This window comes from Mesoplodon densirostris, chromosome 1 (assembly GCF_025265405.1).
Source record: "Mesoplodon densirostris isolate mMesDen1 chromosome 1, mMesDen1 primary haplotype, whole genome shotgun sequence".
Taxonomy (NCBI): domain Eukaryota; kingdom Metazoa; phylum Chordata; class Mammalia; order Artiodactyla; family Ziphiidae; genus Mesoplodon; species Mesoplodon densirostris.
Genome location: NC_082661.1, coordinates 189,956,647 through 190,009,097, shown reverse-complemented (window position 1 = coordinate 190,009,097; position 52,451 = coordinate 189,956,647). Strand labels below are relative to the sequence as shown.

The 52,451-nt window shown below is 39.0% G+C and overlaps 1 protein-coding gene across 1 annotated transcript; it reads left to right on the top strand.

The window, feature by feature from the left end:
* Positions 1 to 16,056: 16,056 nt before the first annotated feature.
* CDKL2 (cyclin dependent kinase like 2) lies at positions 16,057 to 47,111 on the top strand. The gene is made up of 12 exons (XM_060092854.1): positions 16,057 to 16,224; positions 24,437 to 24,631; positions 27,022 to 27,200; positions 28,315 to 28,427; positions 29,821 to 29,960; positions 31,861 to 31,949; positions 33,776 to 33,911; positions 34,952 to 35,214; positions 35,809 to 35,902; positions 41,248 to 41,371; positions 41,601 to 41,707; positions 47,046 to 47,111. The coding sequence occupies exons 1-12, from the start codon at positions 16,057 to 16,059 to the stop codon at positions 47,109 to 47,111; spliced, it is 1,674 nt and encodes a 557-aa protein (XP_059948837.1).
* Positions 47,112 to 52,451: the final 5,340 nt, after the last annotated feature.

Sequence of the window (52,451 nt, the reverse complement as noted above, 5' to 3'; positions counted from 1 at the left end):
ATTTATATTTAACTACAGATGAAGACTTGATTTTTTTTCATTCTGTGTTCATAAGACTTTCTAGTTATTAAGTCTTGATCAATTTAATGCCAGAATTCTAAGTTATTTTAAATTACTGGATAAGTGAGTTATTTATTATGTCCTGAAAGAGATTTCCCTTCGTGATGGACTTCAGTGGGTTCATATAGAGAGTAATTGTTTTTTAAAAAATTTGCATAATTAAGTCAGAATTCCTAAGTAATGAAGTTTCTGGGTATTTTTGACAAAGACTGAAATCTTCCTATCTATTTATGTAGTATATAAACACCTTATACTTCAGAATTAATAGGAAATGAAGTCTGTTTTTAGCATTACCAAATACTGGGCAAAATACTATAAATGTGGGTTTAGGATTAAACATTCACAGAAAGATAACTACTCTTGTCCTTGATCTCCTAAGTTTTGATAAAGCTGATTGCCTACTTGGAATGCTTTGTTTTGTGACATTAATAATATTCTTTTAACTGTTCCTGTTTTCTGTACTCTTTATCACCCCATAACCACCATTATCCCCCCAACACACACACACACACACACAATCTGTCCTCAGTCTCTTTCCCCACAAATTTTCTCTGAATGGTTTCATTTAAGCCAGGAACTACCTTAGCTTCGGTATATTGTCCATTCAGTAGATTCCATATAGTGTGATGGTCAAGAGAAGGGCTTTGGAGACAGCCTGGCCTTGAATGGCAACTCCACCATTCAGTGGTTACATTTTCTGAGCTCCTGTTTAACTCATTTGTAAAATGAGGTGGATGGTTGTGAGGATTCAGTGAGTTAATACATAAAGCACCTAAAACAATGTATTGGGCACTCAGCAAGTGTTACCTGATACTGTTTTTTACTCAGTTGAATTTCTACTGCCTCCCTATTCTGTGTTTTAAACACTTCTTTTTTAAATCCTTTTTTGCCTTGTCCCCTTCTGAAGTCCTTCAGTAATTCAGAATTCGAAAGTCCAAAATAATGTGTTTTCTCTTGCTAAGTGATATGCATGCCTGGCTCTCTGATAATGAACATCTCTATTTTTCTGACCTATTTAACCTAGAAATGTTTGGAGTCTCATCTGTTCTACTTAATATTTTCTGTTTGTCTCCCTTCTATCCATTTTCAGGCTGCAGGAAGATCTGTTCATGCTCTTCTGATTAACTTTCACTGGCTCATTTAATTCATTAACTCTTGAGCTTCTATGTGCCAGGTGCTGTTCTAGGTACTGTTGATAAATGAACAAGGTTCCCCGCTCTCAGGTTAAAAAGGTCTAAAAGTTATTGTTTGCATATTTAAGAAGGTAGCTAGGGGGCAGACCATAAGAAGGTAGGTCCTTATCCCAAGAGCAATAGGAAGTTGAAGGTTTTGTTGAGTGACGGGAAGGTAATTCTACTTTGAAATCTCGAGTTCAATAAGTTGGGTCTCTGGGTTAATGGAAGGAGTTAAGTAATGAGTAAATGAGGTGAAAGGATGCTGTAGTAGTTCAGTCAAGAGCTGTGAAAGTAGAATGGTTGTAGTAGCTTGGACTAGAGTGGTGATGTTAGAAACCTAAAGAATTTGAAAGACTTAGGGGGTAAAACAGCCAGGTCTTGGTGAGGAAGGTGGTATGTAAGAAATCTGAAGTTGTTCACTTGCATAATTGGAAAAGTAAGGTGATATGTGGAACAAATTACTGATTTAAAAAAAACAGGTTTCATGATGGGGAGGCAGGAGTGCTATTGGAACCCTATTGGCTTTCGGTGTGAAATGGACCTGAAAAGAGGAAGCTGTATAGAAGGGTATGTAATTGTGAGTTGTGCCTTTTAATTTCAAAAACAGTATATAGAGTGGCAAGTTTTATGTGTATTTTATTTTACGACAACACAAAAGCATGGTATGCACATCATAGAAAGTAAAGAGAATCCAAAAGAATGAACATCCACAATTCAGCCTGTAGATCCCTATAAATACCGTGTGTGTGTGTGTGTGTGTGTGTGTTTATACTATTAAACATTGCTTTAATGAAGACAGACCACTTAATGGTGTTTATCAAGTGCTTATTGAGCACCTCTGTGTGCCAGGCACTGTTCTTGATGTTGAGGGTACATGAGCAGGACAAGTCCGTTGGTCTCCCTCTGAGCTTATGTACTTTGCAATGGAGAAAAGTAGTTGTAATTGCGATGTAAAGTAAGATAAAGCAACTGAGTGGCAGCTTTAGATGCCTAGAGTTGACATGAAACATAGGAGCTCTCCACTCAGGGACTAGATAACATGTAAACCTTATAAAATTGGAAAAACTTAGAGGGTAATGAGAAGAAGCTGGGATAGGTGGATTTGGGTCAAGGGGGGCAAAATGCTAACAGGTAAACTAGACTAGATCATGTAATTAGCCTGCGTAAGCAGTTTATTTGGATATCTTTCTAATTGCAGTATGAAGCCATTAAAGAGAATCAAGCATAGGAGTGATATGCCATGTAGAGGCTAGATGGTAGGAGGATAAGAATGGAAATGAAGCTGTTGTGGTAGTTCAAGACTACTATATCTGAGGAAGGGAAATAGATTTATTTAGGTTATTTTTTGGCAGCTGAATTTAGGTGTCTGAAAGGAACTGAGAATGATTCAAGTTCTGAATAGTTAGCATAAATGAACAAGTCAATGAAAATCAGATATTTCCACTTTAAAATAGTGTAACCAGTAAAATAGTTATCTTTACACCCATTTTTATCTCAAATGATTTTCCTCCAATATTTGAGGATATACTGTGAATCATACTGCTGGTAGCTTTACATCTGATTTCATATTTAGGCAAACTAAGGTGTAGTTATCTATTTTACAGTCAGGGAGACAGGCTCAGAAAGTTTATTATGGTTACGCTAGTATGAAATGATTTGAAATACTGGATTAGCTATGAGTTGATCTACTTTAAAAGAGTGATTTTAGGAAAAATGGGTTTTAAGCACTAAAAGTTTAAACTTTGCAACATATTTTTATCCTGGCTTTATTTCAGAAAGTTGGAAAATCACAGCCTCCAGCATTAGCAGGCCTAAAATTAATTCAGGAACTACTACATTTCAGGAACTACAGCGTTAAGCAATGAGGCAGAGTGCAGACTTGGAACAGAAATCAAATAGCTGTTAAATACTGTGAGTCTCTGAGCTGAGAAAAAGGAAGAATTTTTGAGGACTTGTCGTTCTATCTTAATCTGATAACCCTATTAAATTCATCTATTGTTTTTTAAAGAGGTGAACTAAAGCTTGGAGAGGTAAAAACAAAGCTCTGCCTGGCGTATGGTGACGAGGATAGTGACTTGGAATAGAAAACAGATGTGAGACATTTCAGTTGGATGGTGACTTATCAGGAGTAGTGATGTTTCAAAGATAGCACTAAAGTAACCAGTATGTGTGCAGGAAGTGAGAAAGACTTGTATAGCAGTCAGTGAATATTGGCATCTAATATGTGCCAGAAACCTCCCTAGGTGCTGGCTGGCAATACAGCAAATACAGCCTACCCTCAGGAAACTTGTAGTTTTTGAGGGAGGGAAGCAACAAACAAGTAATTTCAGTCCTGATTAGTCCTGGGCATAATACAACTCATTTAGTTCCAACAGCAATCCTGTGAGGAGTACTATTTATTTTACAGAAGGATACATTCAGGCACAATGGGGTTAGTTACTTTTCCAGTAGCACCTGGCTAATGGGGGATAGAACTAGTAGGGAATGTAATAGTAACTGGAGATGGGGCTGTTCCTTAATCACTACCGGGGGTGGTAATGAAAGGCCTCAAGAGGTACATTTGAGATCTGAAATGAAGAGAAAGCAGCTTTGAGAAGGAAGAGCATTCCAAATAGAACAAATGCAGAGGCCCTGTATTTGGAAGGAGTTTGGAGTGTTCAAGGGCATTAACGCCAGTGTGGCCATAATAAGCAGCTGATATCAAGAGATAGGTAACTGCTAAATCGAGAATGGCCTTGTAGTTGGATTTTACTCTTGAACTGGGATTGTAGGGATCTGGGCAAGGAAATGATGTGATCTGAACTAGCAGGGAACCAGTCAGGAAGGGCTGTTGGGTGATGTCGATGGTTGCTTGGATTAGGGTTGGAGCAGTGAATATGGTGATAAATGGTCAGTTAATAAGATAATTTGGGATACAACCTACAACACTTTATTATGAATTGGAGTTTGAATGTGAGGGAAAGATCATTTTCAAGGATGACTCCTAGGATTTTTATGCACCTTGGTGTGGAAGGCAGTACTCTTACTGAGATAGAGAAGCAGGAATGAAATGTGGAGGGAAGATCAACAGTTCTCTTATATCCATGTTAAGTTTCATATGCCAGTTGAATGTCCAAGAAGAAATGTCAGGCGGTATGCTATGATTTTGGAATTCTGAGGAGAGCTCTGTGCTGTGATTGGTCAGCAGAGGTCTTTGCAGCTATTGGGTTAGAGGAGATCATCTAGGAAGAGAGTGTACAGAAGAGAAGAGGCTGAGGACCCAGCCCTCTGACACTCCCAACATGTAGGGTTCTAGAACAGGAGAACCATGCAAAGAAAATAGACAAAATATGGCAAATATTGGTGTCGTGGAAAACTAAGTTTCAAGAATTTGTCTTGGAAAGTATAGAAAGTTGTGTCATGCTGCTGAGAGGTCAAAGAAGGTGGCGAATTAATTAGGGTGGACTAACTGCTAAAATAAATAGACGCCAAAATGTCTAATGGCTCAAACACAGTAGTTTCCCCCCACCATATAACAAAAGGGGGAGTGGTCATGAAGAGGTCAGTAGTCTGTCTCCCCCTCACTTAATCATTTAGGGACCCAGATGAATGAAGCCTCTACTAACTTCACAGTGTGGCTTCAAGATCACATTATAGTCATCTCCATTACAGCTAGCTGGAAGGGAAGAGGAACATGATCTTTTTTTTTTTTTTAATTTTATTTATTTATTTTTGGCTGCGTTGGGTCTTCGTTGCTGCACGCGGACCCTCTCTAGCTGCGGCGAGTGGGGGCTGCTCCTCACCACAGTGCGTGGGCCTCTCACCTCGGCGGCCTCTCACGTGGCGGAGCACGGGCTCCAGGCACGCGGGCTTCAGCAGTTGTGGCACCCGGGCCTAGCTGCTCTGCAGCGCGAGGGATCCTCCCGGACCAGAGCTCCGTGTACCCTGCATTGGCAGGCAGACTCAACCACTGGGCCACCAGGGAAGCCCCAACATGGAGGATCTTGAACGGAGATTTTCATGGGCCAGGTCTGGGAATGGTACACATCTCATATTCCATTGGCTTGAATTCAGTCGCATGATCACCCCTAACTGCAGTGGAGATTACAGAAAATAAGCAAGCTATGCATAGAGAAAAAAGGAACCAGTTTACTTTGAGTAGCTAGTAATCTCTGCCACAGATGGCTTTGTGTCGGTCTTAGTGACTTCTGGGAAGAGCTATTCCAATGAAGTGATAAGGATGAAAGCCCAAGGGAGAACAGGATGTAGGAAATGAACAGACGTTTTTCTGTAGTTTTGCTATGAATATGAACAGGAATGCAGCAGAGGCTAGAGGAGGAGGGAACATCAAGGGAGAGTTTATAAGAGGCTTGTTATCAGTGCAGACAGAATGTATACTATTTTTAACATTTGAAGAATGGATTCCCAGGTTTATACTGTTATGATATAGCTGTGTTGGTGACTAACATCAAATATGGTGTATGCTGAACTTGACCAAATAAGTGGTGTATTGTACTTTAGGTTTCCAAATCTAATTGTCTTTTTTTAAATTATTATTAAAATTTTACTTTTTTTTAATGGGAAAAACTTTCACATGGAATACACTTCAAAAGGTACAGTTTTGTAAGTGAAAAGCCTTCTTCCTCCATCCCCCACCACAAAATTCTACCTAGAGGCAACCATTTTTTATCTAATTTTTTTGTACACCCTTCCAGAGATCTTTCTATATCCAAGAGAATACAAATATACATTTTTTTCTTTTTAGGCATAAGTGGTGGCCCCCTGTACAAAAGCACATTACTTTTATTATTTTGCCATATATCATGGAGGTCATTCCTTATCAGTAAATAAAGTGCCTACTCATTCTTTTTTACAGCTGCATAGTATTCCATGTTTTTTAAAAATTTTTATTGCAGTATAGTTGATTTATAGTGTTGTGTTAGCTTCTGCTGTACAGCAAAGTGTATCAGTTATACATATACATATATCCACTCTTTTTAGATTCTTTTCCCATATAGGCCATTACAGAGTATTGAGAAGAGTTCCCTGTGCTATACAGTAGGTCCTTATTAGTTATCTATTTTATATATAGTAGTGTGTATTTGTCAATCCTAGTCTCCCAGTTTATCCCTCCCCCCTGCCTGCTTTCCCCGCTGGTAACCATGAGTTTCTTTTCTACATCTGTGACTCTATTTCTGTTTGTAAATAAGTTCATTTGTACCATTTTTTAAGGTTCCACATATAAGCAATAGCATATGATATTTGTCTTTGTCTGACCTACTTCACTCAGTGTGACAATCTCTAGGTGCATCCATGTTGCTGCAAATGGCATTATTTCATTCTTTTTTTTTAAATTTATTATTTTTAGCTGTGTTGGATCTTCGTTGCTGTGCACAGGCTTTCTGTAGTGGCGAGCAGGGGCTACTCTTTGTTGTAGTGTGCTGGCTTCTCACTGCGGTGACTTCTCTTGTTGCAGAGCACGGGCTCTAAGGTGCATGGGCTTAGTAACTGCAGCACGCAGGCTCAGTAGTTGTGGCTCGTGGGCTCTAGAGCACAGGCTCAGTTGTGGCGCACAGGCTTAGTTACTCCGCGGCATGTGGGATCATCCCGGACCAGGGCTTGAACCCATGTCCCCTGCATTGGCAGGCAGATTCTTAACCACTGTGCCACCAGGGAAGCCCTATTTCATTCTTTTTTATGGCTGAGTAACATTCCATTGTGTATATGTACCACAACTTTTTTATCCATTCCTCTGTCAATGGACATTTAGGTTGCTTCCTTGTCCAGGCTATTGTAAATTGTGCTGCAATGAACACTGGGGTGCATGTATTGTTTCAAATTATGGTTTTCTCTGGATATATGCCCAGGAGTGGGATTGCAGGGTCATATGGTAGGTCTATTTTTAGCTTTTTTCTTTTTTTGGCTGTGTTGGGTCTTTGTTGCTGCATGCGGGCTTTCTCTAGTTGCGGCGAGCAGGGGCCTCTCTTGTTGTGGAGCACAGGCTCTAGGCACACGGGCTTCAGTAGTTTTGGCACACAGGCTCAGTAGTTGTGGCACGTGGGCTCTAGAGTGCAGGCTCAGTAGTTGTGGCATGTGGGCTTACTTGCTCCGCGGCATGTGGGATCTTCCTGGATCAGGGATCGAACCTGTGTCCCCTGCATTTGCAGGCAGATTCTTACCCACTGCGCCACCAGGGAAGTCCCTATTTTTAGTTTTTTAAGGAACCTCCATACTGTTCTCCATAGTGACTTTACCAATTTACACTCCCACCAACAGTGTAGGAGGGTTCTTTTTTCTTCATACCCCAACTCTCATTGTCTTAATCACTTTTAAATGTAGTAATGAGGTCATTGAATCAATTACTAGTTTGAGAACAGAATTCTATCTTCTAAGGCAAATGTCCTTCCATCAAAGGACAAGAACTTCAAAATGAGTCAGTCCATTTTTTTTGATAATTTAATTTAATTAATTTATTTGGCTGCATTGGGACTTCGTCGCTGCGCGTGGGCTTTCTCTAGTTGTGGCGGGTGGGGGCCACTCTTCGTTGTGGTGCACTGGCCTCTCATTGCAGTGGCTTCTCTTTTTTTTTTTTTTTTTTTTTTTTTTTTTTTTTGCGGTACACGGGTCTCTCACTGCTGTGGCCTCTCCCGCCGCGGAGCACAGGCTCTGGACGCACAGGCTCAGCGGCCATGGCTCACAGGCCCAGCCGCTCCGCGGCACATGGGATCCTGCTGGACCGGGGCACGATCCCACGTCCCCCGCATCGGCAGGCAGCCTCTCAACCACTGCGCCACCAGGGAAGCCTGCAGTGGCTTCTCTTGTTGAAGAGCATGAACTCTAGGTGCTTGGGCTTCAGAAGTTGTGACGTGTGGGCTCAGTAGTTGTGGCTCACTGGCTTCAGAGCGCAGGCTCAGCAGTTGTGGCACACGGGCCTAGTTGCTCCACGGCACGTGGGATCTTCCCGGACCAGGGATCAAACCCGTGTCCCCTGCATTGGTGGCAGATTCGCAACCACTGCACCACCAGGGAAGTCCCCAGTCCATTTTTTTAACAGAATGTCAGAATGTATTCATAGCTGTATGCTCAATAATATACTGAAAATAAAGAACCTTACTTTCTGTAGTCTGAAGATTTTATGGCCCTTCCTTTCACTTGGTAACTCAAATGAAGTGTGCCAAAACCCATGATCAATCAGTATTTCATGAGACCTAAGTGGTGGGGTTTTTTTTTGGTTTTTTTGGCAAGAACCTGACTGAAGCACATTTTGGGGGGATGTCCAGATATGTATAGAATGATTGTTGCCAAGAGTTACTTAACAGAGATGATTGCTAAGGTGAGAAAGAGAATTGGGCTACTCTAAGCTAAAATGTATAAATTTACTGAAAAAAGATTTCTAGGCAGGCTATGTACTTATCTTCTTGTAAGTCTATTGTTTTATATTGCAATGTCATTCACATACATAAAATTCACCCTTTTAAAGTGTACAGTTCAGTGGTTTTTAGTATATTCACAAGGTTGTATAACTCATCACTGTCTAATTCCAGAACATTTTCATTAGCCTAAAAAGAAACCCCAGGGAATTCCCTGGCGGTCCAGTGGTTACGACTCGGCGCTTTCACTGCTGAGGTCAGGTTCAATCCCTGGTCAGGGAACTAAGATCCTGCAAGCCATGCAGTGTGACCAAAAAAAGAAACCCCATACCCATTAGTAGTCACTCCTCATTCCCATATCCCCCTCAGTCCCTGGTAACTACTAATCTACATTCTGTTTGTATGGATTTGTCTATGCTGGACACTTCATATAGGTGGAATCACATAATATGTGATCTTTTGTGTCTGGCATCTTTCATTTAGCGTACTTTAAAAAATATTTATTTATTTATTTATTTGGCTGTGCCAGGTCTTAGTTGTGGCATGTGGGATCTTTAGTTGCAGCATGTGGGCTCCTTTAGTTGTGACATGCAGGCTCTTAGTTGCAGCATGCAGGATCTAGTTCCCTGACCAGGGATCAAACCTGGGCTCCCTGCACTGGGAGCACGGAGTCTTAACCACTGGACCACCAGGGAAGTCCCAGCATACTGTTTTTAAGATTCATCCAGGGCCTCCCTGGTGGCGCAGTGGTTGAGAGTCCGCCTGCCGATGCAGGGGATACGGGTTCGTGCCCCGGTCCGGGAGGATCCCATATGCCGCGGAGCGGCTGGGCCCGTGAGCCATGGCCGCTGGGCCTGCGCATCCGGAGCCTGTGCTCCGCAACGGGAGAGGCCACAACAGTGAGAGGCCCGCATACCGCAAAAAAAAAAAAAAAAAAAAAAAAGATTAATCCATGTTGTAGCATATATGAGTACTTTATTCCTTTTTAAGGGGGAATAATATTCCATTGTATGGATATAGCACAGTTTATCCATTCATCAATTGATGGACATTTGAGTTTCACTTTTTGGCTACTATGAAATCAATTCATATGAATATCAGTACTGCTGTGAACATTCATGTACAAGTTTCTGTATGAACATATGGTTTCATTTTTCTTGGGTCTATACCTAGGAATGGAATTGCTGGGTCATATGGTCCTTAGTCTCTTTTTTGTGGTACGCGGGCCTCTCACTGTTGTGGCCTCTCCCGTTGCGGAGCACAGGCTCCGGACACGCAGGCTCAGCGGCCATGGCTCACGGGCCTAGCCGCTCCGCAGCATGTGGGATCTTCCCGGACTGGGGCACGAACCCGTGTCCCCTGCGTCGGCAGGCGGACTCTCAACCACTGCGCCACCAGGGAAGCCCTCCTTAGTCTCTTTTTAACCTTTGTTTCTTTGCCATCTCTCAGGCTTTCTTCTTGTGGCCAGTCTCATACACTCCCACAGTGTTTTCTTTAGATTTTTAGAACATTTCACTTTCTTTAGTGATTAAAGTGTGCATTTCAACCTCTTTCTGTATTGTCCCACTTGTTCATGTTACGATTTTTTAGGAAAAGTTTATGACTTTTCATACTGTGACCTCAAGTTTCTTTGAATTCAGTTCCAATGACATTTTTCAATAAACTTCAGCTACTCAAAGGAATGGCCAAACATTCCACTCTTTAGAGCTCATCATCATCATCTTGTGCCATTTCCAAAATCTTAAATTCACAACTTGCTTTCTTTGACAGTAACTTTTTCTCCTTTTTCGCTCCCATTAAACCTACTCTTCATGCCTATGATGAGCTCCATTTTCTCAGTGCCCCTGTATTTTCAGCTTATTAGTTAACTTGTCATAATTTGTCTTCTGATCTAGCTGGAACCACGGCAAACCATTTCAATTGTGCTTTCTCCATCACCCTTGATTTCTTAGCTTTTTTGTTTAATCTCCTTGCACTACCACTTCTCTAAGTAGCTTACATACTGTCTATTTTCTCCATTCTTGAACCTGAGGATGCCAAGTCCTATGAAACAGAGTCAGTTGGTTTCACTGTAAATTCATGGTGTCCATGCTCAAGTGGGCACATTTTACTATTTCATATTCCTTTCATATCAAAATGTCTTCTTTCATAACTACCTATTTCAAGGAATTTCTGCTCACATATCCTTGAGCCTCAATCTCACCATTACCTTTTTTCCTGCAGAAATTTTTTTTAGAGAAGATCTAAGCCAGCTAATGTGTCTGTCCTACACTTTTCTGTTTTTCCTCTTTTCTAGAAACTTCTTCAAGGCTAAGTCCTTTTCATACTTTATTACCTTCTCTTCACTACCTGTCCTTGGTTTTTCATTAATTATTCCTTTTCTCGTCTCTAAAGCCCCTCTCTCTCTGTTCCTTTTCCCTACAAAGACTTTCTTGTTTAAAATTTCTTTTTAAAATAAACAATAACCCAATCCCGCTTCTACATAATACTACCTCCTCTTCACCAAATATGTATCAATAGATGACTTTACCTAGGATGTGTAATTCTCTGCCTCCCCACCCCCGCCCCCCTAGAAGATTTGAGTTTTATAGCAAACCATATTGTACAGACCTGGGGCCCAGGGGCTCAACCCGGCTGGGTCCCCCACTTGTCCCCTGCCAGGTTGCCTCCTTGCCATCCCCCCAAGTAGCCCCATCCTCAAGCCTTTCAAGATCCCCATGAACCCTCCCCACCAGCCTTTGATCTGCACAGTCCCTTCCCCCATCCACACACCTCCATTACCTGAGGCATGTGAATAGATCCCCCCTTCCCTACATGGTACAACCTGGTTCCCGGGGGAGGCCTGGGCTGAGGGGCAGGACTGGGCCACCAGGGATGTGTAATTCTTGAATACCCTATGCCTCCTTTACAGTTGGCTTTCAAACTCAATTCTTTTTGAAATTGTTTTCTCAAGCATTATCTAGTCACCAAATCCAGTTTTTTAGTCTTTATCCTTTTGGTTGCCTGTGGGATCTAAACAGGTTATTTTAAACTTCAGGGCCTTTTGCTTAGATGTACCTTTAAAATGTTTATGTTGTTGAATATTTCTGTAAAGTTACAAAAGTAACATTTTTACATTCTTCTTCTCAAGCTTCAGGCCTAACAAACCCAGATTTGCCACTTTATAAAAGGGAATTTGCTTCTCATATAAAAGAAGTTCATCACATTCTATTATAGCCTATAGAGATAACTAAATGGGGCATGGCTCCCTCCAACGTGGTCACACCTAAGGATAGAGCTAATTACATCTTGCATTAACTAAAGAATTATATTCTATCCATATCTAGGTCCCAGGTCTGGTCCTCATTATTACAGTTTCAGGAACTGGATTTTAAGCAATTCGATCAAGGTGATCCGGCACTGCAAGATTAATTCATTCTAAGCAAACTCACAAAAGCTTATTTATAAACCAGTATGTTTATTTCTTTGTATACAAGAAGGAATTAATACCTTAATTTTTTTTTTTTTTTTTTTTTTTTTTTGCGGTATGAGGGCCTCTCACTGTTGTGGCCTCCCCCGTTGCGGAGCACAGGCTCCGGACGCGCAGGCTCCGGACGCGCAGGCTCCGGACGCGCAGGCTCAGCGGCCATGGCTCACGGGCCCAGCCGCTCCGCGGCATATGGGATCCTCCCAGACCGGGGCACGAACCCGTATCCCCTGCATCGGCAGGCGGACTCTCAACCACTTGCGCCACCCGGGAGGCCCAATACCTTAATATTGACTATGGGTATAAATACATGCTATCCAGGACACTCTCCTAACTGGATCATGGTATTATGGATACCAAATAGAAGTACAAAATGGTTAGTTTTTATGATTTAACATGAAAATAACTGAGTGCTTAAGGCTTCCTTACTGCAGAGTATGGCTTAAACCCCAAATTCCTTGAATATGAGGAAAGCCCTGTTTCTTGTGTGACTTCAGCATGTGCATGATTCTGACCCACCAGTCTTGCCTAATCATGGATTGAGTTGGTCTGTGCCTTAAACATAGCATTCCCAGCTGCACCCTATTTGGCTGTCTGTCATATGCCAGTATTGCTCATGTCTTTTAGTTCTCCAACCGTCTTAGCCCTTTTCCTCTTATTCCATTCATGTCCTCTCTTCCCCGTCCGTTATCTCCAAGTATTTCCCTCACTTTCATTGCCCAGGCTGTCCTCCCCAGGGTCCCTTCAAACGCCAGTTCTGTCATCATTTACCTACTTTCACCTTGCCTCGCCTACTTATCACCTCCTAGACTGTCACCCTCATCTCCTACCTGGCAGACTGACCCCACTGCCCAGACCGGAAAGGAAGCGTCGAATCGCCGTCAAGCCCGAACCTTCCCGGTTGAGGGGCTTCAGAGCCCACTCCCCGGCCCAGCCGAGGAGCCTGAAGAACCCTTCATCGCGCTCTTTGCACGGTCACCCCCTTCCATTTTCACCCAATCCTACAAAACCACCACCACTTTTAGCCTCCCCGTGAGCACCAGAATCGCCTGTTGTCCTCAGTCGCGAAAAGCGGTCTCCCGGTGAAGGCAGAAAGGTGCTTCCTTACTTGAGAAGGTAGGTGTGTGCTGATGCTGGCGTCTGCACGTCAGTGATCAGAGCCTGAGCCAAGCCCCAGGTGAACTGGATGGGTGGTTGGAGCTAAGCCAATCAGAGATCTCGACGACAGAACCCAGCCAATCAGAACACGGGAGGCTCGGCGCACTCGGGGGCGGGCCCGGACTGGTGAGGATCTGCCCCTTGGAGCTTGGTGGCCAACGCCTTGGCCCAGGGCTAGCTAGAGCCGAGCAGGTTCACAGACTCCAGGGACCGGGCGCCTTACGAGCTGGGAGGCGGTGCCCTAGCACCCCAGCTAACTTCCCTACAGGCCTTGGCCTTAACAGGTATTGGCGCCTGCCGTGGACGCATTTAGACCCCGGCCTTTCCTCTCTGGAGACTTTGTGCCTATGGTTGGGGACTGAGTGAGGTCGTTGCCTTGACGACGACAGTTTGCGTCCCGCGGTCCTCCTGAGTGTGAACTTGCGGTGGGTTGAGGCCAGTCTGCCTCCCTACCTGCTTCACCTGGGATCCCTGACTGTGTCTGCGGAAGAAATCGCGACAGCAGTAGAATTGCTAGTTTGCTAGTCAGCATCTTTTAGACCTGAGAACGAGATGCATTTCACCTCAATTTTGTTTCCAAGTTGAAAACCTTTGGGTATTTCCACGCCAAAGGATTTAAAAGAAGCAGTAAGTATAATACTTTTGAAAGCTTCTATTATCTCGTTCTTTTATCTATAAGAGATTTCAACCTGTCTTTAACAAAATAAAAAATAGAATTTTTTTATTATCTAAATTATTAGTATGAGAACCATATGCTTCCATGGCACATGTCCAGAACTACCACATTGCCAATTGGCCAGGTTTCCTTTTAGTTTGTATAACCCTTAACATTCCCAAGTAGAAGGCATGAGAAGTTATGGTTTATGAGTAACTGTTTCAGGAAACAAGAGGCTTTTTAAGCCTTGATACTTTTAAAGTATTTGTGGGAAGTGCCACTTGAAAAAACAGGTGTGTTCAGTGTGCTGTGACCAAATGTGCAGTTGGTGGGAGAATACACTTGGAGTAGTCAACTTGCAGAATGTTAGCTTGTGACATGCTTCAGAACCTCTTAGACATGCTTAAGGTAATTTTAACTGTGTTCACTTTGCATTTCCAAATATTGAGAACACTAACTGCAAATGTTTTAAAATGATCCAGGTTATAGATTCCAGCTATTTTTGTCCTTGGTATGATAAGCCTAAAGTCTAGTCCTTAATAAAATATGCTGTTTTAGTGGAAGGAAAAAAAAATTAAAGGAGAGAGAGAATTACATTGAGAATATTTTTTCAAACACTGTCATTTTATTTAAAAATAGTTAATAGAGGTTAAATGGAAGTTAAAATGTCAAATGTATAGACAGTTAGTGTCAGAGACACTGTTCTGTAAACAGTTTATAGTAGAACCTACTATCAAAGCTGGTAGTAAAATAATGAAATAATTGGGTTGGTGTTGACTGGGATTTATTTATTTTCTCCCTTCCGAAGATCAGTCTTCTGACTTTCCATGTATATATACTATATAATATATAATATATATATATCCCCTAAATTGTCAAATGTAAACTGTTGAAAATGTATTGTATACATCGGATTATCACAGTTTGCTAGAACAAAGAGGATATTTGTTCTGTCTTTGTCATCAGTGTACCAATAGGGAAGAAGGAAAACATCATAATTCACAATCTGGGTAAATTAATTTTAGATTGCTGTAGGTACACTACTAATGTTATAGGTAAGAATTTTTTTTCTTTCCAAGTTTTATGAATGAGTGTTTTTATATTGTCAGGTTAAAAAAAATTCAACTATGAATCATCATTTGAATATATAGTTACCAGTAGACTATTCTTTTCCCCCCCAAACTTTTAAACCATGTTGGGATTAACAGAAATATTTTTTATTCTTTGCTTCTGGAATTTAATTTCAAAATCAGATTGTAAAAATAAATTTAACTTTGAAGTTGTAGTTTATTAGCTTTTGTATTTCATGGCGATCAAAACTTATGAAGTAAAATCTAACTGTATCTGGCCTGAAAAGTTTCTTGCTATACCAAAATATGTAGTGGAATGATTGCTGGTCCTTCACCAATTATTAGTAAAGTAAGAAAGATTTTGTTAGGACTGCCTTCATCCAGAAAATGTCATGTAATGGAATGTTAAAGAATTCTAAACACAAAATTCAAATAATCATACTTATAGTGATTAATCATTAAAAAGATTTTTGAAATACTGTATTTGGTAAACTAACATTTAATTATTAAAAATCTGCTTACATACTGTGATATCATTGCTGTTATTTTATATGTTCAATATAGGAATTTAATTACTATGGTAATAAAAGTAAAGAAAAATAGTTGATCAGAAGTTGTTAGTGTTAACTTGGTAATATTTTTCCCAATAGACTAGAAAGCGCATAAAGATCCTCAACTTTGATCTTTTAAACCTGATGTAAAAAAATAAATTTTATCTTCACTGTAACCAAATTCACCTGTGCCTTTTTCACCTTAAAGTGAAAAGGAATTGTGTTTTTCTAAAGTAAACTGTTATTGTTTTGTATAATAGTTCAAGTATTGCTTTATCTTAATTATAAATATATTGAAATTTCATTAACATGACATTTAGTAATTTAAATTTGAAGTCAATGGCTTCAATTCCATTTGCCTTGTCTATTATGAAATGTATGTGAATATTTTGACATAACTTAGATGCAGAAACATTACACAGGACAACCATCGATGCAGTGTCTGCTCTAATATGGAAAACAGGTGTGGAAGAATTAATTTGGGAGGGTGAAGGAAATTAATATACTCAACATAATTAACTCTATGTTTTGGTTTCCACAGCAAGAAAAATTCCTACTGGTTTTTAATTAAAATGGAAAAATATGAGTACCTAGGATTGGTTGGAGAAGGGAGCTATGGAATGGTGATGAAGTGTAGGAATAAAGATAGTGGAAGAATTGTGGCCATCAAGAAGTTCTTAGAAAGTGATGATGACCAAATGGTTAAAAAAATTGCTATGCGAGAAATCAAGTTACTAAAGGTAAGTTATCACATATATTGAATTGAAAAAAAATGAGTTGTTTCTTGAGTGACAGTAATTTTTTTTAAATGCTGTTTTTATATTTGTTTTATTTCCATAACTTGGTTTAAAGTATAAATTTCTTCTTTTTTGGCAGTAAACAACAAGATTACATATACATATTCATTTATCTCATGAATATAAACATGATTTTAAAATTATTTGTTGCTTCTCTCTTATCTGCCTATCTATCTATCTATTTGCCAACAACTGTGTTGGAGGTCTCTAAGACCAACCCAAGGTTTGATGATTCACTAGAACTCACAGCACGCAGCAAACAGTTGTACTCTTGGCTGTGATTTATTACAGAGAAAAGATATAAAGGAAAATCAGCACAGGGAAAGGGCACATGGGGTGAATTCCAGAGGAAACCTGTCACTTTTCTTCCAGTGGATTAACACAGGATGCACTTATTTCCTCCAGCAATCAGTTATGACAACATGTGTGAAATATTGTCTACCAAGGAATTCATTAGAGACTCAGTGCCCAGAATTTTCCTGGGCCCTTGTCACAGAGGTACCCCCTGCCTGGCTCATAACAAAATCCCAGACTCTCAGAAGAAATGCAGGTATTCAGCATAAACCATATTGTTTACACAGTGAGCCACTTTATCAGTTCTGGAAATGAAGGAACACTTCTGAAATCCCAGTACCCAGGTAGCGAACAAGGGCTCACTTTGCAAGCCAACTTTCTAGGGATAAAAGTCTCAGACCTGCTATGTTAACTACCTCCCGCCACCAACCCCCCGTCAGTCTAACCTGAAGTTTATCAATTTTATTTATCTTTAGAAAGAACCAATGTTTGGCTTTGTTGATCTTCCCTGTTGTGTATTTCTTTTCTATTTCATTAATTTTTGTTCTTTAGTATTTCATACCTTCTACTTATTTTGGGTTTATTTTACAGTTTTTTTCCTAAACTTCTGAGTTATATGCTTACTTCTTTAATTTCTAGGTTTTATTTTTCTCATATATGCATTTAAGGTTATAACTTTCCTTCTAAGAACAACTTGGTATGTATCCTAGAAATTTTGATTAGCAGTTCAGAATATTTTCTCATTTTCCTTAATTGCCAAACATGTGGAAAATTTCTAGGTTTTTCTCCTTGGTTATTTACTTTTGACCCAATTGCCCTGTGATCTGAATATATGCTATGTAAGATTTTATCCCTTCGAATAAATACCTAATATTTATCTTTTCCACTATTTATCAATTATTCCCGAGTTTCTTTTTAAAAAAAAAAAAAATATATATATATATATTTATTTATTTATTTATTTTTGGCTGCGTTGGGTCTTTGTTGCTGCGCATGGGCTTTTCTCTAGTTGCGGCGAGCGGGGGCTACTCTTTGTTGCGGTGCGCGGGCCTCTCATTGTGGTGGCTTCTCTTGTTGCAGAGCATGGGCTCTAGGCACACGGGCTTCAGTAGTTGTGGCTTGCGGGCTCTAGAGCGCAGGCTCAGTAGTTGTGGCACGTGGGTTCAGTAGTTGTGGCTCCTGGGCTCTAGAGCGCAGGCTCAGTAGTTGTGGCGCACGGGCTTAGTTGCTCCATGGCATGTGAGATCTTCCCGAACCAGGGCTTGAACCCGTGTCCACTGCATTGGTAGGCGGATTCTTAACCACTGTGCCACCAGGGAAGCCCCTGCTATATTTTTACATATCCCTTGGATTCCTCTTACCCCTCTTAGGGATTAACTACCTTTACTAGTTAACACTGATCTACATTAAATTTTCCCTGTCCTGGCACAGGCACACTACCAGCCCAGGGCCTCCTCAGTAAGTTCAAAGTACTTGCTTAGAGTGTCTTGTTTTCTGTATTCTCCATTACTGTTTATATTGAATATTGTTTTTGGAAATTTATTTGTAGAAATGTTTTGAGGCTAAGATAGATAAAAGTTATCTTCTTCCAGAGAGGATATTCATTTGCTTCTGCCAGGTGCATGGGGATGCTCCCAGTCTAGTATGTTAATCCAAATTCAAGGTACAGGTGATGTGAAGCCTGGACTGGTTCATTTCTGTTCATTTTCACTGGGGAAGGTTTAGTCCTTAGGGTCCCAGCTCAAACTGGAGGTGTTTTCTGAAAGACCCCGCCTTTGCAAGGCATTTAGACTTGACTCTTCCTTCCCTCTTAGTCCCAAGAGGACACAAAAATCTAACCTCAGTTCCATATCTGTTACTTCATAGCAAAATCAGCTTTGAGTCCTGAGATTAATTCTCTGAGTTCTCCTGTTATTGATTTTGACCCAGTAATTCCTCGCTATCATCTTTGGTCTATTTCTATATGCTTAAGAAGATTTTCAGTCCTTGTTCTCTTCCCTTTTTGGTTTTTGAGCGTTCTACTCAGATATCCTCTAGCTCAGAGATTCTTTCATCAGTTGTGTCCAGTCTACCAATAAGCCAATCAAAGGCATTCTTATTTTGTTAGAGTGCTTTTGTTTCTTAAAATTTCCTTATTTTTAAATTTTTATTTATTTATTTGGCTGCGCCGGGTCTTAGTTGAGGCACGAGAGCTCTTAGTTGCCGCATGCGGGCTCCTTAGTTGCGGCATGCAGGATCTAGTTCCCTGACCAGAGATCAAACCCGGGCTGCCTGCACTGGGAGCGCAGAGTCTTAACCACTGGACCGCCAGGGAAGTCCCTGTTTTTTGTTTTTTTAACCTCCAGCATTTCTTTTGATTCTTTTTTAGGATTTCCATCTCTCTGCTTACATTGCCCGTCTGTTCATGCATGCTGTCTACTTTACCCATTAGAGCCCTAAGCATATTAATCATAGTTGTTTTAAATTCTTGGTCTGATAATTCCTACATCCCTGCCATGTCTGCTTTTGATGATTTTTCTGTGTCTTCAAATAGTGGTTTTTGTCTTTTGGTATGCCTTGTAATTTTTTTCTTCAAGCTGGGCATGATGTACCAGGTAAAAGGAAGTGTGTAAATAGGCTTTTAGTAATGTGGGGGTGAGGTTGGAGGAAGGGAAGTGTTCTGTTGTGCCATGATTAGGTCTCAGTCTTTCAGTGAGCCTATGCCGCTAGCCTGTGAACTTTACAAGTGTTCTTCAGGTTTTTTCTCCCCTCCTTAGGTGGGATAGGATGGCTACAGTAGGCTGGAGTTGGCTGTCTCCCTTCCTCAGCTGGTTAGGCTCTGCTTAACTAGTTCCCCCCAAGGGCAGACCTTGTTAAGGACAGAGTGCTGTGGCATTTTTCCAAATGTTTCCTTTTTTCCTCTCCCTGTGAAAGCTGAAGGAGATTCTTCTCTGAAATTTACTATGGGAACTTGGCTGAGCTCCTAGAAATAACATCTTACAGTGTTGTTTGGATGCCCCTGTGACAGCGTTTCCCTGAAGTTTTTAACTCTCGGGCTTGGCCACATTGAGCTTCCGGTAACTTATCCATTGCAGTTCAGGTTTTCCTACCTTGGCATTGGTTCCCACAGAGCTTTGCCCTCGTGAGTCTCTGTTCCAGGAAGCAGAGACTCCCTGTGTTTGCTGGTTTGTCTCTCCAGTCTTGGAGCCGGTGGTTTGAGATGTCCTCATAAGAGATGAGATGTCCTCTCATCTCTTATGAATCCAAAAAGAGTTGTTGATTTTTTAGTCTACTCAGTTTTTTACTTGTTAGGATGGAGTGGAGACTTCCAAACTCCTTACATGTGGAACAGGAAACTGGAAGTCTGCATACCTTTTATTATTTTATTATGTTTTAATTTTTTGGCCGCGAGGCTTGCAGAATCTTAGTTCCTCGACCAGGGATTGAACCTGGGCCCCCAGCAGTGAAAGTGTGGAGTCCTAACCACTGGACTGCCAGGGAATTCTCTACATACCTATTAAAATTTAAGTTTACTAGAAGTTTGTGTGTGTGTGTGTGTGTGTGTGTACTTATAATAAAAATCCAAGTGAAACAATAGGCCATTAGACTAAGGTGGCTCTAATGCCTTGGCGCCCTATGTAAACAAATCAAAGGAAACCTAAGTCAGACTCAATTCCTGTAAATGCTCAAGGTTAAGACATTGTAAGTTAAGCACAACCAGTCACAAACAGTTGACTAGGCTTTCCCAAGTAAAGCAACCACTTAAGCTGGAACCAATCAAATAATTTACTTGCTTTGCTTCCATGTCTGCTCTATAAAAGCCTTTCCCTTAGCTTCTTTTTTTTCTTTTTAAAATAAATTTATTTATTTATTTATTTATGGCTGCGTTGGGTCTTCGTTGCTGCGCGTGGCCTTTCTCTAGTTGTGGCAAGCGGGGGCTACTCTTCGTTGTGGCAGGCAGGCTTCTCATTGCGGTGGCTTCTCTTGTTGCAGAGCACAGGCTCTACGTATGCGGGCTTCAGTTGTTGTGGCGCGAGGGCTCAGTAGTTGTGGCTTACAGGCTCTAGAGTGCAGGCTCAGTAGTGGTGACACAGGGGCTTAGTTGCTCTGCAGCATGTGGGATCTTCCTGGACCAGGGCTCGAACCCGTGTCCCCTGCATTGGCAGGCGGATTCTTAACCACTGTACCACCAGGCAAACCCTTTCCCTTAGCTTCTACCAGTAGAATGTTCCTAACCTCTTTCAGTATCATGCTGCCCAGTTCAAATCAATGTTTGCTCAGATAAACTCTTGTCAATTTTAACGTGTTTATCTTTTAACACACTGATACAAATTTTATTTATCTACTTATTTTAATTTTTGAAAAGGTAACATATGAATATGCTATAAAGTTAAAATGTATTTCCCTGCCACCTTTGTGTACCAGCTATTTAGTTATACCTTCCATAAGCAACTGTATCCATCAGAGGAATTCTGGTGTGTGTACATATATCAAATGGCAGCATATTCTACACACTGACCTGCATCTTGCCTTTTTTCCACTTAATGTAGCTTAGTGATTATTGCATACCCGTGGACATAAAACTGCCTTGTTCTTTTTGTTTTGTTTTGTTTTGTTTGCTGTATGTGGGCCTCTCACTGTTGTGGCCTCTCCCGTTGCGGAGCACAGGCTCCGGACGCGCAGGCTCAGTGGCCATGGCTCACAGGCCTAGCCGCTCCACGGCATGTGGGATTGTCCCGGACTGGGGCACGAACCCGTGTCCCCTGCATCAGCAGGCAGACTCTCAACCACTGCGCCACCAGGGAAGCCCGCCTTGTTCTTTTTAACTGCTGCATTTTATTTCATTGTATGGATATGCCTTAATTCACTTAATATATTTGGAAAGCGCTTTGTGATCCAACCTGGAATCTTTTGTTTTAATAGCTAAGTTTAGCCCGTTTATAGTTATGATGTAACATAAGTTTGGTCTTAGTTTTCCTTTTTTTCCCCTCTAGAGTCAGGATGGCTTACTGGTTAAGAATAAGAAATCTAAATATTTTGTATGCAAGTCAGCTGCAGGTCTGGGTGTGTTTATAAGGCAGATGTTCTGGACATGAAGGAGGAACTGAACAAAACTGAAATCTTTTCAGGAAAAGACAGAGGCTACAATTCCTGGGTTCTAATCCTCCTCTACCAGTTATTGCTGTGTGACCTTGAACAAGTTACTTAACCTCTATGTGCTTTAGTTTCCTCATCTGTAAAACAGGATAATAATTGCAACTATTTTATAGGGTTTTTGTGCTTAAGGTAATGGAACGTAGTAAGCACTATGTAGGGGTTAGTTATTATTATTTATAATATTATGTATTTTATTACTACTTTAAAAATATTTTTCTATGTAGTCTACTTTTAAAAAAATTTATTTTTGGCTGTGTTAGGTCTTTGTTGCTGAGCGCAGGCTTTTTCTAGTTGTGGTGAGCGGGGGCTACTCTTTGTTGCCGTGCGCAGGCTTCTCATTGTGGTGGCTTCTCTTGTTGTGGTGCACGGGCTCTAGGCACACGGGCTTCAGTAGTTGTGGCACAAGGGGTCAGTAGTTGTGCCTCGTGGGCTCTAGAGCGCAGACACAGTAGTTGTGGCGCATGGGCTTAGTTGTTCTGTGGCATGTGGGATCTTCCCGGACCAGGGCTCGATCCTATGTCCCCTGCATTGGCAGGTGGATTCTTAACCACTCTGCCACCAGGGAAGTCCCTAATTACTTTTTAAACATTGGACGTGTTTCCTTTGTTTTTTTTTTTTCTTATAAATGAAAATCTTTATTTCTTATTTTAATCTACAATGATTTCCCTGAGTCTTCAGAAGATTAACTTTTACATAAAATATTAAATAACAATTATAAATTATACTTTGTTGGAAAGGTTTTATTTTGTACTTTTTGTTACCTTTATAACTATAGAGTTATATAATATAGTTAATCCTTTGTAAAGTAATTATTATATTTCTGTTTCCTCCTCTCTCCCGTTCATCCACCATCTGATTTTAGAAGCTATCTTCTTTACCTTAGTGCTTACCATTAAACCTGTAAATATAATTAAACCTTATAATTAAAATTTTCAGGTCAAAAATATAATTCTGTCCCATTGACAAGGAAATCCACATACATACTCTCTTTTTTTTTTCATACTCTCTTATTTTGTTTGCATCTTCTCTTCATTCTCCTAAGTTTGTTGCTAGTATCATTTGTACATTGTTAGGTTTTAAATATTCACTTTCTATTTTGTAACTGTGATACCCACATTTGTATAACACTTAGTCCTGCACTAATGGATTTACTACTCATGTTCAGAAAATTTTCTCTGCTGGCTTTTTCTTTTTTTCTTTCTTTCTTTTTTTTTTTTTTGCGATACGCGGGCCTCTCACTGTTGTGGCCTCTCCCGTTGCGGAGCACAGGCTCCGGATGGGCAGGCTCAGCGGCCATGGCTCACAGGCCCAGCCGCTCCGCGGCACGAACCCGTGTCCCCTGCATCGGCAGGCAGACTCTCAACCACTGCGCCACCAGGGAAGCCCCTGTCTTTTTCTTGAATGACAATTTTTTGGGGTATAAATTTTCTTTCTTTCCTTGAGGATTTTGAGGACTGTATTCTAGTAGTTTCCTCCTCTTTAAAAAAGAGGCAACAGTGCATTTCCTGGCGATCTGGTGGTTAGGATTCTGTGGTTTCACTGCCGAGGGCTCGGGTTCGATCCCTGCTCGGGTAACTAAGATCCCGCAAGCTGCGTGGAGTGGCCAAAAAAAAAAAAAAGAAGCAACATTTCCTGGTGAGTGTTCATCTGCCATTTGTGTTTCCTTCTCTTTTCTTATAGTATCTTTGAATAGAGACTGGATCAGTTCCTTTTTGATTGTTTCTTATCTTGTAACAAAGTGAGCCCCTCCTGGACCAGCTATTTGTAGGAGGTTCATTTTCAGGAAAACCTGTGGTCTTGTTCCAGGCTAGCAGGAATCCACCATGGTTCACAATGATTTTCCTTACAACACAAGCCTGAGTGTGGGATTGACTTATGTTATCCTTAATTTCTCTGAAACTTGTAGTTGCAGATGTGTTCATAATGAATTGTTTTGCCTTCCACTTGGCTTCACTGACAGATTGTTTCCAGCAAATGAGTTCCTATGTGATTATTCAGACGCCCTCCCCTCCTGTTCCCTGGTGCCATTCAGTTCTAGGGATGTTTTCACTGACAGTCTATGAAAGCTGTTCTCATTATACCAAAGAAGGTTTTTTGTTTTTGTTGTTGTTGTTTTTCTTTTCAGGGTATGTCACCAACTTTTGAAAACTCTGCTCTGCCAGCTTTGTAGCCACAGATGATCTCTTGGTATCTTCCTAGACTCCTGTTTGACCTTCACAGTGCCACCTCGTTTGCTGTGGGTAGGGGTCATAAATCATTCTTAGTTTCATCCAAGATGGAGCTACATTTCTTTTTCTCATTGGCTTTGTTGTATTCTCTGAGAGGAGAATAAAGCAGTATGGTCTTTTTGACTCTAATTTAAAAACCAGGGCTTCCCTGGTGGCGCATTGGTTGAAGGTCCGCCTGCTGACGCAGGGGACACGGGTTCGTGCCCCGGTCCGGGAAGATCCCACATGCTGCAGAGTGGCTGGGCCCGTGAGCCATGGCCGCTGGGCCTGTGCATCTGGAGCCTGTGCTCCGCAATGGGAGAGGCCACAGCGATGAGAGGCCCGTGTACCGCAAAAAAATAAATAAATAAAATAAAAACCAAAATATATTTTCACAATTTATACCGTTTATGCATTTTATTTATGTTTTTCTTATGCTAAGATCTCTTTTAGACTGCGACTAATTACTAGTAATTTGATCTTGTAAAAACTGTTTTGTATTTTTCTTTTTATAACAGCAACTGAGGCATGAAAATCTCGTGAATCTGTTGGAAGTGTGTAAGAAAAGAAAGCAATGGTACCTAGTCTTTGAATTTGTTGACCATACAGTTCTTGATGACTTGGAGCTCTATCCAAATGGACTAGACTACCAACTAGCTCAAAAGTATTTGTTTCAGATTATCAATGGAATTGGATTTTGTCACAGTCACAATGTAAGTGTTTAGTTTAAACAATTATTTAAAAAGTTGAAAATTTAGAAGAGTGTACAATGGACACCCATATACCTACCACTGAATTCTATACTTGTTAACACTTTCCTATATTTGTTTTATGACATATTTATTTATCTGTTCATCCATTTATCTACTTATTAATCTGTCTTATTTATGCATTTTTTTAAAGTAAGTTTCAGACTTCAACTCTAAATACTTCAGCTCTGCATGTCATTAACTAGAGTTTGCAGATTTTTTTTTGAGGTAACATTTACTGAGTGAAATGCACAAACTTTAAGTAATGAGTTTTGGCAGATACATACATGTAAGAATCTACTTATTTGTTCGTTCAGATTCTCTTGCCTAGATGTGAAATATGAAAATCCCTGCTATTACTCTGTTGCCTATCACAACAATTTTATATCCTTTGAGAATCATATAAAAGCAATTCTAGGGCCTCCCTGGTGGCGCAGTGGTTGAGAGTCCGCCTGCCGATGCAGGGGATACGGGTTCGTGCCCCGATCTGGGAGGATCCCATATGCCGCGGAGCGGCTGGGCCCGTGAGCCATGGCCGATGGGCCTGCGCGTCCGGAGCCTGTGCTCCGCAACGGGAGAGGCCACAACAGTGAGAGGCCCGCATACCGCAAAAAGAAAAAAAAAAAAAAAAAAAAAAAAAGCAATTCTAGGGGACTTCCCTGGTGACGCAGTGGTTAAGAATCCACCTGCCAATGCAGGGGACACAGGTTCGAGCCCTGGTCCGGGAAGATCCCACATGCCATGAAGCAACTAAGCCCACGCGCCACAGCTACTGAGCCTGTGCTCTAGAGCCCATGAGCTACAACTACTGAAGCCTGTGCTCTAGAGCCCATGCTCTGCAACAAGAGAAGCTACCACAATGAGAAGCCCACGTACCACAACGAAGAGTAGCCCCCGCTCACCGCATCTAGAGAAAGCCTGTGTGCAGCAACGAAGACCCAACGCAGCCAAAACTAACTAACTAAATTAATTAATTAATTAAAAAAACAGAAGAGCAGTTCTAGGTAAAATGACACAAAGTATAAAATAACTAACACAGTGATTCTGCCAGTTTTACAAAATATTTTAAATGACGTTTTTTGTGTGATTATAAAAATAACAAATGCTAATGATAGATGCGGGGCTGGCCCTGTGACCTTTACCATGGATGTCTAGGATGTAATAGAAATTGGCAGCTTATGCAAAATGCTCAGCAATGCCAATTAGGATGCTGGTCCTCTGAGTTTACAATAAATATATTTTTTAAAATTTCAAAATACAGTTTACTTATATTAGAGAACTAGGCCTAATAATTTGTTTTGCCCAGCTTTAGAATTTTTAACATTGTCTGCCAGTGTCCTGTTTTTTCCTTCCATAGTCTCTCTCTTAGAAATCATAACCAACTGACCTTGTTTTAGCCTCTTTACATTTATAATTGCTTGATGAGTGCCTCCACTTGGGTACTCAGAAATCCACTTAAAAGCCTATATGGCTAAAACTAAACTACTAATTATTCTTAATCAAACCTAAGTTTTTCCAGACTTTTCTATTTTTGGTAATGGACCCACTGTTCTTTTAGATTCCCAGGTTTAAGTAAAATATCTGAGATTACTTCCTAAATTCTGTTGATTCTGGATTTACAATATTTCTACACTGCACCTCTTCCTTTCCATTCCTTTGAGCACCAGACCAGTTTAGGCCCTTATCACCTCCTAGTTGTCCCACTGCTCTTCTCCCCACTTCTAGTCCCCCTCTCTGCCTTACCTTGTTCATGGCCAACATCTTCTTTAAACACCTTGTTGGTCATGTCACTTCCATGGGTTCCCATGGCCCTGACACAAGCTCAGACTTCCCAGAGTGGCAGTTGAGGCAAAACCTAGTACATAACCTCTACTCCAGAAAAAACATTTCCCCAGCATCTCCTGATCTATTCCTATCTTCACTCTTTTGCTCTTTTTGTGACCCTCACTTGGATTGCCCTTTCATTTCCACATTTATCCAGGTCATTCTAGTGTTAAAGACCTGACTTAGAGCCCACCCTTTTCCACAGAAATTTTCCCTGACCAGCCCAGTCTTCAATGACAGCTTTACTCTCTTAGTCTTGAGAGCAGTCCTTATCAGAGCAATTGATTTGGTAATTAATAATATATATTTCATCCAATATCTTTGATCGTTTAAATAAAATTTTAAGCATAAATGTTCTTTTTTTCCCAACTAGGTCCCAGGTTCTTTAAAGCCAGGAACAGTTTTATAGGCTTTTATTTGTACTTATTATAGGGACAAAAACAGTGCCTTGCGTATGACAGGTGCTCAAAAATAATTAGTTTGCTTAACTTGATGTGCCAATATATGTCATAGTCTGCTTTTTGTCTTAGATCATACACAGAGATATAAAGCCAGAGAATATATTAGTCTCCCAGTCTGGTGTTGTCAAGTTATGTGATTTTGGATTTGCACGGACACTGGCAGCTCCTGGGGAGGTTTATACTGATTATGTGGCAACCCGATGGTACAGAGCTCCAGAACTATTGGTTGGTGATGTCAAGTATGGCAAGTAAGACATCAGCAAGGTGGGCGGTGGGTAGGGCAGATTTAACTCTCTTCCTTGATAAAATGGAGCATGTTTTTAATATGATGAAAGATCCCTCTAACACTGAAAGGAAGTTTTCAGTTTAGAGAAATTTATAAAGTTATTTGTAAACATTTTTGGTGCTTCCCCTTTGAACATTCTTGTGAAAAAAGTTGGCGTGAGTATAATTATTTTAAAGGTAGGGAAATCAAGGTAAGTGGTCTGTTTTTAATAGTAAGTTAGAAATAGGTATATTTATCACTTGTAAAGAGAGGTAACATTGACCGGGTAAGTCTGACACTTGCAATGAGGCAAAGTAGCATGGGCAAGGGTGAGGGTAGAAATGGAACTGAGTGAATAGTTTTAAAAACATAAATCATCTTCATAAATGAATTCTTCAAAGAAGAAGGGATTGGAAGTTTTACTGATTTTGATAGAAATCATTCTAAAATATTTTTTGCAATTTCTCTGTTTTCAGAGTACATGTCATTTAATATTTTCTTAATTACTCTGAGCTCTCATTTTACCGCCATACTGTCACTTTTGTACCATGTTATAATTCCACTATGACGTTAAGCAATTTCAAGGTAGTTGTCCCTATGGTAATGATGCCGGAATATTCTTTAAGTTTTTGTGACCAATTTTTAAGACAGTTTTTCTATTTCCCCCTATTAGCTTTCAGTTCTCCTTGTTGTTTGTGTTCGCAACATCCATCTCCTTCTGGTATGCTGTTTTCAGCATATAGTGGGATAGACTGAGGAACCTTGTCAAAATTATGTGTGAACAAAAAATGAATAGCCACTGAATGGAAACCCAAAAGGCTTATTTTCAGAATAAAGTATACTTAACAACAAACTGTTTTGACTCTTCAGAAGTCTTTTCCCTCATGTCACATGATTGAAGTTTCTGGAAATTTGATTTATGTAAAATTGGAAATTAATACTTTAAGTTTATAGGGAAATGTATTTTGTAGAGTAATCTAAGGCTTACTACTACTTTTTTCAGTACCAAGAATACCAAATAGTAATATGCAGAACAGATTCAGTCATAGTAAGCATATTAGGATGCCAGGTTTTATACCACATTGCTTTTCTTTCAGGGCTGTTGATGTGTGGGCCATTGGCTGTCTGGTAACTGAAATGCTCATGGGGGAACCCCTTTTTCCTGGAGATTCTGATATCGATCAGCTATATCGTATTATGGTGTGTTTGGGTAAGATTATATGTCTGCATTTTAAATTTCAGTGATTTTTTCCCTATGTTTTTGTTTGTTTATATTTATTTTACAAGCTGTTGGTACGTGTTTTCAGTGGGTGTAGGGAGCAAGTAGGAAAAGCTCATCTATCTCTCTCTTTATATATATTCAGTCATTCTCAGTCTGGCTTTTGTCTATCTGACATATTGTCCTAATCATGCTCTCACCTGCCCTCCTGCCAACTCCCCCGCTAAAGCAAAGAGCAAACATTGTACATTCTCTCTGCACTTTTGCATTCAATAAATCACTCTACAAATCATCATTTGTAGAGAGAATACAAATGATCATCTTATCTTTGGGTCAGCAAGCATTTGGTGTTATATGACTATTACGCTCTTTCTCATCTTCAAACTGAGAGACACAGGGACTTCCAAAGTAATTTTTTTTTTGAAGTATGCGGGCCTCTCACTGCTGTGGCCTCTCCCGTTGCGGAGCACAGGCTCCGGACGCGCAGGCTCAGCAGCCATGGCTCACGGGCCCAGCCGCTCTGCGGCATGTGGGATCTTCCCGGACCGGGGCACGAACCCGTGTCCCCTGGATCGGCAGGCGGACTCTCAACCACTGCGCCACCAGGGAAGCCCCTTCCAAAGTAATTTAATCTTGCTGCAGTTCTGACTTTTGTTGCTAGTGCTTTGGACAGAATTTCAAAACTAGACTATCAAAGTCATCTTACATTTGTTGAAATATCAACTTTCTGTTGGGTGATGGAGTTTGTAAAATGGAAATAATGGGTAATTACTTGAGGGTTATTTAACTCTTAGATTTTAGTTTCCAGGTTAGAAGTTCAATAAACAATACGATGGTTTCTTATAGCAGAATTTTCATATATTTTTTATATTAGGTTAGGTATTACAGTTGAGAGAAAAGATAAAAGTGATCAAATCAGCCCTTAGATACAGATACACTGGGCAAAAATTAAATTCTTAAAGAGTGGAACTTATTTATCTAGATTAGATTCTGACCATATGACTATTAATATTTTCATCTTTGGCCAGCACTTTATGCTTTGTAGTTAGAAATGCAGTGCTGGTACTTATATCTAAGAAATTATGCAATGTTCTTTACCTGTGCTTTTCCTATGCTCCCTTTGTCTTCAGTTCTATGTATAGTAGCGTGTGAACTTTCCTGAATGAGTATGTTGAAATAAGAATGTTAATTTCTTTTGCGTTGACTTATGTCAAAGCCACCTAAAGACTGCCAGGCGCCACCACAATAAGAGCACTGTTGTGTTCAGTTATTTTTGCATGCGGAGAGAGTCCCCGCTCTACAAGCTGTGTTACACTCATCTCTACTCCACACCGTCTGTCCCATGATGCGTAATGACAGAGATGTGTGCCATTCTCACTGCCAGGTAATCTCATTCCAAGACATCAGGAGCTGTTTTATAAAAATCCTGTGTTTGCTGGAGTAAAGTTGGCTGAAATCAAAGAAACGGTTCCTCTTGAAAGACGCTATCCCAGGCTCCCTGAAGTTGTGATAGATTTAGCAAAGGTAATCGTACTTTTTCTTTGCACTTTCTGACAGGGAATTTACATTATGGAGATTTGATTTTCGCTTCTTTTTTTCTTGTCCAGTTGATCTTTTAGGACAGCAGTTTCCTCTGATGATTTAAATTTTTGTACATTTTAAGAGTTTTATTTGGTGGGCGTGGGGATGGAGGGACTTCAGAGATAAAGACCTGAAAATTTTTCTTGTTTTAAGAAACGATTTCATATTATCTGGCAAGTCTTAAGTGTGAAAACATTCTCATAATGACATGTTTTTAATGTTTAACATTTAAAATGTAAGCCTTGTGTAAGTGGAAAAGAGAAGAAAAATAGGTTAAGAAAATAAAAAGAAGGGTAGAAAAGCAGGAAAATATTAGAGTCTAAGGCATAGGATCATGGCCTGTAGTGTATTGTTAAAAAGGGGCTTTTGCTTAACCACTAGATTCACTGAAGCTAATTTTTAAATGATCATCACCTTTGCCTTGTATTTGATTGAGGAAGACATTAGGGAGATTCTCACTGGATCAAATTGTCTTTAAAAGTGGACCTTTTGGAATTATTAGCTCAAAAATTTCTTATTAGTTAGGATTGTCCAAAAGTGTTGATAAACTAAGTATCTCTAAAAGAGCAGGGTCACATAACATTTACCCAAGATATTTTTTGCTTTTTTACTTCTTTAAATAACTCATTTAAAAAAAGCTTAGTAAGCTTATAACTAATTATAACAAGTTCTTAGAATAATACATTGTTATTTTTCTACATAATCTAACAGATACAAATATTTTTCATTGAGACAAGCTTTATGATCTGTCTGTGAAGAGATTTAAAGGGAATAAAGGTAAAACAATATTGTCCAACTTTATTCCCTTATGGTAGAATTATATAACTTTTTAAACATTTTATTATAAGAAATCTCAAACATAGAAAAGAAAGTAGAAAAAGCAGTGGTGTAATGAACCCTCACGAGCTAGTCATTAGCTACAACAATTAACAATATTTGGAAAATATTTCATCTATCCTGTCCACATACTCAGCAACTTTTTTTTTTTGGAGTATTTTGAAGCAAATTCCAGATATTATATTATTTCACTTATAAATGCCTTAATTATTTGTAGAATTTTCTTGTTCATTTAAAGCTATTTATTGATAAGTCCCTTCTATTCTTACTGGCAGTGAGTGGTTCCAGTGAATCAGAACAAGATATAGTAAAATCTATAATAAAATGAAAGAACATAGATAAAATAAAATCATCTATGTCAAGTATGTAGCACAGTAATAAGACAGAGTAGGTTCTTTCCCTTCCATTCTGTAAGTACTTTAAATTTTAAAAATCCACAAAAATTCTTTAATACCATAAAATATCTAATCAGTGCTCAAAATTTCATTAATTTTCTTAAAATTTCTTTTTATAGTTTGAATTAGGATCCACATGAAGACTAGAGTTCGCAATTGGTTGATATGTCTTTTAAGATTCCTAATCTACGAGCTCTTCTTCATCTCTGTTTTTTGTTTAAACCTTGCCATTTATCTGTTAAAGAAAATAGGTTGTTTGTCCCTTAGAATTTTCCACATAGTGTACTTTAATATGTTCCTTTGTGTCCTGTATTTTGTATAAACTCACAGCAGAGCTAGAGCTTGATCAGAATCGGGTTGATTTTTTGGCAGGACTACTTCATAAGAGGTTTGTATATTTCTGTCCAGAGACACTGAAATGTCTGGTGTTCTTTCTTTTTGTGATATTAGCAATCATTGGTAGTCATTGTCTAGATTTGTGCTTTATTCTTTATCATTTATTATAGATGTTTAAAATTCATTGACTGTGAAAAGGAATTTTCTATACTTAGAAATATAAATGTAGGCAGCTTTTCTTTGATATGAACTGTATGTATTCCTTGGTTTCCCAGAAATGCTTACATATTGACCCAGACAAAAGGCCCTTCTGTGCTGAGCTCCTGCACCATGATTTCTTTCATATGGATGGATTTTCTGAGAGGTATATTACTGTGTTTTCTAGGTCATACCAACCTAGAGTTAAAGTAAGACCCTCATAACAGTATATAACAGTAGCAAACAGTATTTCTCTTATTACTCTACCCACCTACTATTACAGGAGCTCAAATATTTACCATCCTACTTCCATTCACCCTTAGCAATAATGCATTCCTAAGAGTGGTCCCCTGCATTCAGTAAATTAGGGCTCTTGGCTTTCACGAAGCAGTCCCTTCATGCTTTCTTTCTGTCTCCCCCTGGTGACATCTACCACTCAGGTCACTGATTTCTGTGTTGCTACCAGCTGTGTGATGACATCATCTTGGGTGCTGATGCATTTGCAATGGTGCCATCTCCTGTTGCTGCTGAACTCATACCACACCCAGTCCTATGACACTGCTGATGTGCTGGAGACCTTCATGTGCCAAACCTGTAGGTGCCAGAGCGGCTGACATGGTCTCCTGTGCTGTTCCAGCTGCTGGCATCAGTGCAGCTGACAAAACAGAAAGTAGTGAGATGAGTGGCAATGACATTGCTTTATATTTTTGCAAATCTATTTACTATCTAGCTGAATAAAAGATAGCTGGGTTCTCATATTTGTTTCTGCATTCGATTAGTTGTGATATGTTGTTTTGGTTGAAATAAGTGGAGAAACTCTGGCCTTATACAAATATGTAGTTGGAAAATGAAAGAGTATTTTAATAGGTCTTTTAGATTACTGTGGGTATTCTTCTTTGATTCTATACCAAAACTGACAGTGGTAGTTTCTTTAACGTTGCTTGCATTGTGGAATCTGAAACCATACCAATGAACTTCTTATCCCGTTACATTAAAATCCACTTGTCTAACTTGCACTTTGAATTGACATTTTACCCATGCGTGCTTTTCTAGCATGATGCATTAGTCATTTGGAAAATATTGTTTTGCTAAGTTATGCAGAGCTTTAAAATGTTGACATTTCATTATACAATATCAAAAAGTCATATTCTCTCTCATCAGAAAAGTCTTTAGTATTAGGAATCTGCTAAGTTCATGGTAGTGGAGACAAGTTGAATAGAATTCTAATTTTGCATAAAAAATTGAATTTTATCATTGATGCAAATATTATCAGTTGTTTTCCTTGAAGTAACAATCTCCTTTGTTCATTTTTTAAAAGAAAATATCTGCTGAATACCCCAAGTCTGAATAATAATAATAATTTTTTTTCTGTCAGTCTTTCAAGTAATAATGTTGTCCCATGAAAAAAGTGGCTAGTTTAGCTTGTATCTCAACCAGTTACACAAGTGCTTTTCTTCAGACAACCATTGCACTTTGATTTGTAGCAGAGGTACTTTATGCATATTCCTATTTTGTCACAAAGAATGTGGAAAAAGATATGTTCAGGGGTTTCGATTTAATTAAATAAATATATATATTTTTTACTGCTCCATCAGGGACATTCTTAAACAAAACTGCCCCCCACCCCTTTTAACCTGAGAATGTGTGGCTAGGAAGGATACAATAACTGCTAGTAAAGTTTGGTGCCACTGCTTCAATTCTTGGTAAGGCACCTGCAATTTTACCCCCCACTGCTTTTTATACCATCAGTGCAAATGTCAACATGGTGAAAAAGAAGTCGCCTTCGTAATAGGATAAGAGCTTTGACCTCGTGAACCTCCTGAAATGTTCTCAGGGATTCCCAGTTCTGCAGACTACCTCATTTCTTGTTTTGAATAACACAGTTGAGTTTAATACTCAATTTTTAAAGATAAATATCTTGAAAACCATTTTTTTTCTAGATTTATCTGTCTCATACAATCTTATTTTATTGACAAATGTATTTTTATGTAGGTTTTCTCAGGCACTGCAGTTAAAAGTACAGAAAGATGCCAGAAACATTTCTTTATCTAAAAAACCCCAAAACAGAAAGAAGGAAAAGGAAAAAGATGATTCCTTGGGTGAAGAGAGAAAAACACTTGTGGTACAGGTAAATTTCCATGTTTTAATGTGTATTAAGTTTTAAATTTAATATATCCTTAAATTTGGGGGGTGGAGGGCAGGAAATAATGAAGATCTTAAAAGTTTCCTGAGTGGCTAACAAGTTAACTTTTAGCTTACTTGTAAAAATATATCTTTCCTGTAGACATTACCTGTTTAAAAAAAATCTTAGCATATCATGTACTGAATGCCAGTCTGTGCAATAGGGCTTGTCAGGAGATCACACTCATCCAAGAGCATTTAGACACACGTGTGCACACCCACATGCAAACACATGGACACAAACCCATGCACACACCACTTTTTTGCCTTAAATGATAGGAAAGAAAAATATAATTTTTAGAATTTTATATAAAGCAGAGCATCTAAAAATTGAGATTTGGGTACTCAATTTATTTGAAGTTTACTTTTCTTGGTAATTTATCCAGAATCTGTTCTTGGTAAGATAATTCAAATCTACCACCAACCCACTCCCATTTTCTCAAGTGAACCCAAAGAAGAAAGAGTCCTCAATTCTGTGCTCCCTGACTCTAAATATATGAGAACAAAAGCAAGCATGTTTGAGTCCTCTTCCATTGTTTTCCACTGAAATATAAATGTGATATGTGTGTATATCATTAAATCTGATATCTCTATATATATAGAGATATATATATAGATAGATAGATAGATAGATAGATAGATATCTCAGAGCTAATGTGAGTTTCATTTTCATTTAAAATAGATATCTCACTGAGAATCCCGGGTTTAATTATAATTCCATAGGTAGAATAAGAAAAACTGGAGCACAAGAAGGTGATATCTCGGACTTCCCTGTCAGTCTAGTGGTTAAGACTTCCAATGCAGGGGGCCCTGGTTTGATCTCTGGTCAGGGAACTAAGATCTCACATGCTGCACAGCGCAGCCAAAAATTTTTTTTAAAAAGGGTGATATCTCTGGAATTCTGCTTTCGTTGATAAAGTACTTTATAGGAAAAGGTGATTTTTCATTCTCCTCAGATCATTAATGTTATTAACATTTTTGTAACAGGATACAAATGCTGATCCCAAAATTAAGGATTCTAAAGCATTTAAAATAAAAGGATCAAAAATGGATGGAGAAAAAGTTGAAAAAGTCAGTCGAGCTTCAAATGCCAGCTGTCTCAATGACAATGGGATGAGCCACATCAAAACAGTGCCTTCAACAAGCCTCCGAGATTGCAGCAATGGCAGCGTGGGCCACACAAGAAATCCAGGCATGTCAATTCCTCCACTTACGTACAACCTTCCTGCAGTGGCTCCCATTTCATACAGGTATGAAAATAAGAACAAAATGTTGTTTAAGGAAAGGACATCTTTACAAATTGCAAATATTTATCAATTCAGCCACATGTATTATTACTCTCAGGTTTCTGAATCCTATTCATTCTTGTCAGGTTACTGTTTCAAAAGACTTCTTGGCTAATGTGATAAAAATGATTAGCATTTGATAAAAAAATATACCTGAGTCCTAAGAAAATAAGGTTGTATTATTTAAGGTGAAGGAATCTATAGCTATTTAGTCTAAGAACACAAAAGGAGTTTGTCATTATAAAAGAGATAATTGGTTTTGAGCGTCTGCTGCTTCATGGCATGGCTGTGGGCATGTAATTGTACAAAGGAGCTCCTGTTGGAAATTTCGCAGAAAGGAAGGTAATTTATTGGCATTGAAGGCTGGGTGGGAGGCATATGAGGGTAGTGGTAAAGGACAGAGTGTTTCACCGGATCTGTGAGCATCGTATGTTTAAGAATAGGCATTAAATTCTGATTAAACTGCATGTCACTTGGTGCTGGGTCTTTTGATTTTGTGCTTGAAAAAAATAATTACTGCTGGGTCTAACGCAAATTTTTTTGTTGCTTTTGTTACAGAGTGGATGAGAAAACCAAGAAGTATTGTATTCCATTTGCTAAACCAAATAAACATTCTCCAGCAGGAGTTTATAATATTAATGTGACCACATCGGTAAGTGAACTGTTTCAGAGGCAGAAGAGCAAACATTAGTCATTTCTAGACTTTTATTAACAGGAAATATGATAGTGAAGAACTGAGAGTTTTATTGAGAGACGTGTCATAAAGTGGAAAGTTAATTATGTATATATCAGCCCAGCGTGTCAAAATCATAAATGTGAGAGACAAGTTTAAGTTTCATAAGTCTGGAAATTTAAATATAAGATGTTATTATTATATAGAATGGATAAACAACAAGATCCTACTGTGTAGCACAGGGAACTATATTCAATATCCTGAGATAATGGGAAAGAATATAAAAAAGATATATATATGTATAACTGAATCACCTTGCTGTGCAGCAGAAATTAACCCAATATTGTAAATCAACTATACTTCAATAAAAAAAAGATGTTATTGTTAAAATGACATCTGTTTTCATTTCTTCAGTAATGGTACATTTTCTTAACCTAATGCTTGGTGATCAGTTCTGATGAGAAGATAAGTTGTCTTATCTCACCCACACCAGGTTTCTGGTGGAAATATTCTATTTATTCATTTAATAAATATTGATTATCTATTATGTTTAAGTCACTGAAGAAGAATAAGTCAGTCTTTCTCTTCAGGAATCTCATGGTTTAGTAGAGAATCAACACATTAAAACAGTGTCAGATTGCAGTAGTAGAAGCATGTCAAGATTCAGAGGTCTTCTGAAGGTTCAGAGGAGCATTATTATGCTGACCACAGCTGCCAGAATGCTTCTTTTTAAAGTTAAGTTGAATCATCATCGTTCTTCCACTCAAAACCCTCCATTGGCTTCTCATCTCTGAGTAAAGACCAAAATGCTTTTAGGGCCTATTAGTCCCTGAGTGACTCACTCCCTCATCCCTCTATCCCACTCCTGGCTACTCTCTTTTTTTTTTTTTTTTTTTTTTTTGCGGCCCGCGGGCCTCTCACTGTTGTGGCCTCTTCCATTGCGGAGCACAGGCTCCGGACGTGCAGGCTCAGCGGCCATGGCTCACGGGCCCAGCTGCTCCGCGGCATGTGGGATCTTCCCGGACCGGGGCACGAACCCGTGTCCCCTGCATCGTCAGGCGGACTCTCAACCACTGCCCCACCAGGGAAGCCCTACTCTCATTTTTGATCACTCCATTACAACCACATTGATTTCCTTGTTATTCCTGGAACATGGCAAGATATACTCCCACATATGGGTTTTTGCACTTGCTATTTCCTCTGTTTTAGAACACTCTTTCTCCAGATAATCCAAAGAATTTGCTTTTTCTCCTCCTTGGCTTACATGAAACCTTATTGTGAGGTCTTCCCAAATATTTTAACTCATTTTGTCTCCTATTATTCTCTCCCCTCCCTTTGCTTAATTGTTTTTTTCCGTTGCCTTACCTGACATCCTCTAGTCTCTTATTTATATATGGTCTGTCTCTCCCTCACCCTGCCCACCACCCCGAATGTAAACTTCCAAGGAAGGATTTGTGCTTTGTTTGTTTTCCCCACTGCTCTGCCCCACACCTAGAACAGTGTCTAACGCATTGAAGCTGCTTAAGAAATGTGGTGAATAGATTTTTCTGCCAGGGAAGGGGAGGTATGGATGTATTCCCCAAAGAGGATTTTTCTCACAAATTTCCCTTCTCTACCTCTCCCATTATCCTCAGAGCTGAAAAATATAGCCTTCTTTTCATCTCTCATGATTGCAATTGTTTTTCTTTTAACTATCCTTAGCCTATAATTTCTGTACCCATAATACTTTCCTTTTTGATATATCCTACTCATTTATTTGTGGAGATTTTTGTGTTTTACATTCCTGGTCTGCTTTGGAAGATTATTTTGATCAGCAATTCTTTTCAAAGTAGCTGGCTCAATACCATTTTGCTGGAATTGATATTAGCCTTCTTTCAGGCATTGCATAATCAATGCTGGCTGATAATCTTAGATCTCATTTCTGTTTATCCTTCTTTGGAATAGGCAATCAAGAAAGGAGGTAAAGATTAGTAGGGAGAAGACCCACTGGAGTCTTTTCTTTTTTTTTTTTTTTAAATCATAAAGGTTTATTACCCAAGAGAGCAAACGTTAGGTTTTAAACCAAGACAAAAAAAGCATGTCCAAATACTTAACTACATAGCCCAGAAAACATGATCAATAACAAACTGAGAAAATGCTAAAGCAGAATCCCTATTAATTTTTTTTTAATTTTTTTTATTAGTTTCTGCTTTATAACAAAGTGAATCAGTCATACATATACATCTGTTCCCACATCCCTTCCCTCATGCATCTCCCTCCCTCTCACCCTCCCCATCCCACCCCTCCAGGCGGTCACAAAGCACCGAGCTGATCTCCCTGTGCTCTGCAGCTGCTTCCCACTATCTATCTACCTTACGTTTGGTAGTGTATATATGTCCATGCCTCTCTTTCGCTTTGTCACAGCTTACCCTTCCCCCTCCCCATATCCTCAAGTCCATTCTCAAGTAGGTCTGTGTCTTTATTCCCGTTTTACCCCTAGGTTCTTCATGACATTTTTTTTTTAAATTCCGTATATATGTGTTAGCATACGGTATTTGTCTTTCTCTTTCTGACTTACTTCACTCTGTATGACAGACTCTAGGTCTATCCACCTCATTACAAATAGCTCAGTTTCGTTTCTTTTTATGGCTGAGTAATATTCCATTGTATATATGTGCCACATCTTCTTTATCCATTCATCCGATGATGGACACTTAGGTTGTTTCCATCTCCGGGCTATTGTGAATAGAGCTGCAATGAACATTTTGGTACATGTCTCTTTTTGAATTATGGTTTTCTCAGGGTATATGCCCAGTCCCACTGGAGTCTTTTCTTAATGAAAATTAACCCAGGCAGAACTAAGGCTAAACTTTCTTCAACTTCTAGGTTGAACATCAATAGCCTTCTCCCATGCTTTATGCCCTGATTCTGAGATGTGAATACATATATTATTATAAACATCTCTTATGTATTTTATGTGTCACTTTAAAAAAAATTTATTTATTTTTGGCTGCATTGGGTCTTCATTGCTATGTGTGGGCTTCTCATCGCGGTGGCTCCTCTTGTTGCGGAGCATGGGCTCTAGGCGCGTGGGCTTCAGTAGCTGTGGCTTTCAGGCTCTAGAACGCAGGATCAGTAGCTGTGGCGCACAGGCTTAGTTGCTCCGCAGCATGTGGGATCTTCCCAGACCAGGGCTCGAACCCGTGTCCCCTGCATTGGCAGCCAGATTCTTAACAACTGTACCACCAGGGAAGTCCATGTGTTATGTTTTGAGTATGTAAATCTAGTAGTTTGGACTCATTATTTTATTTTATTGTTTTATACTTGCAGATAGTTTTTTTTAAACTAATTATTTTATTTTACAGCTGACTTGAACCTTGAGCCTTAGCACTCATTCTATTAAAAGGGCAAATAGAGGGGGCTTCCCTGGTGGCAAGGTGGTTGAGAATCCACCTGCCAATGCAGGGGACACGGGTTCGAGCCCTGGTCCAGGAAGATCCCACATGCCATGGAGTAACTAAGCCCTTGTGCCACACTGCTGAGCCTGTGCTCTACAGCCCGTGAGCCACAACTACTGAACCCTTGTGCCACAACTGCTGAAGCCCACTTGCCTAGAGCCCGTGCTCCGCATCAAGAGAAGCCACTGCAATGAGAAGCCCACGCACTGCAACGAAGAGTAGCCCCCGCTCTCTGCAACTAGAGAAAGCCCATGTGCAGCAACGAAGACCCAACGCAGCCATAAATAAATAAATAAATAAATAAATAAATAAATAAATTTATTTTAAAAAAAGAGAGAGCAAATAGAAACAGCCAAAAGAAAGACACTCAAAAGCTCACTACAGGACTTCTGAAGACTTTCTGGGAGGCAGAGTAGCATAATTCACAGAACATTAAACTCGAGGTATCTGGAATCTCAGTGGCTTAACACTGTATTATACTCTGTGTGTATATTTCAGTATACATACATATATCTGGATATACATGGACATACATAGGATTTCGTTATCTATATGTGGTTTCTTTCCTTTTAGTAAATCATATAATCTCTCTATGTGTCCTCTGTTTTGAAAATGTGGAAAAGAATGTAGAGTTTCTATGATTCTCAAATGAAACAGATTGGGAAAATGTCAAATTCATAAAGGTGCAGAATTGAAGTGCTGCTGTGCTGTTCTTCTCTTTATTATTTTTCCAGACTTTATCAAATATGAAGTAATAGTGCTTAGAAAGATGAGGTATATGATTGAAGTTATAATTTTATACTTAATAAACTGTATTTCTAGGAAAATAGTATTTGCTCACAGTGAGGAGTAAGACAAGGACAGATGTAAAAAAATGAGTCACGAGATTATTATTGGGAAAAGCGAAAAATGTGCTGGGAGATGTGACATACATGACAAGATGAGCTATTCAGAATTCATGTGGCAACAGCAACTATGCTGAAAAGCCCAGCAAGTGTCATAAGACCTGACCTTGCTGGCCTGAAAGACCAGGACACTGATGCCCATCTATTAACCTTGTACTGCTTGCCAGGACTTACATTGAAGTTTGGTGGAGGGAGAAGGAGAAACTCATAGCAACCAACCAATCTGCTTGTTAGTAATTTTAATAGATTTAAAGAGGAAGAGGTTTGAAATAACTAGATGAAATTGTTTTGTATGTTATTAGTGGTTTTTTTGTTTGTTTGTTTTTGGGGTTTTTGGGGGGGTTTTTTGGTTTTTTTTACATCTTTATTGGAGTATAATTGCTTTACAATGGTGTGTTAGTTTCTGCTTTATTACAAAGTGAATCAGTTATACATATACATATGTTCCCATATCTCTTCCCTCTTGCGTCTCCCTCCCTCCCACCCTCCCTATCCCACCCCTCTAGGTGGTCACAAAGCACCGAGCTGATCTCCCTGTGCTATGTGGCTGCTTTCCACTAGCTATCTATTTTACGTTTGGTAGTGTATATATGTCCATGCCACTCTCTCACTTTGTCACAGCTTACCCTTCCCCCTCCCAATATCCTCAAGTCCGTTCTCTAGTAGGTCTGTGTCTTTATTCCTGTCTTACCCCTAGGTTCTTCATGACATTTTTTCCCCCCCTAGATTCCATATATATGTGTTAGCATATGGTATTTGTCTTTCTCTTTCTGACTTACTTCACACTGTATGACAGACTCTAGGTCCATCCACCTCACTACAAGTAACTCAATTTTGTTTCTTTTTATTAGTGGTCTTCAAATTTTGTCTTATTCTAGCTTTTCAATTCTGTAAATTTTAGGATATGAACACAGTGATTATGAAAGGGGGCAAGCTTACCTGGAAGCTAATTCATTTGTGTTAAACATTCTGATGATATTAGGTTGCTAGTGAAAGGAGTCTACTTCAGGCAAATAAGAAAAGAAGGGAATACTCAAAGAGAGATGTCCGTTTGCCTGAACTCAACTATAATCATCTCCCTGAACTAAACGCCTTGGAAGGCATCGGTATGTTTGTAACGCTTTTACTTTTTCAGCCCTTTTGTTTACATTATTTAAAATGTATGTTAAATAAACTAATAGAATATTAAAAATTTATAGTAACTTTACATATTTAAGTATGTGAAAATGTACAGACTTATGTACAATAAGTACATACCAAGGGACAGATACTGAATGTGAAGAACTAACAAAAACGTCTGATTTTCTCACTGTGTTTATGGTTATTTTTATCTAGCTCGAAATTCCAGGCTAATAAAGAAGGAGAACAAAAATCTTTCAGAATCTCGACTTCCTTCTCTGGTCGCTATTGACTTGCACACCTTCAATACTGCATTACCTCAGGTATAGAAATACTCTCTGTAGGACGCATGGAACTCGGGTCTCTCTCATATTTCCTTTTAAAGTGTCCTATGGAGAGTTTGCTCTTAAGAATTGGGCAGGTTTATTAGTGGGATCTATAAAATTTTGCTTGTTAAATTTTGTTTTATGGTTCATTGCATTAAGTACCCTTATTACATATATATTTACATAAACATTTCCCAGCTTACAGTGATCAATTTTTTATAGATTAAAAAATTGTGTGTGTGTGTGTGTGCGTGTGTGTAGCCTAGCTATGGCTTTAATATAACTATAGGCTTTATGGTAGTTTATGATATTTCACTGCATTAATACCAAAGTTATTACCTTTCAAAGAGTGAAACTCTGAAATAGTTTTTATTATCTTAAAATGTATTCTCCATTTGACACTTTTCCCCGGGACAATCCATTCCATCCAATGTAAAGATTTTCTATTCCATATAGTCTTTTGCTATAATTCCTCTTATCTCTTCAGAGTATTTACGTTTCTGCTACTTTTATATCAACAACAGTCATATCACTAAGAAAACTGGCAACCTTTTAAATCTCCTAAGCCATCCATAACTAACTACAAACTTGAGATATGAATCATTGAACTTTCCCTTTACTTCTTCAAACAGATTTTCACCTTTGCTTGTTGCTAGGCAACTCTTGTTTTGGAATTCTCCATCCTCATTGTTTAAGGATTTCCATTTCATACACAGCCCCTGTATGTAGCCTCCTTCTCTATGCCGATGCTTTTTCCTACTGTTACTCTTTAAATTATTTTGTAGAGCTCTGCAAACAAGGGGAATGACATTGTCGAGGATAACAAATTGCAGAGGCAGTTACCCAGTGATTCTGAAAAAAACATTTACAGACTGCTGCTGCTTTTGCCTTATCTCTTGCCAGCCGTTTCGGGAGCAACATCATCAAAGCTAAACAAATTCCTGTTGTGTGAAGATGAATCACTGCCACAGATTTTACATTTAGGGACTACAGAGTCTCAGGAAATTCCTGTATACTTCTAAACTTAAATATGGATTTTAAAGCTGCAGAATTTTCCACTTGCTCTTTGTGAGCACACTATTGTCCAAATCACTTTTCAGGGTTGACATAGCTCAATCTAGTTTCATGCAATGGAAGAAAGGCTTTGGCTGCCTTCCCACTTCTTCAATATTTTTATTTCTTGTTCAGAACTAATCCTTTTATATTTATAAACAGGTTCTGCATTTTTACTCTCAGTTTATTTGTTAAATTTCCATTTGCATTTAAAATAAAGAAGAAAGTAGGTGTAGGGAAAAATACAAATTAACACCAAAGTAACATGAGCTTATGTCTGGAAAATCTGAGTGGAAAGAGAACAGGAGACTGAAAGGAAAAGGCCTGCTGGCAGAGGCTGTGACCTGCCTTGCAGTCTTACTTTATGGTATTCATCTCTACACTGAACTACATTTTGTTTCTGTACATAACACAAACATTTTCACATTTATGAAACTCTATTATGTACCTCTGGAACAATCTGTAAGATAGATTTTGTAAGTAAAATATTATTTAATCCGTGGAATCTGTCTCCACTCCCTCACCCCCTACATGCTTACATGTCTTATGTACTTATATACATAGCTTCAGATTTTTTCCTCTAAGCACTGTTTTCTTCATCCCACAAATTTCAAAATAATGTATTTTCATTATCATTCCATTCAAACATTAAAACATTTTTCCTTGTAATTTCTTCTTTAACCCAGTAATTATTTAGAAATGTGTTGTTTAATAGTTAGATATTTGGACGTTCCTTAGATATTTTATTATTAATTTGTAATTTAATTCCATATGGTCAGAGGATATACTCTGTATGATTTTGATTTTTTTAGATTCACTGAGATGTGTTTTATGGCCCAGCATGTGGTCTATCTTGGTGAATGAACCTTGTTCTCTTGAAAATAATGTATATTCTTTAGTTGTTGGATATAGTATTCTATAAATGTGAAATCCAATTAAGGTTGATAGTGTTGTTTAGACATTCTATATCCTTGATGATTTTTTTGTTTAGTTCCGTCAGTTCCTGAAAGAGTGCTGTCAAAATCTTTTACTATGATTGTGGAATTGTCTATTTTTCTCTTACATCTGTCTGTTTTTGCTTCATGTATTTTAAATCTGTCTTATTAGGTAATACACATTTATACTTGCTTTGTCTTCCTGATACATTGTCCCTTTTATCATTATGAAATGTCTCTTTCTCTCATGGTGCTCTGTGCCTTGAAGTCTATTTTATCTGAGATTAAAGTAGTCACTCCAGCCTACTTCCACTTATTCGTTTCCATAGTATATCTTTCTACTTTCATTTACTTTCAACCTATCTGGTTTTGTATTTAAAGTGTTTCTTTTGCCAACAGCATACAAATTAGGGTCTTCCCTTGGTAGTTATTCTCTCAATTCTGATTCTTTTAATTGGAATGTCTGTTTGTTTTCTATTTCTGCTAACAAATTACTACCAATTTAAAACAATCTCCATTTATTATAGGTTCCATAGGTCAGAAGTCCAGGCACAGCTGCTGCTTTCCTTAAGAGTCTCATGGGCTGAAACCAAGATGTCAGCAGGGCTGCATTTCTTTCTGGAGGCTCGCGCGGGTATCCATTTCCAGGCTCATTCAAGTTATTGGCAGCATCTAGTTCCATGTGGTTGTGGGACTGAGGTCCCTGTTTCCCTGCTGGCTGGCTCCTGGGAGTTGTTCTCGTTCTCAGCTTCTTGAGGCCACTCACATTCCTTGGCTCATGGCCTAATTCCATGATCCTCAAAGCCAGCAACAGTGGTTGAACCTTTCTTACTCCTTGACTCTCTCTTACGTCCCCTTCTGCCTCATCTTTCTGACATTCTTACCATTTTAAGGGCACATATGATTTCTTGGGTCCACCAGGATAATCTCCCTATCTTAGGGTCAGCTGATTAATAGCATTAATTCCATGTGCAAAGTCCCTTCACAGCAATAGCTAAATTAGTTTGATTGACTAGCCAGAACAGGAATCTTAGTGAAATATCTTTAGAATCCTGCCTACCACTAAATATTTAGGCCATTAACATTAATGTGATTATTGATATGTTTGAATCTAGCTCTATCTTTTTATTAGTTGTTTTTTGTTCCTCTGTTTTCCCTTTGCAGCCTTCTTTTGTATTTGAATATTTTTAGTATTGGCTTTTTGGAGATACCTCTTTGCATTATTTTTTAGTGACTTCTCTAGGGATTACAGTATACATACCTAATCTTTCATAGTCTACTTAGAGTAAATATTGTACCACTTATAAAATGTAGAAACCTTGCAAATGTATTTCCGTTCCTCCCACCTGAACTTTATGTTACAGTCTGCATTTGTATTTTGTTCACATACATTGAAAACCTCACTATACTATGTTATACTTTTTGCTTTCAATAGTCATAAGTATTTTATGGGAAGAAAGTAGTTTTCTATGTTTACCTAGCTACTTACTGTTTCTGTTGTTTTTCGTTCTTAAAGATTACAGTATTATTTTCCTTCAATCTGAAAGACCTCCTTTAGTGTTTCTTGCAGAGCAGGTTGGATGGTGACAAACTCTTTTAGTTTTCTTTCATTTGGGAATGACATTATTTTGCCTTCTTTCCTGAAATATATTTTCACTGGATATAGAATTTGAGTTGGTAGTTTTAAAAAATTTCTTTTTCTCTCAGGACTATAAAGGTATTATTTCTCTGTCTTCTGATCTCTACGATTTCTGGTGGGAAATTCTCAGGTATTTGAATTGTTACCCTGTAAGTAATGTTTCATTTTTCTCTAGCTGCTTTCAAGATCTAATCTTTACCTTTCGTGTTTATTAGTTTGAATATGATATGTCTAGGCATAGTTTTCTCTGAGTGGATCCTTTTGGAGTTTGCTAAGCTTCTTGAATCTGTAAATTTATCTCTATTACCAAATTTGGGAAGTTTTTGGTCACTATTTCTTCAAACATATTTTTCCTGCCTAATTTCTTTCTCTTCTCCTTCTGAAGTTCTAATGAATGACATATATGTTAGACCTTTCGGTAGGTATTTTCTCACAGGTTCCTGAGACTGTTCACTTTCTTCAATCTTTTTTCTCTCTATTTTTCAGACTGAGTAATTTCTATTGATCTTTCCTCAAGTTCTTTGACTACTTTGTCACTTCCATTCTGCTATCAATTTTAAAATTTCAGATAATGTATTTTTTAGTTCTAAAATATCCACTTAGTTCTTTTTTAGAAATTCTATTTCTCTACTAAGAATTCCTGTCCCTTCATTCATTTCAAGTATGTATAAATTTCCAGCATCTGGGCCACCTCAGGATTGCCTTTACCTTTTGACTGCCTTTTCCCTTGAGAATGAATCACACTTTCCTGGATCTTTTTATGTCCACTAATTTGGAATTGTATCTCAGATATTGTAAACATTGTATTGTATAGTCTCTGGGTCTTGTTATAATCTTCAGGAGAATGTTGAAATTTTTATTTTAGTAAGCAGTCACCCAAGTTTTGTTTACACTGTAAATTCTGCCTTACCTTCTGTGAGAGGTGGTTTAAATCTCAGTTCTCTAAGTCTTTGTCATCCTAGTTTGCATCTATCCTGCACTTGTGTAGTTCAGGGCTTAGTTGGAGACTTGTACAAGTGATTATAATCTCATTCACTTCTCTAAATTGAATTTAGACAATTGCTATGCTGTTGGGAGCTATCCCATGCATGCATACCTCAGGAACTGGACTGAGACTTCTGTGGGTTTATACATAGAATTAGAGGGTCCCCTTCTCTAGTTCTCTTCCCTCCGGAGTCCCCCCCCAATACTTTTTGCCCTGCAGGGACCCCTTTTTCTGGTTTCTCTGACTATAAAGATGGGGTTCCTTTCAGACTTTCAGCTTCTTGCACTTCTTTACGACTCTGAGACTAGGACTTGCCCTTTGGGCAAAGTCACAGAAGTGAAAAACAAACAAAATTGGAAACCTACCCCCTTGTGAAGGGATACATCTCCAAGTTTTGACTCTTTTCCTTAATCTTCAGTTGTTTTTCTATTTTTTCTAAAGGGTTTTGTTTTGTTTGTTCATTTATTTTGGTGATAGGTAGACATGGGTTATAGTGGGTTTACATTGCCCTGGCACATCAGAAGTATCTTTTAACGTATGTATCAACAAAGAGGTCAAAGAATAAGATGAAACCCTTACTTCATCTTCTTCTGTGTAAGCAACTTGAGCTATGACTAGTTCTCAAATTCTAATCATCTGATATTTGACCAAGAATTGGGATTTTGAGGAAGTAGGACTTTTACAATTACTGAGACTCTATAATGCTCAATTATTAACTTGTAGGTATCAGGATCTCCCCTGTCAGATGATTCAGAGGCCGATTTGCCACGAGTGGAACACCAGCACTGACTGTCATTTTGGTTCTGAGCTGGGTAGGTCTGATTTCTCACCCTTGAAGCTGTGTAACCTTTCATGGGAAATATTTTGTAGTTTGCTGAAGCAATAAACTCTACAGCTGAAACATTCTCCAATGATTGACTCTATGAGAACTCTTTTTTTGTTTGTTTGTTTCTTTGTTTGTTTTTTTGCAGTACGTGGGCCTCTCACTGTTGTGGCCTCTCCCGTTGTGGAGCACAGGCTCCGGACGCGCAGGCTCAGCGGCCATGGCTCACGGGCCCAGCCACTCCACGGCATGTGGGATCCTCCCGGACCGGGGCACGAACCTGTGTCCCCTGCATTGGCAGGCGGACTCTCAACCACTGCGCCACCAGGGAAGCCCCTATGAGAACTCCTGATAGACAAAGAGTTGTACTACTTAAAAAAAGGGAGTAGCTTTTGTCTCTGTGATGAAATCCCTTTTCATAGCGCTTGAATCTCTTGCTTTTAAACTAATCTTCTGTATTTTATTGGATACAGTAATGTGAAATTAGGGTGACAAGTGCTCCAGAGGATGTATACTTATCTCCCGTATCAGTCATTTGCCCTTTGGGTTTGTAAAGCAAGAAAGAGTAAATGATTGCTTGGTAATCTTTTTCCTAATAAAGAGGGATCAGCACCATATCAAGTGATTGCCTTCCTTTTAAATATAACTTTTTAGTACTGAAAAACCAAAACCAAAAAAAAAAAAGAGAAAAAATCAGACCTTTTTGGGTGATAATTTGCTATGTGAGCTCACCCAAGTCATTCAAAAATAAAATCCTGCATTCTTATAACTGTGTTGTTGGAATTAACCTGTTAACCTCCACAAAACATTTTGAATGTCTGTGACATCAAATGTGAATTTACTGTGATGTGCACAAATCTTAAGTTTTAATTTCTCATTTTTACAGGTCCCTTCCAAGGGCCTAGTAGAAGTCATTGCAATGCATTTGCTATACATACTGCATAAACTGCAAGCTCTATAAAACTTATATCTATTTTGTCAAAATTAGTCATTATTTACACAAAAGGAGATGTTGTGCTACACATGGTAGTTTTGGTGGATAATTATCCTGAAGACTGTCTTTAAAATCTTGTTTTTTATACATATGGTCTAAGGTTTTCTTAGACCATGTAATACCTACCAATACTGTCAATATATACAATATGAGAAAGCAAGTGGGGTAGAAATCAATTTCTAGAAAGAATATATGTAAACTATTTGGTGGTATATATCCCCCTTTGCTTTTATTTATTTGTTTTTTTGTGGTACGCGGGCCTCTCACTGTTGTGGCCTCTCCCGTTGTGGAGCACAGGCTCCGGACGCGCAGGCTCAGCGGCCATGGCTCACGGGCCCAGCCACTCCACGGCATGTGGGATCTTCCTGGACTGGGGCACGAACCCGTGTCCCCTGCATTGGCAAGCGGACTCTCAACCACTGCGCCACCAGGGAAGCACCCCCCCTTTGCTTTTATATGCTGCCCTAGTACTTGAGATGACATCCTTGTGCAACAAAAGTGCTGATATCCTAGAAGCAGAGATTTGTGGTTTTGAGCCTTGACTTCTGAACTGACTACATTTTCTGAGAAAGGCCTTGCAGCAGAAGAAAAGACAAAGACATCCATGTGTTTCAAAGGAAAATTGAACAACTGTCCCTTCCCAACTGTTATCCCATCACTTTTCAAGTCCACTGATGGTATTTCAAGATGTATCCAATGAAAGAATAGTGATAGGGTTCTTGTGACATGAATGTGTATTTAATATTAGTAGATCATGTATTTAAAGTGAGTAAAAAAAAAGGGGAGAAAGAGAGAAGCATTTAAAAGGTCATGTTATCTATGCATTGAATCTTGTGTGTTATTTCTATAAATGTGTGCATTTATTTGGGAGTGGGTTTGGTGGCGGTAGGTGATAAAAACTAGGATCAGTTGAAGAAAATGAAAAAAAACCTAGGATCAGTAGGAGAAAATGTTTCCTTTACCCTAACTTAACTATAAAACACATTTAAAAATCTTGCTTGTTTCTAGGCTTTAAGGAGAAATGTAACTGCTCTCTATGGATAGATGTATATCTTTGGTTTCTGTGATTATTGTTGATGTCAGATCAGTGTTATTGTGGGAATCTGGCCTCTCTGCTGATCTTCTAAGAACCACACTAAAGCAAACGTTGCAAAGAAACCTTTTATTTCTAATGACCTAGTATGACTCTGGCATTGGATAGTCCTCTGTTTTATAAGATTCTGGTGCTAATGTTCTTGTGTGTAGGAACGTGATTGGAACAAGAGTGGTGAAAGAGAATTTTGTACGTTTTACTTGGAGCTGTGTACTGTGCTTCTCGTTAAAAAAAAAGAGGTAGACATACAAAATTTGGGGATGGAAGCTGGGTTACCAATTGACTAGGGCTGATTACTCTTTTCTGGGCCAGTTGCTATGGAACTCCCCAGCCTGAGACGTTTTGGGGAGGGAATATCCACTGTTAGGACTTCACTTTTGTCCCACTGATAGTTTGAAGGTGATATCAGACAGAACCTAGAAATGTTTCTGTCTCCTTGGGTCCTCCAAGGCCTCCCCCAAAGCTTTTCACAAGATGCAAAATCATTTACCTACAGCCCACGAATCTTTTCTAATGCACTCGTCCACAACTTTTAGGTGGGAGAGTGAAACCAACTGGACTGCAGGTTTTGGTTTCTGGGTTGTAAGTCGTGCTCTGCATTCATTATCTTAGAGGATGGTTGTTAAGGGGACCAGAACTTGTGTGGACTTTTTTTTTTTTTTGCCTTAACCAATGAGCAATATGTTGTTTTTCTAAAAGGCACTGGCTAGAACTTAGCCCAAACATTTAACTAGCACTTTTCTCTATTACTCTAAAGAGCTTAATATTGAAATTCTGACCTTAAACACTTGGGCTTTCAAAAGAGTAGGACATTCCAGAGGCAAAATAAGGGGCTCCAATGTAGAGTCTATAGGTGGTTCAACTGAAATTTGGTCTTGGTTTTGAAGCTCTATCTTTAAACTCTGACCAGGTGTTTGACTAGATTGGTGTGGCTAACATGCTGAACAAAATTAGTGTATAAGTATTTGTAGGCTTCACATTAAAATATTATTATTTTATTGTTACTCTGAAAAATATTGTCAACAGACTCTAGCATGGAAAGCAGATAATACTTAAAAGCCAAGTGTTTCTCTAGCTTATTTCAATGTTATTTTTATTTAAAGATCAGTGTGAAAATATCACCCCAGTGTCTGAGGGTCCAAGGTCAATTACCTTCTCATTTGCTTTTGGTATTTTTTGTTTATGAAAACATTTTGTGAACTTTAGAATTAAAGAACTAAAAGTTATTCACTATAAGTCCAACTTGAGACTTGAGGATCATATCTGGTTAGAACCGTGGCAGAACTTGAAAAAGAAGATTTTGCAAACTGGGGCCATAGACACTGAACCAAAATAATCCCTTTTTTCAGTTTAAGATTACTTTGTCTCACCTACAAGGATATGATTAAGCCACTTACTAATAGAAAATATGTGTATGTACTGGTGGGGGGAAGTGGGCTTGCTGTGTATATGTATGTTTTAAAATTAATAAATATTATATCTTACTGAGCTCCATACATGGTTTTTACTTGAATTTATTTAAGAGACCATGAATAATGTATACAACACAATACAGTTTTAACAAATAAGTTTGAAATAATCTGTTAATTCTCTTTTTGAAATTTTGTATATAGGGGTGGTAAATTAATTTTCTTGTACAGCCAATGATACAAGCAACCTGGTCCTAAAGTAGCATGTCTTGTAAAGATGACTTGGTAAAAGTTGTGACAGACTTACGCTTAGAACCTGGTTCTCCTGATTGAGAATCCTTGCTTGGTTAGAATAGCTGACTTCCTATAGAAATGGGGACACAGAAGATGTGTTTTCTTATGTGGCTCTCTCATTATTGGTTCCTTTATTTTAGTTGTGCTACAATATAAGGCTGGATCTGTACTAAATTATGAGTCAGACTAGACGGAAAAATGTGCTTCACTTGTTTTCTAAATACTCTATGTAACCGAACCACTGGCAGGAATTAGAAGCACCAGCATCACTGCTTGTAAGGTTTTAAGGCTAGTCCTAGAGAATTGGACTAAATGGATTTTCCTCTATTGTTTTGTGTTGTGTTTTAGAATTAGAAATGGGTCCTTAACACTCCTCTATGTGAATGAAAAAGTATGTTCTCACATTGCTTTTTAAAGGGTCTTATTTTCTCTCTTTATAGCTTCAGACATGAAGTAACTTGAAAATGTAATTACCATAAAGCTTATCTATTTCTTAACATGTATTTCCGAGAAGTGCCTTCCCACAAATCACTCATCATCACTTGTAAGTAACTTGTGATTTAGAGCTTTGTGTTTGTAGATGTTTGTGGATATCTGATATCGACTCTATTATATGCTGAGAAACAGAAAACAAAACAAAAACCCATCCACCAAATGTCATTTTCCTTTGCTTTCAGTGAAATTTTATTTCCCCCCGTTGCGTAGCCTTATTTAATCTCTACTTGTTGTACTTTGGCATGCCAGATCATCTCCTGTAGAAGTGAGGAAGGTTCTAGCAAAATTTTGAAAACTGTATTGTTGGTTAATGTGAATTAAATGAGTCGGGCTTTCCTGGTGGTGCAGTGGTTAAGAATCCGCCTGCCAATGCAGGGGACATGGGTTCGAGCCCTGGTCTGGGAAGATCCCACATGCCATGGAGCAACGAAGCCCGTGAGCCACAACTACTGAGCCTGCGTGCCGCAGCTACTGAAGCCCACGCACCTAGAGCCCGTGCTCCGCAACAAGAGAAGCCACCGCACGCAATAAGAAGCCCGCGCACCGAAGAGTAGCCCCTGCTTGCTGCAACTGGAGAAAGCCCGCGTGCAGCAGCAAAGACCCAACACAGCCAAAGATAAATTTAAAAAAATTAAATTAAATTAAAAAAAAAGAGTCAGGGAAATGAAACCAAAATATTTCAATTCAGCATGTCTTCCTGTCCCTACACTAGGGTAGTCTCTCTTATCAGTCAAGAGAACAGGTTTTTAATGTCAGTTTATCTCCATTTAGCTATCTCCATGCCTCTAGTTCTGGAAAGCGATCTCCATTAACATTGCCACTAGAATTTAAAACAATCCTTCCATCCCACAGCAATGTTCCCATTGGTTATTTCCCTCCTGAACGTGCATTTAATCTTCTTCCTTAGATCATCACTCCTTTTGCTTACATGTATACCTACCTGTCTGTCTCCTCCACTGTATATTTTTTAAGTAGAAAAGCTGTTTATTAAATTGCTCCTAGACCCTCCAGAAGAGTCAGG

What these genes read in the sequence shown, in the direction of transcription:
- CDKL2 (XM_060092854.1), top strand. Translation starts at nt 16,057, where the DNA reads ATGGAAAAATATGAGTACCTAGGATTGGTTGGAGAAGGGAGCTATGGA. An exon ending in TCGTATTATGGTGTGTTTGG is followed by an intron (nt 28,428 to 29,820) that starts GTAAGATTATAT and finishes TCTCACTGCCAG; the next exon opens with GTAATCTCATTCCAAGACAT. An exon ending in AAACGCCTTGGAAGGCATCG is followed by an intron (nt 41,372 to 41,600) that starts GTATGTTTGTAA and finishes ATTTTTATCTAG; the next exon opens with CTCGAAATTCCAGGCTAATA.